The sequence below is a fragment of the Mytilus trossulus genome, chromosome 1, assembly GCF_036588685.1.
Source record: "Mytilus trossulus isolate FHL-02 chromosome 1, PNRI_Mtr1.1.1.hap1, whole genome shotgun sequence".
In the NCBI taxonomy this organism is placed as follows: domain Eukaryota; kingdom Metazoa; phylum Mollusca; class Bivalvia; order Mytilida; family Mytilidae; genus Mytilus; species Mytilus trossulus.
In genome coordinates this window covers 84,107,994-84,168,941 of record NC_086373.1, presented here as the reverse complement: position 1 = coordinate 84,168,941, position 60,948 = coordinate 84,107,994, and the positions used below count along the sequence as shown (strand labels likewise).

The window sequence follows — 60,948 nt, the reverse complement described above, 5'->3', positions numbered from 1 at the left end:
TCATTTTCTTTACATTTTGAAAAAAGTTGAAAATTTGAATAAAAAATTGATATTTCTCTGTCCGCCATTTTTAATACTTCCGGAAGTAAGGGTTTTTAAAACATATGTCTTATACATTGTCTCCATCAGAAGCACCAAAGAAAGGTTCATACACAATGAAATTATAGAAGCAATACGTTAAAACACATTTCAATTACCCTCCCTAAAAAATAAGCCTATTTAAGTACAATGTCCGCCATATTGGATTTTAACCGGAAGTGGGGTTTCTGAAGACATCTAATCTATTTAATTTATCCAAAAGTAGTAAACCACAAAGGTCTGTACCAAATATTATGATAGTAGCATGATAATAGGACATATTTACACGCTAGCCTTCGATATTGGGCTTATTTAAGTATGACGTCCGCCATTTTGGATTTTACCGGAAGTGAGACATTTTTTTCAAATGCCTCCCTATCTGAAATAAAAGAGTAATAGTTGAAGAAGGTCTATGCCAAATTTCATGCTTGTAACAGGATGTGCACAATTTTTCACAAAGCCGCCGGACTAATACTAAAAACAATTTTAAGCAAACTAAAATTAAAAAAAAACCCAACTTATCGTTATAGTGCATATCATTCACTAGTATGTTTTTTTTCTAGCTGCAAAAAAACTTCCAAGTAAACTGTTATGATCATTTACATGCTTGACGCTGAAGTCTTTATATATAATGGACAATAAGGAGAAGAACAATAGAAAACAAGACAACTATTTAACAGAGTCCAAATGTCATAGAAACTATAGATCAACTTATAGTCATCTATTTAAGGTCCGATATTACAAAATAAAACAATTTAAATGAAAAACTGACGGCTTGATTTTAACTAAATCAATTGACGAATATTAAATATGACGGACATTTACAATTTGCAATATCAGGTTGGATCTGGTGAATCCCAATGAAATGATATATACAACAATTTGATAAATAAACCTATCATTTTATTCATTTTATAATTACGAAAAAAAGTAAAATTTAACCAGTTTTCCTATTTGTAATGTTAATAAAAAATAATGAGATAAACCTTGCATAAGTTTCAAATTTATAAACTAATTCAATATTTTATAAATGACCCATGGCCGGGACGGATAAAAAATAAGGGAAACAACTATGAGATTGAACAAAATAAAATAACAGGCTAAATAAGAAAAATATATTTGATTTCGAAGAAATATTATATTATTTATTTAATATTTATTTTGATTTGATATGACTGCTTTCAGTGATTGTTTAGTATAGTCCAATATTATGGTCGGGCTCTTGGCTGAGTTGTCAGCTTTGCAATATGTCTATTACGTTGTGGTTCAATTTTTTGTCTGTTCTCTTTGCCATATCTGAAATTTAAGAAATTGAGTTAGTTTTATAAATCTTAAACTTAAGATACGTTTATCTTATTATTTTGTCATTTGACAGAAAAACTGAACGGGCACATGCATGGAGATTACTCAAGTCATTCACTTCGCTCCTTTAAACTTTTTAACAGAACAACACATGAATCTGTGCACCAAAATATCTGCCGATTGTTCAAAGTATGATATTTACTTAGGAAAATGCCTGTACCAAGGCGGGAAAATGGTAGATGTGTTCCAATTGTTCCTTTGATGGATAGCGTTTGATTTGATCAGATTTTATGGAAAACCCTTTTTGAATATTCCTTTGAGTTTATCCAGATTTACAGTTAAAAAATCAATAAAACAAAAAAAAAAATATACTAATGAATTTAAAATCTTCAATGTTTTATTCTGACATTTGAGATTCCGAATCACCATATTCCTGTTCTGCTGATGGACGCTGTTATGTTGTAAGTCCTACATACGATTTCCCACAAGTTTGAAAAACTGATTACCAAAACAAATACTTTTCATATTGTACGTACACGAATAGATTTTTAAAATTTATTTTGTTTGTGCACGTTCGGGTCAAGAGCTTATTATTCAACATACTATTTTATAGTAAACAATACGAGTTCTCTGGAGGGACTCACATCAGATCAACCAGGTGGATTTTCTTTTGTATCTGGATCAGTAATAAACCGACTTTGAATAATTGTTGTTTTAGTTATAATGTTAACGTTTCTTATTAAACTCTGCTGTTGTATCAAATTCCTAGCCAGGGAACAGACATAGAATATAATTCCGTTATTAAGTTACTATCTGACCAAACATTATGCTGAACTTGTTCCTTTTCACACTAAATGTTTATATACACTGCTACTTTTGTATAGGTAATATTCCTGTACTTAAAATCTGAAGTACTTGAAATTTACTTCTGATATTTAGTACTTCTTCTTTACCTTAAACTTATTGTAATATTTAGATACCTGTCTTTTACAGTACGTTATTTATACTTATATTTATAAACAATAACAACAATGATCACGATAGTCGATATATCATGTTTGTAAATCATAATTTTAAGAGATTTGAAAATGATATAAACTTTCAATGTCAAATGAATGTGCTGAAAATGTAACGGTGTGACCAAAATTCTGCATTACTTCAATTTCCAGTACAAATCAAGTACTGAAAAATACAGATACCCAAATATTACAATAATTTCAAAGTAACAAAATAGTACTGAAAATTATAAGTAAATTTCAAGTACTAGAAATTTCCGGTACAGAAATAGTACCTATGCAAAAGTAGCTGTGTACATAAATTTTTTTTTACAATAAATGTTTATATACATAAATCTGCTGTTGAATTGGTATAATTAAGTATTCTAAAGGTTTGCTGACTGTGTCCCTGTCACGGTTAACAGCTGCTGAATATTGTAATCAAGAAGCATATATATATATATTTAAGATACAGTACTTACTTCTTAATACAGAACAAGAACAAACAGGTCAGCATCAATAGAGATATAGCTGCTGCCGACACTAAAGCAATGGCCCAGATTTTCACTAAAAAACGAGAAACTCATTGTCATGATTATAGGGACAAGGAGTGTAAATTGGCAGTTATTTAGCCCATGAAATTGTAATTCTAATGAAAGTATTCAAGCCTTTCATAATTATGTTAATGTTGTCGATAACTGTTTAAACTTTTCGAAACGGACACAATTAACTTTTTTCTTAATAAAACCTATTTTACTCGCCGAAGTTGTTAAGTCAAAAAATATATGAGTCGGTTAATTTGCATCTTTATCTTTACAAAATGTAAAGTGTACAAATGTATATTATTTTGGTCATATCTAAATTTGAATAATAAGATATAAAACGAAATCTTTTTGACATTTGTTTGCGGTTTTGCACACTATGCAAAGAGTTTGAAACTCTAATTAAATACACATGTGTAGGGCAAAATGCGAACATGGTACTCATACTGCATATTGATATTCAAGTATCTTATGAACATATGATGTATGTTATGCCGCATATTAATAATGATTTCGTAGTTGGATTAATTTAGCCATATTAGGTGGGATAGTTCAGATCTAAATATTTAAAAACAAAATTGAAGAAACTCATTTTGTTAGAGGTTTGTTTCATAATTCATTTTTAATTAAAATTCTGTCTTTTTATTTACTGTGTATGATTTTTTTCTTGCAATGTGCTCGCAAAAATGTGTCAACTTTATCTTGAAATCCAAGCTCGGTGACCCTTATTTTCTAAATAACTGTTGACCACGAAATACTTGAAACTAAAATTATATTTTGGCAAAGCCTTTAGTCCTTTTTATATATAATTCCCCATACTACGTTTGACATTACGTATTCATGAGGAAGTGACACAGCTTTCATAGAATATTTACGGGTTGTCTAAGATATCCAACATGACTCAGTGTGCTCAAAATATTGTGATAAATGTTTTAATTGCAGTTTTGAGCGAGAGTACCATTTGATAACTAATGCACATTATCTTAAAATACTTTTTTAGTTATTTCTTTATCAAAATTTTGATCAATCTGAGTTGTTCGCTTCAATGTCATACCAGATTTCTATTAAAAATCTATACACTCGTGTTAGTGCAACAGTTTTGAAAGATTATCATAAACATTAAAAAATGATTAATCATTATATATGCTAGACGTTATAAATCGAGTAGACGTTTTATCGAAAATAGGATATAAGAAGATGTGGTTTGAGTGCCAATGAGACAACTAATGCACATCTCAATCCAAGTGACACTTTGAAAAAGGATACCTTTATAGGTCAAAGTACAGTCTTTAACACGTAGCATTGGTTTGAATACATTTTTATGAGAAATTGCCATAAAGTAGACATATGGTGTTTTTTGCCCGCATATTGTTTATAATTATACTCACTCGCAGAACATCGTTTTCCTTTGAAGAAAGCATGACATTCACAGTAAAAGACATTCTCCCTATCTTTGCAATGGCCATACAGGCACGGGTTATCTGTGCATCCATCTTTGTCTGTAAAAAAGATTCGAATATGTATACTTTTACAAACAGAGAAAGTTAACAGACGCTTGGTTGCTTTAAAAAAACAAACCTGAAGGAATGTCCAACGCCAAGAAAATGACTTGCCAGACTTAAAAACTGTATTATTATTCCTTTTTTTAAATTCACATTAAAATATAAACGTTGCACGGTTCAATAATGCAATAAAAATGCTAAATAGTTATCAAAGGTACCAGGATTAAAATAGAACTTATTAAACAACACTAATTTTAAGTAACTTGAACAATTGGAGAACAAATATTGGCATCAGACAAAAATACAAGTTTAAAGTTAAGGTAAATTGTTGAACAGAAATTGCTATTTTAAAACAGACAAAAACAGGTATACAACATTCATTTGCTACTACTAGCTAGTTGTTTGTATATCCGAATCATTATATGAACTTCAATTTAGTGAAAAGAGAAAGGTTTTTATATAAATACCTTTCTCACAACAATTGCCGCTGAATTCAATTGAGCATGTGCAACGTTGTTTAATATCATCGTAAGTTCCATTATGACAATTTGGTTTACAAAGTTCATGTTCCACATCATTAGTTGTCCACTCCTTATCTGTGATATTACATTTCTTTAAACAGTTTTCCAATGTAAAAGGAACCAAGTTTGCGTTGCAATTAATATTTTTGTTTCTAAAACGTGATCCACCACCACAAGTTGCATTACACTGTGACCAATTATTCCAATCCAAAATGTCGCACATTGCATTAGATATGCCTACTATATTTAGAAATACACATAAACTTAGATAGAGGGTAACTACCCTTAAACCATCCATGTCTTAACTTTGTAATATACAATATGTAAAAAAGAAGATGTGATATGATTGCCAATGAGACAAATGTCCTCAAAAACCATCCATGTCTTAACTTTGTAATATACAACATGTAAAAAAGAAGATGTGATATGATCGCCAATGAGACAACTATCCTCAAAAGACCAAAATGACACAGACTTAAACAACTATAGGTCAAAATCTAGTCTGGTTTTGGTGTGAACTACCCTTTCATCTATTTAGTTTAAAAACAAACAAAGTTTGACATATTGGTCTTTTATTGACTTTGGTCAATCTACTCTAATTCTATATTAATTAAATTATTGATAAAAATGTCTTTCACATCTCATTTAAAAGAGGCAAGTAAGCTGAATATTAACATTTTAACTAGAAAATATTCTGGTTGCTTTGTTCAAAGTTTCATAATATGAATATTTGTAATAATAGTAAAACTTTTAAATTTCAAATGTGCTACTATTATGCTGTAAAATTTTGATTATATTTTTTCAAATTTCTATAGGTAATTTGATTTTTTATTTTATTGGAAAAGGTTTTCAAAATAGAACAATTTTGTCAAAACAATATTCGGCATTTATTTTATTTGCAGAAAACAAACAGATAATGATATCCACTAAAAACTCCTTCGCCCAGAAATCGATCTAAAAACGTAAAAATAATGACCAAAAAGGGCCCTTTTCAAATCTACTTTGTGTCTAGTTTCATAAAGATACAGAAGAATATATGTATACATGCATTTTGTGTCCAAATCATATGTTTTAACAAAAGTTCAATTTGCAGTCTGGCGTAAAATAGCTTGTATGAGTTAGGAACAGTTTCGCCGAGAAGAGAGATTTTATATTTATTGTTTTAATACTGTTAAAGATAAATAGGATGGAATTTTATTTTATCCTGTTCATAATGATATAGGACAAGTGTTTTTACTGCATATCTCAAATCTTAAAATTGATGAACAATTTAATGCATTTATTTTTACAGATTGATAGAAAACTGTTTTGTTTTTTTTCGAATACAGATATTATCAAATAATCATTTTTTTGTTTGAAATCCTGTAATCTTTTTCCGAAAAGACGCCGATAATTTTTATATTGTGACTAGTATTAAAATTTATCATGTACATTTTTATCATTCATGTTTCAATCTGAATGTATATACATGCTGTTTTTGTTTGTAATCGTCTTACATAAATCTGTACAGACTGACTTAAGGTGGTATGTGAGTCTAAAATTAAATGATAGAATTTTTCCATACTTTGCAAAAACGTAGTATCTATTGGGGTAAATTCAGTAAAAAATCTCCCATTGACTTTAATGCTAATCTATGTGTGGAAATAAATTTATGCCTGATTTACCTTTAGAAATTAAAATCTTTCCTATATCATTCATGAAAGTACAAATGTAGCCCTATCTTTTGAAACAATAAAAACATAGGGTCATGCGGCATTTTTGGGCATTCACATGGCCTTGTTTACAAACAATGTAGATTCGCACTGAATTCCCATACTGACCCCCATTACTTTTCAACCCTGAAGGGGAAAAAATTAGTACATTCAGCATTTATTTTTTATTTTTTTTCAACTCTAGTTTTGATCCATCTACCAAAAAATATTTATTACAAACATTATCTGCCAATCAGAAGACCATATAACTTCACTGTTATACAGAAAGCTCTCCCCTAAATGGGCGGTCCCTGATGACGTATATTTATTTACTGAATTTACCCCTATAAGAGACTTCTTTACTTCTTTTCCATCTTTTTTTGTAATAAACATGTAATGTATCCAATTTTCAAGTTCCAGTTTCAATACAACCTTCAAAAATGCTGAATTTGTAAAGATAGAGCAAAATTTATACTACAGCCCATACTGCGGCCAATGTATATTTGGTATATACAGTTGGGCATTGACTGTTTTTAAAAGAATGGTGTAAAAAACTATGTTTAATAAATATGAATTGTTTTCTGTGTTTGCTTTGAGTAGTATTGCAAGTACATCTAGAAACTAAAGTCTTGGTGTACTCTTAGTTAGTTTTTTCCCTTATATGGAAGTGGTTGGTTAAATACCATGAAAAGACCACAAAAAGACTTTTCAAAGGCTTTTTTAAGCAGTTTCATACCAAATAAAACAACAATTATGTTTCATTATAGTAAATCTATGTTTTAATTACTTGTAAATTTCACAAAATGTCATTGACAATCACTCTGCAGAAATTCCTGTTACCCGGACATCAGGATGGGTTCTTCGCCAAAACTAGACAGCTAGAACTGAAGTAGAAAAAAGTGCCAAATATGAAAAAATAAGATTAGGTATGACCAAAATTTACATTTGGGAGATTGAAGTAACAATTTAGAGTATTTAAAAGCAATAATGTAACTTAAAAATCCAATTACAAACATTTTAACACTTGTTTCATAGATGAAGGACCTGTAATCATGAAAACTTGTCTAGTATATTCTTTGAAATAAAGAAACGCAAAGCGTTATGTAAAAATAAATGAATACCTTCATGCGGTCAGATTATTCGAGTGTTAAAATACTAGAAAAGTGCTTATTTGCCACTTGTTCTACAACTTAACATGGGGTACACAGCTAAAAAAAAAATCCACTCCGTCAAAGGGAGGTAATCCATTTTTTTCATATGATTTTATACATTATGAGAAGAAATATGTGTAAAATGTGATGTAAATGGGGAGAATATTCATGCCTTTCATTGATATCATAACTCTCAAGTGTAATTTCTATTGTTTCTTTCAATCTGGACACAAAACTGATTTTTAAAATATACTTCATGCTTCTCTCACTGTACACTGAGTGCATCCTGGATAGCCGCAGTTAAAGATAGAAATTTGTGTAAAAAACAGCTTTAAATGGTTCCAAAATCCTTCCTTTACATGAACATTTACAGGAAATGAGTTTTGTGATTATTGTGTGGCCTTGGACAAGTACAGTGAAAAAGTGCATATTTCCCTATAGGGGTAAATTCAGTAAAAAATCTCCCATTGACTTTAATGCTAATCTATGTGTGGAAATAAATTTATGCCTGATTTACCTTTAGAAATTAAAATCTTTCCTATATCATTCATGAAAGTACAAATGTAGCCCTATCTTTTGAAACAATAAAAACATAGGGTCATGCGGCATTTTTGAGCATTCACATGGCCTTGTTTACAAACAATGTAGATTCGCACTGAATTCCCATACTGACCCCCATTACTTTTCAACCCTGAAGGGGAAAAAATTAGTACATTCAGCATTTATTTTTTATTTTTTTTCAACTCTAGTTTTGATCCATCTACCAAAAAATATTTATTACAAACATTATCTGCCAATCAGAAGACCATATAACTTCACTGTTATACAGAAAGCTCTCCCCTAAATGGGCGGTCCCTGATGACGTATATTTATTTACTGAATTTACCCCTATAAGAGACTTCTTTACTTCTTTTCCATCTTTTTTTGTAATAAACATGTAATGTATCCAATTTTCAAGTTCCAGTTTCAATACAACCTTCAAAAATGCTGAATTTGTAAAGATAGAGCAAAATTTATACTACAGCCCATACTGCGGCCAATGTATATTTGGTATATACAGTTGGGCATTGACTGTTTTTAAAAGAATGGTGTAAAAAACTATGTTTAATAAATATGAATTGTTTTCTGTGTTTGCTTTGAGTAGTATTGCAAGTACATCTAGAAACTAAAGTCTTGGTGTACTCTTAGTTAGTTTTTTCCCTTATATGGAAGTGGTTGGTTAAATACCATGAAAAGACCACAAAAAGACTTTTCAAAGGCTTTTTTAAGCAGTTTCATACCAAATAAAACAACAATTATGTTTCATTATAGTAAATCTATGTTTTAATTACTTGTAAATTTCACAAAATGTCATTGACAATCACTCTGCAGAAATTCCTGTTACCCGGACATCAGGATGGGTTCTTCGCCAAAACTAGACAGCTAGAACTGAAGTAGAAAAAAGTGCCAAATATGAAAAAATAAGATTAGGTATGACCAAAATTTACATTTGGGAGATTGAAGTAACAATTTAGAGTATTTAAAAGCAATAATGTAACTTAAAAATCCAATTACAAACATTTTAACACTTGTTTCATAGATGAAGGACCTGTAATCATGAAAACTTGTCTAGTATATTCTTTGAAATAAAGAAACGCAAAGCGTTATGTAAAAATAAATGAATACCTTCATGCGGTCAGATTATTCGAGTGTTAAAATACTAGAAAAGTGCTTATTTGCCACTTGTTCTACAACTTAACATGGGGTACACAGCTAAAAAAAAAATCCACTCCGTCAAAGGGAGGTAATCCATTTTTTTCATATGATTTTATACATTATGAGAAGAAATATGTGTAAAATGTGATGTAAATGGGGAGAATATTCATGCCTTTCATTGATATCATAACTCTCAAGTGTAATTTCTATTGTTTCTTTCAATCTGGACACAAAACTGATTTTTAAAATATACTTCATGCTTCTCTCACTGTACACTGAGTGCATCCTGGATAGCCGCAGTTAAAGATAGAAATTTGTGTAAAAAACAGCTTTAAATGGTTCCAAAATCCTTCCTTTACATGAACATTTACAGGAAATGAGTTTTGTGATTATTGTGTGGCCTTGGACAAGTACAGTGAAAAAGTGCATATTTCCCTATAGGGGTAAATTCAGTAAAAAATCTCCCATTGACTTTAATGCTAATCTATGTGTGGAAATAAATTTATGCCTGATTTACCTTTAGAAATTAAAATCTTTCCTATATCATTCATGAAAGTACAAATGTAGCCCTATCTTTTGAAACAATAAAAACATAGGGTCATGCGGCATTTTTGAGCATTCACATGGCCTTGTTTACAAACAATGTAGATTCGCACTGAATTCCCATACTGACCCCCATTACTTTTCAACCCTGAAGGGGAAAAAATTAGTACATTCAGCATTTATTTTTTATTTTTTTTCAACTCTAGTTTTGATCCATCTACCAAAAAATATTTATTACAAACATTATCTGCCAATCAGAAGACCATATAACTTCACTGTTATACAGAAAGCTCTCCCCTAAATGGGCGGTCCCTGATGACGTATATTTATTTACTGAATTTACCCCTATAAGAGACTTCTTTACTTCTTTTCCATCTTTTTTTGTAATAAACATGTAATGTATCCAATTTTCAAGTTCCAGTTTCAATACAACCTTCAAAAATGCTGAATTTGTAAAGATAGAGCAAAATTTATACTACAGCCCATACTGCGGCCAATGTATATTTGGTATATACAGTTGGGCATTGACTGTTTTTAAAAGAATGGTGTAAAAAACTATGTTTAATAAATATGAATTGTTTTCTGTGTTTGCTTTGAGTAGTATTGCAAGTACATCTAGAAACTAAAGTCTTGGTGTACTCTTAGTTAGTTTTTTCCCTTATATGGAAGTGGTTGGTTAAATACCATGAAAAGACCACAAAAAGACTTTTCAAAGGCTTTTTTAAGCAGTTTCATACCAAATAAAACAACAATTATGTTTCATTATAGTAAATCTATGTTTTAATTACTTGTAAATTTCACAAAATGTCATTGACAATCACTCTGCAGAAATTCCTGTTACCCGGACATCAGGATGGGTTCTTCGCCAAAACTAGACAGCTAGAACTGAAGTAGAAAAAAGTGCCAAATATGAAAAAATAAGATTAGGTATGACCAAAATTTACATTTGGGAGATTGAAGTAACAATTTAGAGTATTTAAAAGCAATAATGTAACTTAAAAATCCAATTACAAACATTTTAACACTTGTTTCATAGATGAAGGACCTGTAATCATGAAAACTTGTCTAGTATATTCTTTGAAATAAAGAAACGCAAAGCGTTATGTAAAAATAAATGAATACCTTCATGCGGTCAGATTATTCGAGTGTTAAAATACTAGAAAAGTGCTTATTTGCCACTTGTTCTACAACTTAACATGGGGTACACAGCTAAAAAAAAAATCCACTCCGTCAAAGGGAGGTAATCCATTTTTTTCATATGATTTTATACATTATGAGAAGAAATATGTGTAAAATGTGATGTAAATGGGGAGAATATTCATGCCTTTCATTGATATCATAACTCTCAAGTGTAATTTCTATTGTTTCTTTCAATCTGGACACAAAACTGATTTTTAAAATATACTTCATGCTTCTCTCACTGTACACTGAGTGCATCCTGGATAGCCGCAGTTAAAGATAGAAATTTGTGTAAAAAACAGCTTTAAATGGTTCCAAAATCCTTCCTTTACATGAACATTTACAGGAAATGAGTTTTGTGATTATTGTGTGGCCTTGGACAAGTACAGTGAAAAAGTGCATATTTCCCTATAGGGGTAAATTCAGTAAAAAATCTCCCATTGACTTTAATGCTAATCTATGTGTGGAAATAAATTTATGCCTGATTTACCTTTAGAAATTAAAATCTTTCCTATATCATTCATGAAAGTACAAATGTAGCCCTATCTTTTGAAACAATAAAAACATAGGGTCATGCGGCATTTTTGAGCATTCACATGGCCTTGTTTACAAACAATGTAGATTCGCACTGAATTCCCATACTGACCCCCATTACTTTTCAACCCTGAAGGGGAAAAAATTAGTACATTCAGCATTTATTTTTTATTTTTTTTCAACTCTAGTTTTGATCCATCTACCAAAAAATATTTATTACAAACATTATCTGCCAATCAGAAGACCATATAACTTCACTGTTATACAGAAAGCTCTCCCCTAAATGGGCGGTCCCTGATGACGTATATTTATTTACTGAATTTACCCCTATAGATAGATGGTTACAGGTAAAACATATAATAAAAATGATATGCCACCGTGCATTTTCTCAAGCGACAGGTTGTGACACAATGACTAATTTTGTATGGATTTCTAGGAAAACACAATTTTGTGATTGGAAACTAAAAAACATGATAAAGCTGTAAAATAAAATTACATGAAGTATCCTTCAGATATTGCACTGTTTTAGAGTTACATCCCTTTAAAATGCCAATTTGAAAACATTTAAAAACCACATAAAATAATATACATTTGTACACATATTAATACTTATAAGTTGTATTCCTATACATTGGTTCTTTTATATGAAATTCGCATGAGATATCTGAATTCCGGCGTCAAAACTTGCTAACTTGATTGAAAATCGGGACCTTAGGTTTTCTGTTTTTTACAATCCAAGGTGGCAAAAGACATCAATACCACCTTAGGTGTAAAACATGTATCTTAAAGTAATTGCGTTTAGTAATTGTAGCATAAACAAAAGTGAGAAGTTAATAAAATACTGAATTAAATTACAATAGATTTACACTGATGAATGTTATCTGCATTTGAAAAGAAATATTGAAAACATTTTAGAGAAATATGGGTTTGTACAAGTTGTTAAAATCGACAAACTCATCGCGAAAGGAGGTTACAGATTTTTCGAGGTAATTAGTTATACGTATTATTTGATTGTGACAAAAGAAAACCCTGCTGTACACAAATACAAAATAGATTGATGTTAATGAATTAAACACAGTTTCTTGTGAATTTTGCTGACATTGGTAAAACGTTTTCTATTTGTATTTCAACAAATGAATGCAAAACAATTAATAACGTAATAAACAGGCGAAAACAATTAAGACGTTAAAAAATGTAATTGAAGATTTTTCATCCATCAAATCAAATCAAACAAATTTTATTGTGGTTTGTAAAATAGAAACGAAATATTGCAAAATGTTCGCATAGAAATTGGCGATTTACTCAGGCATAATACAGAATAAAAACCCAACGGATTGAATATGAAGACTCGAAAAACCAACACGTATAACAAATATAACAAACAAAAAAATTAATCAAATAAGATTATATTTTTTGAAATAAATGTCCTATGAGAAATCCAATAACGTTCGATGGGATAACACACCAGAAAAAATAGGCATACGAACAACTCAGTTTCGAGAACAGCACTTAAATTATAATTTAAACTTAAAGTAAAGGGTTTCAAAAAACATATTTATACTTTAGGGAAAGCGTTTATGACAAGCAATTTTACTTAAAACCTTTATAGCGACAGACAGTTATTATACATAGAAAATTTTATTACTAAAACACCGAGCTCCAATGTAAGTTCACAAGTTGGGGGTCCATGAAAACTGACGGAGGTTGTTGTTTTTTATGTGGTACATATATGTTTTCTATTTTTTTTTGGTACATAAATTAGGCCGTTAGTTTTCTCGTTTGAAATGTTATGCATTGGCATTTCGGGGCCTTTTATAGCTGACTATGCGGCGGAAGCGTTGCTCATTGTTAAAGGTTTTACCATAACCTATAGTTGTTAATTTCTGTGTCATTTGGTCTCTTTAAAAAAGGTGTCTCATTGGCAATCATATCACATATTTTTTTCAATTGCTTGATGGCACGTTAATAAATTACCAAGATGAGAGATTGTGGTTGATTTTCAAATGATAAACACGTAATCATTTTAACTGAGGTTTGTAGTTGCATGTCAGTTACTGTCAGTAGTTCTTTTATTAATTAATGTTGACCAATAATCTCTTCTTCTCTGCATTAAGAACATTTGTCTAATTTTCAAACAGAAGAAGAGATAGGAAAACATTGTTTCCTTTCTTTTATTATATTTTGAATTATTTTTTTGTGTATTATATTCGCATGTCATTTTTTGAATTTCATATTTTCAATTGATATTTTTTGATTATTTTTAGTTATTTGAACCACGACGATTAATTTTTTGTATTTGCAAATAAATGTCTCAATCTTGTAGAACGGGTTGAATTATAGATAAAGCAATAAACACACCTTTTTCATAAAATTATCTGGCTAAATGTGGTTGTAAATCCTATATTCGTTTTGAGGTAGATATGAAGAACTAATGAAAGTGGTGAATTGCTTTTCTAGTACAATTTGCATAATTCTAGTATTTCAAAACTTTCTGCAACTTTCAATCATGTATAAGCAGGGTTTCTAGCATAATCCTATACACTTTAATTGTTACATGTGGTTATCCAAGTTCAGATATTTTCCAATTCTGCCATTGTATAATAAACTATTCTTATTTTTACCAAATTGGATACATTTTCCCTTTATTAAACTATTCTATTGTTATTGATATACTATTAATAAAAAATATCAAATGTCAGTAGGTTTTTGTATTTTAACTACAACGTTACTTATTGACAAAATAATTTTCTGTAGTATGATTTATTATTTAATAATTTCTATTTCTCTTGTGAGGATTACAATTGCAACTAAACAAATAGGTTTATATTTGATTAAAAGTGTAAAATTCTATATTAACTGACGAAAATAGTCATTTTCAGGTGGAATATAAACAAGACCAAATACAAATCATTATGGTGATTAAAACATTTTTTTAACTATACTTTACCAAAGTACAAAGTTAACTGACAGTCGATTTTAATAAATTTGATAAAACTCTATAGGTAACCTTTATGCACAAGGGCATTAACACCTGATTTGCTAATACATTAATTTTCGATTTTTATGTGGAAAATAAACAATATATATATATCATATTCATTTATAGTGTCGACAAGATTTTGTGATTTAGACAAATCCGGGCCTTAGAATGTTCAAATTAACTTTTCATTTTCAAATACTTATATAGATCGGTCGAATAATGATTTCATTTACTTACTGTTTCGGCTTGAATTTAATCTGAATGATAAGTTCATGATAAAAGAATAATCAATTCTATTTTCTGTTACAACACACTTGCGTCTTACCATGTGTGGACGTGCATACAATACATTTCAAGACTTTTCTTCAAAATAATACATTTTTAAAAGAATGAAAAAGCAAATCAATGAATAAAAGCAGTAGTAGTATACCGCTGTTCAATAGTCATAAAACGACTAGGCGAAAACAAATATGGATCGCAAACTAAAACCCAGGTAAACACATCAACTGTACAATGATTAGTTTAATAGTGTTTTAATTTGTTTTTTTAATTTGGATTAAGTATTTAAGATCTTACTTGTTTATTTAAAACTATTCTGTGTCTATTTCTCTATTTGAAGACCCCTTTAATTACCCCAAGTTATCCACATGTAACAAATGATCTTATAACTTCTAAATCCTGATTAACGTAGGTTCATATTAGATTCTAGGAACGATTTTGTCTGGCGCAAAACTTCAATCCTGGTATCTATGATGAGTTTATTTACATCTTCTGTCTTCAGACTCGGCCTCCTTTTGTATTGAATTTTAATGTGCGTATTTTTATACGATTAATTTTCTACAGTGGCTAGATGTATAGGGGAGGGTTGAGATCTCATAAACATGATAACCCCGCCGCATTTTTGTGCCTGTCCAAAGTCAGGAGCCTCTGGCCTTTGTTAGTCTTATATTATTTTTAATTTTAGTTTCTTGTGTAAATTTAGAGTTTAGCATGGCGTTCATTACCACTGAACTAGTATATATTTGCTATGGGGCCAGCTGAAGGACACCTCCGGATGCGGGAATTTGCTACATTAAAGACCTGTTGGTGAACTTCTGCTGTCGTCTTTTCTATGGTCGGGCTGTTGTCTCTATGACACATTCCCCATTTCCGTTCTCAATTTTATTTGGAATTGGCAACATTTGAAAACGGGTTTCGTAGGCGTTGTTGTTAACAAACGTTCAAATGCAAATAATTAATATTGAATATCAAATTACAGTTTATCAAACGCTGAATAATATTTAATAATGTATATATTACTTTTTTTTATAACCCGAAAGCGGTAAATGTCATGCTAATATTGAACGAGACGAACGTCTAGAAAGGTCTCCCTGATCTAGCGAAAATTGACAATTGAGGTGGTAGTGTTTCCCCAAGCAGGCATTCCTTCCTGTGCCCTCGATTGATAAATGAATCTTAAAATTATGTACCAAATACGTCATGCATGTTCATGACGAGAACATAGTAAAAATAGATACAATATGTAGGTCTTGTAATAGAGGCCTTTCAGAATGAAGATAATAACATAATGTTGACTGCTGTACCCCTAATTTTGAGATTTGTACCTGTGATGTCTGTTTGTTTTTTTCACATCAAGTAGTCAATATAAAGAATTTTTAGCTAGCTATAAAAACAGGTTAAATCAACCATGTTCTACATAAGAAAAGGCCTGTACTAAGTTAGGAATAGGAAAGTCGTTATCTATTTGTTTGATGTGTTTGAGTTTTTTCATTTTACAACTTGTTTCAGGACTTTCCCTTTTTAATTTTTCTTGGAATTCAGTGTTTTTGTAATTGTAATGTTCCTTTGCTTTAATGTGAAAAAAATATACCTTAATATCAAGTTTTGGTAACATATAAAAGAAACAATATTGGAACTTACTAAACATATTAATTGGAACTTACTAAACATATTAATTGGAACTTACTAATAATATAACTTGGAACTCACTAATACTATAAAACTAAACTTACTTATAATATGAAAAAAGAACTAATAATAAAATAATATATAATCATTCAGCTATCAAAATAATTGAATAGGATTTTTTGTACTATGGTTATATTTGACAATGATATAATTGTAAATATGCAATAAAGATATTGTAAATATATATCTTTCGGTATCTGTCTTTTAACTTTTGTTGTGTTTGCTACTCGTTGTAGTATTTCTCAATATTCTTTTCTTCATATATATCATTATTAAAAGTTTTGAACAGCAAATGGTAATTCGATTTGACGATTTCTTTAAATATTTTTTTCGTACTAAAACACTTCTAGCAAATATTTTTATCGCGTCAAGTTTTCAGCCAGCAATTTTGAATTAGAAATGTCAGAGATGTTTCATCTTATCTATAAATGGTATCCTACAAACGCCCAACCTAACGATGTCAGAAAAAACAGAACTTAGGAAGTAAACTTTTATATTGAATTGGAAGCATCTAACACATTTTTTTAACAGTCAAATATACCGATTAACCCTTTCATCTTGCAACCTGCAAAAAACTAAAAAAACGATGGCCGGTCGGTGCATGTATCCGCATACATGATAGTTAAGGTCACAAAGAACACATGTGGCTTTTGAAGGTCATTACATAAATCGCTATATAGATTATCAATATATTTGTATATTGCAGCGTTGTCTATTTTATAGCATTGACTAAGACTGATTACAAATAAATCTTATTCAAACATCTAGTATTATAGATGTCACTTATGTTCGATTTACTTGTCGGACTTTTGACATTTATTGAGCCTAGTGCTTTGTGTCTTAACTTTGATCATTTATTTCTTTGGCAGTGAAGCTTTACCCATGGTTTTGAAAGGACGGGAGATTACTGAGTTGTGTTTTCTGTTATGTTTTACCATTTGATAATCTTTGTGTTCATGCTGTTTTCACTTACGTCATGCCACACATTCTAAAATTAAGTAATACAATGATCTAACAGGAGGTAATACAGCTTGTCTCAAATGAACAGAAAACAAATATTGTCAAATCATTGTGGAACATTATGTAAGCTTTGTACGTAATATTTTCTCTAAGGAGAAAGTAAAATGTTTCGATTTGTAATATATTCTCATATGATCAAGTAAATGTGTCTCCTTATTTTGATTTAAAAAATGGTGTAAATCATTCACGTCATTTGTGATGGTAAACCAGATCAATCCTGAAGACAAGATGCTTTCAATTCTGCTTCCACATGTTAGTAAACAGTGTTTGTTCTCAGTTTTAATATTAATAATATCTTTCCGTTTTGTCTGGTATGATAATTATTTATATGGAGGTTATGGGTGTGTTGGTGCCTTCAAACATGTTTAACCCCACCACAATTCGTATGAGCTTGTTCAAAGTCAGAAGCAGTGCTTGTGCAGAACCTGTCGTTAGTTCATGCATTTCATTTTTGTTTTACAGTTTACAGTTATAACAAACCCCAAAATATTTATATAACATGCAATTTACTATCTTCTTATTCAGAGATTTTATACGTATATCGTTAATGGTAACTGTTCTGTTTCATTTGGTAAGCTTTGTTTCAGTTGATCGTTAGTGGTTTGCAGTGGTATTAAAGCACAAAATAAGAACAAACTATAAGAATTATGTGAAAATGACTTTACACAACAGATTGGTAAAAATCACAGCCCCAACAAAAAAACAAAGTAAAAAAACCCAAACAAAACCTAATATAAGAGTACTTCCATAATAGAAAATTGTATATGCGTGATGTTCGTACTGAGTGAGTGTTAAGATAATTTTATATCACAATGTTATTTCTTACTTGACATATATGATGTTTGTAATAATATTTAAATCGTGTAGATATTCTTTGAGGCACACATATATCGTAGAGTTGTCACTGGTTCAGACGTACTTATGATCTGATTATTTCTGTGACGATTAATTTGTACGATTCTCAACGATAGTTCCGCTTATCTGTAAAAGTTCCATCTTCACGCATTACATATTATGTACTGTGTTACGACGCCAGAACTGACGTGTAAAGGTACCACCCACGATATCTCAGCAGCATGGTTTCGAATCTCTGTCAAGGAAGAATAAACAATTTGCCTTTACAGATCTAACATTGTTGGGCTGATATCTAGACGAAATCTATATATTTAATTTTATAGGAGAGGTGTACCTTTTTGTTATAAAACCTAGTGTAAGTTAGATTTTATTAAAAACTCGTTTAAATAACATTTCAACTTGTACATAGACTTATTATAAAAACTTTCTTTGGTTATATTAATAGTTTTACTTTTCATTATTCAATATTTGTCTTATATTACAACAAACGTTTTCACTTGTAAAAAGTATATATAATAATGTTTTTCTCTTCAATATTAAGGTAGTTATACTTTATTAGTTTTCTTTACCTTTAAGTTGAGTTGGTCACTTTCAAAGAAATGTGTATCTATAGTCCGGAATTTGGTTACTTGTATTTAATTCTCTCGTAGATTAAAAAGAAATATTTGGTGTAAATGTACGAACGTTTGACTGTACTTGTTATACATGTTATAATCTTATTATAAACAGGATGCCACTCAGTCATATTGATTATTATAGAGCATGCAAATTAAAACACATGTAAATATATTCTACATAGGAAAATGCCTGTACTAAGTCAGGAAAATAACAGTTGTTATCGATTCTTATAATGTGTTTGAGCTTTTGATTTTGCCATTTAATAGGGATTTTCAATTTTCAATTTTCCTCGGCGTTTATTTTTTTGTTTGTGATTTAACTTTTTAGTTCTGTAATTAATTCTTTAAGAACGTTTTTAGTGAAATAAACATCGTAGTAAAATATTCTTATATTCTAATAATATAGTTATTAAAAATCTGTCATAATTGGTTTTTGTTTTTCCAGGTTTTTAGCTTAAAGCAAATTATCTGTTTTCCTGTTTTTTTTGGTATTGTTTGACATATACTTCCTATAGCTCTTATGTATATTCACTTATACCACCATTTTGAATTGTACAAAAGAAAGACATAATCAGTTTAGTTATTTGCCTAAATCTTCAAATTTTTAGACATTTTTTGCATTTATGTGTGAGACTGATTAGTTGTATAAAAAAAATACGTGATTTTGTGCATTATCAAGTTTTAAAAAAAAATGAATATTGATATATATGTAAAAGAAGATGTGGTGTCATTGCCAATGAGACAACTATCCACAAGAGACCAAATTGACACAGACATTGACAATTAAAGGTCACCGTACGGCCTTCAACAATAAGCAAAGCCCATACTGCATAGTCAGCTGTATAGGCCCCGATATGACAATGTAAGACAATTCAATCGAGAAAACTAACGGCCTTATTTGTATAAAAAAAGGAATGTCTGTTATCAAAACAATTTTTTAATTTGCCATTTAAGGTTGCACAATACAAAGATTTTATAACTCCAACTCCCAAGTTTTAAAACGCTGTAACTTTCTTAATAATGCTTGAAAATTCATAAACGTGGTAGTTTTGGATAGCTAACAGATTACTCTTTCAAATTAATGCAATGTTAGTATTATGCAAAAATTATGTAACCAATTATAATCTTAACTGTATCTAAAATATTTGTCACCAAATTTCCACTTTCAAATGAAATTAGCTTCTGCATAGGTATCCCTAGAGGGTTGATTTTATGATATGTTGTTCCTATTGCCATTATCTACAAAAGGGTGTCTCAGAATTCAGATAGAATGTATAGAACAAATTTTACACCTAATTAAACATTATCTTCTTTGATGTGGTTAGGATGTTTACACTAATTAGAGATTTATGAGAGAAAGGAATACCATAGAGACAATCTGAGACACCCTTTTGAAGCCCATGATGTGTTGATTAAGATTTCGTTAAAATTTTCTGTATAGTTAAAGAGATGATAGAGCTAAATTAATTTCAGTGAACTTACCCAGATTTTGCCACTAATAACATAATAATTGATTACATAATGATTGCAAAATAAAAATACTGCATTTATTTAAAAGATTAATCTTTTATCTATCTATGTATACCTCTTTTATTATTTTCTATGCATTCATAATAAAGTTACAGCATTTCAAAGGTTAGTGATTGGAAGTAAAAAAAGTATTGTGGTACCTTAAAGGGAGAAAACCCTTGAAGTAAAAATTTGTACTAGAATGACAGTTTAATTTACATTGTTTACTTGAACATCCATTTGATGGTGTAAACTTCCCAAAATAATGGGTATGGTGTAAATGTGTATGGCATATGATGCAATGGTAAAATATGTTTGGTGCTATGGTGTATGGTGTATGATGTAATGGGAATGATGTAATCGTGTAACATGTGATCGGGAATGGCGTGAATGGATTGTTATGAAATTTAAAACTATGCAAAATAAGAACTGATTCTTTCTTTTATACATTAATTTACAATATTGTGATAAAAAAAACCTTTTTTTTTCGAAATAAAAGTTATAAATAATTTTGTAGTCTCACGCTTTCTTTAAAATTAAATTGCATTGTGGTTTTATTTGGAAAGTGTATGGTGAAAAGGTGTAACGTATTTGGTGTAATTGCAGAGGGTGTATTGTGTAAGGACACAGGTTGTATGGTGTAATGGTGTATAGTTATTTGCCTTTTCTATATGATGAAACTTTTTTCTCATATGTTATTTACATTCTTTTCATTTACGAACAGTTTTTGTCATGAATACCTTCGAAATCCTTTTTTTTGCTGTAGTGTTTTATAGATCAGTAAAGGCAACAGTAGTATACCGTTGTTCGAAACTCATAAATCGATAGAGAAAAAAAAACAAATCCGGGTTACAATCTAAAACTGAGGGAAACGCACCAAATATAAGAGGAGAACAACGACACAACAGAAACACAACGTTAAAATATCCCATACACAGCAACAAACTATCATAAAACAATGGCCATTTTTATGACTTGTACAGGACATTTTAAGAAAAAATGGTGTGTTTCTTTTTGTCATAGTGTCGACTGTTTTTTTCCGACTCTCCATCATTTGAAATTGATATCATACGTAGTATTTAACTGTTTTGCCCATAGTTATGTCATTTCAACTTTATTTGCAACAAATGTATGTCAGTGCGCGTCTGGCGTGTATAAAAAATTTAGTCCTGGTATCTACGATGAGTTTATTTTCTATCCATAATATAAATAACTTAAACTTATTTAAATATATCAACATACAAAGTTAGCACAAAATAAGGTAGTCGCAGTTTTATTTTGAAACATTGGATGGAGAGTTGTCTCATTGGCACTCACACCACATCTTCCTATATCTAAAAAATAAAATTCGTTTATCTCGATTGTCAGAAATTTATTATAGACGCAATGGTAAATTAAGTAAAAATGCAATACGATAACATGTTTAATCATCACAATGCAATTTATCCATGAAATGTTCAGGAACAGTCATTCCTACCAATCATCATAACGTGGTGGTCTTTCTATTGGGGTTTGTCTTTCCGTTGGTGGTGGTCTTTCTGCTTGATATTGTATTGACTTTTTTCTCAGTGGTTCTACTTTCTTTTTTTCGTCATCTCTGAAAACATTATTATTTCAAAATCAAATTTAACTTTTTGATAAACATTAATAATTCATTTTTTACAATTGAAACCAAATGAATTATTAATGTTTATTCGGGTACTAAGAAATGCTATGATACATATATGAACTGTATTTTTCAATTGACATGAAGTAAACTCCTACTAAAGCTTCTGCTTTCATTCATCATTCGAATGCATGTACCATAAGTACTGAATGTTATGACAGAAACCAAGAAATAGAGGAGATTTAGACTGAAAATACTGTATAAAACATTATGTTGAATTCTCGTAGTTAGTTAAACTAAATCATTTTTCCTACAAATTCGCGATGGATAAGTTTTTTTCTCGATAGAACTGCTTTAATGAAAACAGACTGAATGATAACAATTGCAATATGAGAAGGACAAATTATTGACATATATTGGCATACACAATGACAACCATATTCACTTGTGATTATCTTCTTCTTTATGCGATATTTTAACATGTTTATAAATGGTTTTTGTTTATTGAATTGCTGTTCGCATTTTCAAAGAAGAAAACAAAACATGTGCTACTGATACTAAAGGATCTATATAATTAGGATAATAAATCTTTTGAATATCTGATATGATATACATACGTTCCAAAAAAGCACCGGTAACAGCAACAGAACGCAAACAGTAGAGCTAGTGCTGATAGTGACATAAAAGCAATTGCCCATGATGTAACTGAAAAACAAATATTACACACATTTTTATTTAACTCTCTTAAATAATTGATGTCTGGCTCGACTGGTTGTATTTAACGTCTATTGGCTATATTTAGTTCATTCAATTGATTTAGTTTAGATGTAATTAATTGATTCATACAGTAGAGTACAACATAAATGAAAACGAAAATTCAACATGTAGTAATAAACAGGATTGAAATTAAATAGAAATAAAACAGAGGGGTTATGGGTAGGAAAGCTTAAATCATGTAAAGACAAAATTGAGGGAATCAACTGGAGTAATGGACCAGTTAAAACTCTTGGCATATACTTTGGGTATTGTAGGGAGGAATGTGAAAAATTAAATTGGGAAAATAAAATAGAAAAGATGAATACATTATTTTGTTCTTGGCAAAAAAGAAATCTTACTATTTTGGGAAAAAATTTGATAATCAAAACACTAATTGTGCCCATTTTTACTTTTGTGGGATCTGCCTGCATAGTTCCAGAGAAATATTTAAAAGAAATAGAAAAAAGTTGTTTTAAATTTGTTTGGGATAATAAACCAGATAAAGTAAAAAGAAATTCAATTATTGGTCCATATGAAAAGGGGGGATTAAATATGATAGATATAAGGAGTTATTTCACTGCTTTAAAAGCTAGTTGGGTAAAAAGATTAGTAAATGATTGTGAAGGAGGTTGGAAAATTATACCTCAGCACTATTTTTATAATTTTGGGTCAAATTGGTTAGTGTTTCAGAAAAACAGTGGGGATAAGCCAGACGAAAGCATTGAACACATCCCAGATTTTTATAAAGATATCATAAAATGTTGGAAATTAACTGGTGGAGGTCTAACAAAAAAGCCAGATACATTTACAGATATAAGAAAACAAATATTATGGAACAATAAATTTATTAAATTTGAAAATAAAGCTATATTTTTCAAAAACTGGATTAAAAGCGATCTTATTTATGTAAATGATATCATAGATGAAAAAGGCTGTATTTCTCAAGACATCATTTTAAATAAACTAAAAAATAAATCAAACTGGATAGCTGAAATTAATTTAGTAAAGAGATCAATACCAAAAGATTGGGCAGTAATTTTAAAATCGGAAAACTCTATAAAAAGTATTGTTAATATAAAAAGAAACCAATTTATATTGGAAGGTTTACCTATAAAATTAGAATCACTATCGAATAAACTTTTATACAAGTCTCTTATAAATACAAAATTTGAACCAGCTATTGGACCAAAAAAATGGCTACGTATATTTAATATAGATGATGTGTTATATCAAAACAATTTAAACAATTTTTTATTCAGATATTAAAAAGAAAATAAACTTAAAATTTTCAGATGGAAATTACTACAACATATTCTACCTACAAAGAAACTTTTATGCAGGTGGAAAATTGTAACCGATAGCTCTTGTAATTTTTGTACACAGGAAGAGGATTATGATCACTTCTTTATACTGTGTCCGTATTTAAAACTTTTTTGGAATAAAATAGATCAAGTTTTAAAGAACAGTAAAATAATGTTAAAGATAAAACTAAGACACTTGGTATTTGGATATAAAACTTCTGACGAAGAATATTTTGACTTTAACTATTTTTTAACAATTGTTGGTTTTTCAATTTACAAAGCCTATTACATATCTGATCAAAAGACGAAAAATGTCAATGTTTTCTCAATTTTTCTAAATGAGTTCAATAGAAGAGTATGTTTGAAAATTAAAAGTAATTTTTTAGCAACTATTAGAAAACATATGAATAGTCATACTAAGTGATATTATTTAATATATATTTGATATACAAATGTAATATGTATTTTACAACTATTCACTACCCTGAGTGATTAGTCGATTGTAACAGGGAACATCAGGAGGAGCTTGGACTCCTGAAGGATATTGTAACAAGCCAATATTTGAAATAAATATTATATTATGTTGTTAAAAAAATAAAAAATAAAGAGGTCATTGTATATTCCTAGATTTTTAGTTACAGCGTTGATACAGTAATAGAAGGACTTAAATATTATTGTTTGTTCATGTATTTTTTCGGCCGATTTGTCAATTTGTATTTGTTTCAAACTTTCCGCTTTTAATTTGCAATGTTTTATTTGTTACTTCTTATATGTTTCGCTCAGTGCTATCTATCATATGTTTCCAGTTAACTAGTTACGCATTTTCAAACTTACATTTGTTGCACATTTTGCCTTTAAAGAAAACAACACATTCACAATGAAAATCATCAACCATATCTTCACATGTTCCGTACTGACATGGGCTGTTAGCACAATCATCAATATCTGTAAATAACACATAGTGAAAACAACTTTTATTCTTCGTAACGGTGACATTCCTGTTAGTGTCATAATCTTCTATTCAGTAGATTTAAATTTGCGCTTATCATTCAATTTATATAAATGTTTCTTTTTCTGGATGTATTTTTGTCTGTATGTTGTTTTTTATGCACCTTCAGTGGTAACGATAGAAGAGACACTATGTTTTGTTTATATGCATGTCCGTCCGTTCAGTTTCGGTGTAAAATTATTGATTAAATAGTTATCAACGGTAACAGGCTTTTAATTTGATACGCCGGATGCGCGTTTCGTCTACATTTAAACAACACACCGGGTGCCACGTGTGTAGCAGGATCTGCTTATCCTTTCTGAGCACCTAATATCAGCCCCAGGTTTTGTCGGGAATCATGTTGCTCAGTCTTTAGTTTTCTATGATGTTTCTTGTTAACAATTATTTGTCTGTTTTTTTTTTAAATTTTAGCCATGAAGTTGTCAGTTTATTTTCGATTTATGAGTTTGACTGATCCTCTGATATCTTTCGTCCCGCTTTTGTTCTTTTTAAGACATACTATAAAAGTGTGACACTTCTTTATACATACATGTTCATTACAATGAAAATTTTCAATTTTTTTATTATTAGACTTTTATAAATGTGTGTGGTTAAATTATACAAAATGTTACTAGATTGACTCTGATTTGAAGGTTACCAGAACATTGAAAGACTACAGCGCGAACATGACATTGTTTCCTATTGCCATATAACATTGGAGAACATAAATCAGTGCTTTCAAATATTAGGGTCTAGCATACACATGATATAATAAATGTAACTGCTGTTTTGAATGTTATAACAATATCCTTAATCAGATGATGATCCCCATAAAAAGGTAGCTGTCAAAGTGACGTTTGTGTTCTTCAATTTTGCAATTGACATAAGAATTTGGTATAATCTGTTATACAAATTTTACCGAAATGGGAAGCCGAGTAGGCGATATGGGTTTTGTCATTGTTGAATGCCGTACGGTGACCTATATATGATAACGTCTATGTCATTCAGTCCATGGCAGAGAATTTTCTCAATGACAGTTATACCACATCTTCTTATTGCTTTATTAGGTATTCATATTCGCATTTCTTTATATTGCACTCATACAACATCTTATGATATCTATAAACATTCATTAGTACTTAATATATATAACAATATTTTTTTTGAATTTTTAAAATTGCCCTTTACCTCTGTCACAATCATGGCCCTCGTATCCAGGAGAGCACAGGCAGAAATACTGATTATTCATTGGTATACACGTTCCATGTTGACAAGGATTTACTGTACAGCTTGTGATCATGTCTTCAATAAAAAAGATGCCATGAGCACATTATTTGTTACATTAGACTCATTTCAAATATAGATGAATTTCAAAGAATGATAATTTATATACATGTATAACACAGCAATTAATTATTATATTTCTTATCAAAATTGAGTTAATCGAATCATGAATAAAAAGGCAAGAAAATTAGGAACTAAGAAAAATAATGACAATAATCAAACTCTTATAAGTTCTATAGCTACGTCCAATTCGAAAAAAATCTTGTTATTGACTTAAATACTAGATTTTAATATATTAAGTAAAAATACTATTCTTGATTGTAACTAATAGTGTTGTAGATGTTATACTCTTTGTTGTTTTTGTCGTCGTTGGTACTGTGTTTGTCTTTGTCGTCGTTGGTGTCGTGGTTGTCTTTGTCGTCGTTGGTATTAATGTTGTTGTGGTTGTTTTCATTGTTGTAGGTAATGTTGTTCGCACTGCAAAGTGATCAAAGTAGATTGAATTGTCATGGCATTGTTTATCAACATTCGAATTAATAGCTATTTTCGAATTTTGATATGAAAGGGCACAGAGGTCAAACATATGCAAGAGAAAATGAAATCGAATTAATAGAATGCATACAAAATGGGTTTATTTCATGAGGTTTAATAATAAATTAGTTATTGTTTCAATTGACTTCGATGGGCTATTGCAATAAGATATAAAGTTAATAATTTATTAGCGTCTTATAATACTTAGTACGAAGATATATTTGATAGATCCTTCATAGATTATGGGATTTACAAACATCACCATTTACGACATCACCATATTTCTGCACAGAGATTTCAGAAATAGAGGTGACGAGCTACTGTAGCAGATTCATTACAAACATTAACAATAACGGTTAATGAATTGTAAGATCGCCATATGCATCTGCTAATTGCTCACGTGTTCTAACGGATTTGGAATATTAAAATTTCCCTTATATATCTTATATTAACATCATATTTATTCGCGTTGATACTATTGTTTAACTACTTGGGTTTGACATTACAATACATAACTTATAAATACTTATAATTATTGGCTTAGGTTTTTTTTTATAGTTCGTTCTTATGTTGTACTGTTATACCACTGATCCAGGTTAGGGGAAGGGTTGGGATCCCGCTAACATTTTTAACCCCGCCACATTATTAATGTATGTGCCTGTCCCAAGTCAGGAGCCTGTAATTCAGTGGTTGTCGTTTGTTTATGTGTTACATATTTGTTTTTCGTTAAATTTTTTGCATGAATAAGGCCGTTAGTTTTCTCGTTTTGAATTGTTTTACATACTCTCGGGAACGAAACTTCCACCAGAAGTGCATCGACCCAATGGTGTAAATAGTGATGAACGGCTTATAACTTGATACGCCAAACGCGCGTTTAACCAGGACGATTAGACTATATAAAAAGGCTGCGTATCACCATCTTCCGAAATTCATCCGAACTTTATCACATTTCTCTACTAAAATTTTATTTGATTTTGGACTTTTCATTTTGAATTTTCCTTGGATTTCGTTTTTTTTTTAATTACTTTCTACCTCAATGTCTTACTTCTTTTGTCGATGTTAGGAAGTCTGATACTTTTACTTATCTCTTGGTTCTGTTTGTTGGAATGATCGTGTATATCGGTAACTTTCACTAATACAAATGCAATCTTATTCCTAAATTACCGTATAGTCTGTATGCATGTATGCATCATTATGTTCAAGTAACTTCTCAATTTCTTTGTTTAAGGTAGCACAACACAAAGATTTTTTTACTTCCAATCACTAACCTTTGAAATGCTGTAACTTTCTTATGAATGCATAGAAAATAACAAAAGAGGTGTATATAGATAGATAAAAGATTAATCTTTTAAATGAATGCAATATTTTTTATTATGCAATCATTATGTAATCAATTATTATGTAATTAGTGGCAAAATCTGGGTAAGTTCACTTGAATGAATTTAGCTTTGTCATCTCTTTAAGTATAAAGAAAATTTTAACGAAATCTTAATCAACACATCATGGGCTTCAAAAGGGTGTCTCAGATTGTCTCTATGGTATTCCGTTCTCTCATAAATCTCTAATTTGTGTAAACATCATAACCACATAAAAGAAGAAAATGTTTAATTAAGTGTAAAATTTGTCCTATACATTCTATCTGAAATCTGAGACACCATTTTGTAGATAATGGCCATAGGAACAACATATAATAAAATCAACCCTCTAGTGATACCTATGCAAAAGCTAATTTCATTTGAAAGTGAAAATTTGGTGAAAAATATTTTAGACACATTTAACATTATAATTGGTTACATAATTGTTGCATCATACTAACATTGCATTAATTTGAAAGTGTAATCTGTAAGCTATCCAAAACTACCAATTTTATAAATTTTCAAGCATTTTTAAGAAAATTACAACATTTGAAAACTTGGGAGATGGAGTTATAAAATCTTTGTATTGTGCTACCTTAATTGTGTATGTTTAAAAAGTGAAGCATTGCAAATGCTCGGATTATACTCTGATTTAATAGACAAAATTATCATTAAACGTTGTACGATTTCTATGCAATATGTTTTAGCTTACTATCACAGCAGGATCCACCATAGCCAGAAGGACAGATACAACTATTTTGTTTTACATCAAATGTTCCTCCTCTCTGACATTTTCCACAAGTTTTGTGTTCCATTGCATTTACCTTCCACCAACTGAATGGAATGGTACAACCGTTTAAACACTCTATCAGTGAACGATATTTAGAAGTATCACAACAGATCTTATTCTGTCTCTCCTGTACTCCTGTTCCACATGTAGAATTACACGAACCCCACGGAGCCCATTCTTCCACTGAACAATAACTATCAAACCCACATGCATCACACAAGTCTAGTACTAAAATATAGGATATATAGATGACAGCAAACATCCAAGTTAAGTTTTTCATCGTGTTCTTACAGTTTAAACTGATGTTGAACTGTTTTTTTTACAACAATTAGATTGCAACGGAAGTGTGAGATTGTGAAGAAGATTTTTATATCAACTTATATTTAACATGGTCTAAGTATCGTTGTGCTGACAGTAATGATTTCCTATTCGTTTACATAATACTAACGTCATATGCACGGTTACAGATATATGCATGTCACTTCTCTATATGGTGTATTGTTATCATTAATCTTAAATATAAGTTTCTCATGTTCAATGGGAATTCGTTGTTTTAATCCCTTACATATATCTTTAGAAAGTAGACTGTATTTGTACACGATGATCTCCTTTAAAAAGTATGTGTTGCAGTGTTATTTCTTAAGGTCTTTATACTGATGTAAAGTTGTCCTTCTTTTATAATTGGAACAATTGTTATGGTATAGGTCACTCATGAATATTTATCTATAATGTTGCCATGCATATTGTCAAAAAAAAAATGAATCAAGTGAATCTATTCGAAAAAGTTGGGTTTGCGGTCTAGGAGAACAGTTAATAGTATTTCAGTAAACGAATAACAAGAGCTTCTTATTTTAAAAACATATTGAATGATTGGTTATAGCACCTCCGGATATTTCACCGTCCTAATAAAATATAAGAAAACAATTTCTGTTCGAACGAGCGCGGTTTTTCAAAAGTAGTCGCCATCCATAATGGTTAGACCAACATTGTGAATGTCAATAGTGTAATGAATATATTTCAATACCACATTGGTACGTATAATGATACAGACAAAACAATCTTATGTGGATTGAATTTAAGTTTTATTTCAGATTTGTATTCTGTAATGAATCACACGGCACGCAGGAGTTTTTGAATGAATCTAAGTGGGTTGACTTAACACAGTCTTTTTTAAATAGAAGCAAAAGATTTTCACAGTAGCTTGGAATTTCTTATTGTTTGTGAGTGGCACTCTTCTAAAACTTGATTTATTCTTTACATTCTGACCTACCTTGACTACGAATTCTTACGTAGCGTTAAATGTAAAAGATAACAAAGGACCGGATAATTCTGCAAATTGCTCCAAGAACACAGTTATCGTGCTTTGGTTTTCGTTAACTACGAATATAGACCAAAGTGTAAACAGTGTCTTTCTGTGTCGTGATGTATCAAGCCACGTCCACTTGTAATTTTGTCTCTCTGATGAGTTAAGCCTTTTTAAACTGATTTTTATAGTTCGATCTTATGTTGTGCTGTTATACCACTGTCCCAGGTTAGGAGGGGGGTTTGGATCCCGCTAACATGTTTAACCGCGCCACATTATTTATGTATGTGTGCCTGTCCAAAGTCAGGAGCCTTTAGTTTAGTGGTTGTCGTTTGTTTACGTGTTACATATTTGTTTTTCGTTCATTTTTTATATATAAATAAGGGGCCTTTTATAGCTGACTATGGGGTATTGGTTTTGCTCATTTTTGAAGGCCGTACTTTGACCTATAGTTGTTAATGTCTGTGTCATTTTGGTCTCTTGTGGACAGTTGTCTCATTGGCAATCATACACATCTTCTTTTTTATTTAACTTGTGATTGTTTGATATACTTTCCCAGTTTATTTCTTGATATTTCATGAATGAAATATTAAAAAGTAAAATCACAAAAATACTGAATTCAGAGGATAATCAAATCGAAAAGTCCATAATCTCATGGCAAAATCAAATGACAAAACACATCAAAAGCGAATGAACAAGAACTGTCATATTCCTGACTTGGTACAAGCATTTTCAAATGTATAAGATGGTGGATTTAACCTGGTTTAATAAAATTGATGAAATTACACGTGAAAAAAAATTGTGTGCCAATTCATTATGTTAGGTTTGATTTGGTAATGTTAAAAAAGTGAAAAATCAGTACGTCTGAAACTTAACAAATAATAAATTTTATACCTCAATAACATAGAATTGTCCATATTTTGAAGTATAGCTTGTAGACCTCTCTATAAATTTGATATTATTCACCTAATAGTAGTACACTTAACTGTAAAAATAGATTTTTTGTTTTTTTAATTGTCTAAACGAAGGCACTATGAAATAAATGTGTTTTCGGGCAAAATTGTGAATAAATATGTTGTTCCCGTTGAAAATTTGCAAGACCAGGTCAGAAATCATACATACAATATAAAATACTAGTATTTAGAAACGATTGACCTGTTTATACTGAAGTGTTAAGGGAATTTATATTTCAAATAATTAACTGTTAAGTTAATTTCTATGTTTAACACACATTCTTAGCAACCCAGCGTTTGACTCTTTGTTTCATTTTTCTATAATTTAGTTCTTTAAAATATTCTATGAATAATTATATGTGCAGAAGTAATCTTTGTTTAAAAAACAGAGTACAGTTTTATCCTATGAGTGTTCAGTACTATAGACAAAATTTCAGCTTACATTTCGTTTCAAAAAGAACATAATCATCACTGAAAGTAAACCAATAATTTTCCCTTTTGTTAACCTGTGTACAAGCTTAATAAGTAACCATGTTACCTCAATTTTGTCAACCCTAAAATATTCTAGTTAAACCCCAAATAAAAGATACTGTTGCTTTTAAATAGCAAGACATATGTTTATGACCCAGATATGTTTTACTGCAACGAAATGTAGGATAAATTACCTGCAACTGTCAAATTCAAGTGAATATTTTTTTCGACCCATTTTCGAATGCAAACGGATGTGACGTACTATGACTTTGTGGTATAACACCTAAAGAGAAGAAGTAATTGTTTCGCATTCAAACGATTTTGACATGACAAAAAAAAACCAACATTTTTTACACACGGGATTGGTTCTTTTGAACACTTGAATTGCTTACTTTGATTTTTTCGAAATAGGAATGTTCTATCATCTATAGTTGTCGTTTGTTTATGTGTTGCATGATGATGACTGATGTTCCCATATTTTTACTATTTTATTGATTGTGACTGTTTATTTAACGCATCATGTAAATGTAACGGAATTTGATGAGACTGTTATTAAAGTGAGAGGGTTAGCGCTATAGAACCAGGTTTAATCCACCATTTTCTACATTTGAAAATGCCTGTACCAAGTCAGGAATATGACAGTTCTTGTCCATTCGTTTTTGATGCGTTTTGTTTTTTGATTTTGCCATGTGATTATGGACTTTCCAAATTGATTTTCCTCTGAGTTCAGTATTTTTGTGATTTTACTTTTTGTTTTTCGTTCTTTTGTTTTACATAAATAAGGCCGTTAGTTTGCTCGTTTGAATTGTTTTACATTGTCTTATCGGGGCCTTTTAAAGCTGACTATGCGGTATGGGATTTGCTCATTATTCAAGACCGTACGGTGACCTATAGTTATTAATGTTTGTGTCATTTTGGTCTTTTGAGGATAATTGCCTCATTGGCAATCTTAACACATCTTCTTTTTATACAATAGTTATAATAGGCAAACCAGGTTGATTTTTTTTTATTCTCACAACTGTATAACCTTTCAATTCCTTGATTATATCGTCAATGCTGAATCTGAAGAAGCTTACAAACTTTGAAGGCTAGTAACGATTATCAGTTAACATACCATATAGATAACAGTTAATGTTTTTTTTTTACCATTATTGTAAATTCAGACTTCGGTTAAGTGCTATGCTTCACTAGTATTTTTTAAAAGTACAATATTTTCCATTTTGCTTCATCCCTGCGATATAGTGCAAAGTATATTTTTGTTGTGTTGTTTTCATCCAAAAGAATACGTGCTAGTATCCTTGTGTTCCTTAATGCCTGACTACTAAACTTTAAAGGACAGAATTTGTTTTCTGGTTTTACGTGTATATCTCTGAATTGACGAATAATCTATTAAATGGCTTTATAAGCCTGTCCCTATTTGAATACACATTCAATCATTTGATTATGATTTTAAAGTGACCCAATCAGATAAATGAGGTGTAGACATATAATCTTTTATGATCCGTATGTTGATAAATAGGAATTTATTACGCAGAATATGTGTGTAAAAATTACCCGTGTTAAATTGAATGTCATAATATGGATAAATAAATATTGTTGATCTAAAAGTGAAAAATATTTTCGTATTTAACAGTAAAGAAGAGAATCAAGAGAGTAAAAAACCCATAATTTTAATAAGGATCAATATAAAGATAAGGAAAAGAAGGTTGATTTTATAACTGTAATAATTTATACTTATTAATATCGATTTTTCTATAAAGCGTTTTGATTGTTGTTCTGTTTCTTACCCTTTGTTTAAATTGCATGGTTCTTGTGTGTTTGCACGTTCACCTTCTCCCAATAATTATTTGTATTCAGTATTTGTCTTTTTAAAAAATATTCCATTGTATATTACCACTAGTCAAATGATAATATATATGTATGTAACATTTCTTTTTTTGTTTTCGATTTTGTATTACAAACTACGAAATCATATGGTCATATTGTTATAAATATATAATTTTTCTATATAGCCGGGTTATGTATCACTCAAACTTAAGTTTTATGTTTAGTGTTTTAAGGATTGGTGTTTTTTTTTCCTTTGATCATAGTCTTGCCCTTTTCTTTGACTTATTGTAATGTGATGGACTACTTCGTATTTTCTATCAATCTTTATTTCAATAATCATCTGAACTCTCATACAAATTTGTCTTGTAATTTATCTTTATATATAGTTGTCACATTATAAGAAAAACATATTTTTGATTTGGAAAAACCAATAGCTATTTGTTTTTAAACTTTCTACTACTCATTTCATAAATTTATGATAGACGAAATTATAAATTGAGTAAATACATAATACGATAACATCTATTATTAAATTATAATTGGTTATCATCACAATGCTATTCAAAAGTGAGATTGTCGGGTTCAGTCATTACTACCAATCATCATAACATGGTGGTCTTTCCATTGGTTGTGGTCTTGGTTTTTTCCTCAATGGTTCTACTTTTGTCCTTTCGTCGTCTCTTGTCAATCTAAGAAAACATGTTTGAATTTCAAACGCACGTCATGAATTCAATGTAAAAAGTATCACTAATTAAAATTTGTTTTAAACAGAATAATAAAATATTACATGTACTTCAGAAAATGCAATTCCTGAACTTAGTATGTACGTAGGAATATGAAACATATACTGTATGAGTCAATTGAAAGAAGGTCAACCCTACTATGCTTCTGAAATTTACATACTTTCTCTCGAGTAATTTACTACGGTGTCCACACTAAATTTCGAAAATCAAATGGCGTGTTCGAGCCTGTATCAATATGTTAATTTATATAAAATAAAGATGTAGGGCAATAGGCATTGAGTCAGAAACCAAACAACGCAAACACCACAAAACATTCTGAAGTCAATATACGTTCTTATTCAATAAACAGGTTTTGAACAATATGTCAAGCCCTTTTAACATACCTCAAGTTAAACTAAATACAAGACATTGTAAATGAAGAAAAAAATGTGAACACTTAAAAAAAAACCGCATACACGTTTGTATCAGGCTGACCCTTAACGATACATAATGGTATTATGTCCTCATCGTGAAGAATGTTTGTCAAAAAAAAAATGATCACAATAAAAAAATAAATTCACTTGTATATAATATATTCCTTTATGTACAGTTATTTCCGTTGTCTGAAATCATGTTTAGTATTGTATGTTTGTTCTATAGTGATAATTAAATTAAATTATTCTCCCCACTTTGATTAGTGTGTAAGTATTATATTGTTTGTTTTTTATTTAATTGCCGCATTGTTCACCTAGTGGAGGTAATCATGCTTTCTTAAAAAAAAAAAAATTTCACACCTACATGTATATACTATGAATGATCAATCTATAATAGACTATATGATGTAATATACATACGTTCCACAAATGCACCGGTGACAGCAACAGAACGTGAGCAGCAGAGCTAGTGCTGCTATTGATATAAAAGCAATTGCCATGATGTAACTGAAAAACAAATATATCACTGTCATCTTGGAATACAATACAGTCATAAGCTCTAAACCTATAGGTATGCTTACTATGCACACATTACAGTCATTATCAACTTGAAAATAATGATAGCAGCCTAAACCAGGGATTTGTATACTCAATTTTTATCAGAGAAAACATTTCTTAAATGATGACCACCCTGTTGAGGATAACCAGCATGTCTTTTGTAATGTGATACCTCTTACATTTAATATGCAAGGAGCTTTTATGTATTGTGCATGTTTCTCATTCCATTATGAATAACGTTTTTGGAATCTAATAGAATAAAGTATAATATACATTTTTAGTTAACAGTCCGAAATATTTGGTGTTTGATTGACGGAAATCAAACACCAAATAGAGTGTTTTTGCTGTCCTGTTTCTTTATTGAAATGGTTATTTGTTTTTATAGTGATTTAGATTACATTGCAATGTGAACTGCTGTAACCAAATTTTGACATTTTTACCGATGTCTGTTTGTTTTACACATTGTTATTAATATTTCAATAATGCAGTTTTATTCGACTGTCAAGTGAAAAATTTAAATAACATTATTTTTAACAAAAGGACATGGTTGTACCAAGTCCGAAATATGACAGTTGTTATCCATTCGTTTGATGTGTTTGAGATTTTGCATGTTTCGCTATTTAATAAAGGACATTCCGTTTTGAATTTCCCTAGGATATTTTTATTTTATCTTATTTTTTATTCAAAACACTGATAACGATGCGAGTTTCTTGATCTATCAACTATTAATTGACAGAAGGCAGTTTCTTTTTAGCGTATAAAAGTATTCCTGTGTGTATTGATTCTCTAGTTTTAAGCACCACCAACGATGTGAGGGTGAATTGTGGTTTTTTTTCCCTTTGCGTAGGTCTACTCGGTATCAATGTAATGTTTATATCATGAAATTGTGGTCATATCAACTAAAAACGTATTTATATTTTAGTGTAACGGTTTCATGAAACATTCAAACGTAGTAGCGTGAATATTGGTTTAATCAAATGCTATATACTGAGTTTTACTCCGATTTTATTGTTCAACAAATAGGATAAAAAAAAACAAGTTATAATGAATAAATTTGTTTAGCTCTATTGTCAGAAATTTATTATAGACGAAATGGAAAATTAAATGAAAATGTAATACGATAACATGTTTAATTATCACACTGCAATTTATCCATGACATTTTCAGGTACAGACATTCCTATCAATCATCATAACTTGGTGGTCTTTCTATTGGGGGTTGTCTTTCCGTTGGTGGTGGTCTTTCTGCTTGGTATTGTATAGACATTTTTCTCAGTGGTTCTACTTTCTTTTTTTCGTAATCTCTAAAAACATAATTATTTCAAAATTAATTTAATCTTTTGAAAAACATACGAACGTCATTTTTAAACAATTTTATCAAAATATATTATAAATGTTTATTCTCAATTTTGGAACTAAGAAATGCTATAATACATATGTAAACTGTATGTGTCAATTGACAGGAAGGAAACTTATACTTTGCTTCTGCTTTTCTACATCATTCGAATTTATGTACCATAAGTACTGAAGATCATGACAGGATAAAAAAAATAGAGGAGATTTAGACTGAAAATACTGTATTAAACATTATGTTGAGTTTTCGTAGTAAGATAAATTTCGCGACGGATAAGTCTTTTCAATAAAACTGCTTTTATCCAAACAGACTTAATGAGTACAATTGCAATATAAGAGGACAAATTATTGACGTATATTGGCATATAATGTGATCATCTTTAATTCACGTGTAATTATCTTCTTCTTTATGCTGTAATTGTGTTTTTTGTCCATGGATTTATGAGTTTTGAACAGCGGTATACTACTGTTGCCTTTATTTATGCGACATTTAACCATGTTTGTAAATTGATTTTGTTGATTGTATTGATGTCCGCATTTTTACTGCAGAAAAACATGTGTTCTTTATTTTAAAGGATCTAGGTAATTAGGATTTATTTTATTAACGTTTGACTATCTGATACCATATACATACGTTCCAAAAAGGCACCTGTAACAGCAACAGAATGCAAAAAGTAGAGCAGATAAAAGCAATAGCCCATGATGTAACTGAAATAAAATATAACACACATTTTCACCTAACTCTCTGAAAAAACTGATGATTGGCTCAGCTGGTTGTATTTAACGTCAAATGGCTATACTAATTCTGTGGTGGCCGGTGAAGGCTATTTCGCGTTTTCACGTTTTCGCGTTTTCGCCCTTTATATTCTATAGGGCGAAAACGCAAAATGGCCGAAGCCGGCCACCATAAAATTCAGAAAATAAGTTTGTTCAGATGTAGTTAATTGATTCATACAGTAGACTACAACATGAATGAAAACGAAAATGTAACATTAGAAATAAAAAAAACATATCGTATATTCCTATATATTTAGTGACAGCGTTGATACAGTTATAAAAGTTGTCTGTTCGTGTACTGTTTTTGAACGATTTGTCGAGTTGTATTTGTTTCAAACTAACCACTTTTTTATTTGCAATGTTTTTTGTTGCTTCTTCTTATATGTTTCGCCTAGTGCTATCTATCATATGTTTCCAATTAATTAGTTAAGCCTTTACAAACTTACATTTGCTGCACATTTTGCCTTTGGAGAAAACAACACATTCACAATAGAAATCATCTACCATATCTTTACATGTTCCGTACTCACATGGGCTGTTAGCACAATCATCAGTGTCTTGAAACGAAACATATTACACAAAAAGTTTAATTCGTCATTACTATGACATTGATGTTAGTGTCTTAATCTTCTAACCAGTAGTTCTTAGATTGCGCTTACTATTTTATTTATACAAATGTTTCTGGTAGCATTTTTCTGTAGGTGAGCCTTTGCTATGCACCTTTAGCGTTAGTGACATTAAGGACACTGTGTGTTTTTGTATATGCGTCCTTCCGTCTGTTCAGTTTCAGGTCAAACTTATTGGATAAATAATAATTATCAAAGATACCACGATTATAATTGGATACGGCAGACGTGCGTTTTTTCTACACCTAAAGACATTTACTTTTAAAAAGTGTTATGAATGTTTGATGATCAGATAATCCTTATAAAAAAATATCATAAAACAGGTGTTTCCATTCCAAAAAGTAAAGCTGTAAAAGTGATTTTTTTTCACTCTTTATAATATAATACGATTTTGGTATGATTTGCTGAAGCACATTGGACCGAAGTAGTATGTTGACTATGCGATATTGGTTTTGCTCATTGTTGAACGCTGTACATTGATCTATAGAAGTTTCTTTGTCATTTAATCTCTTAGGAAGAGTTGTCTGAATGGCAGTTATACCACATCTTCTTATTTCAATATTAGTATGTGATACACAATGAATATTTCATGCATTTTAAACTAAAAACGTATTGAGATTTCAATCGTTCAATATTGTTACCTTTGTCACAGTTATGTCCCACATATCCAGGTGAGCACAGACAGAAATACTGATTATTCATTGGTATACATGTTCCCCGATGACATGGATTTCCCGAACAACCTGTGGTCAAGCCTTCTGTAAAGTTGGTGATGACATGAAAACATTGTTTGATACACTATATATAATTTGAATAAAAATCAATTTCAAAGATGATAATTTATATTCAAGTTAACATGGGCAATCTGACAATTAATATTAGGAACTCTAGTACAATATAAAGATATGTTCAAATCGCTAATGTCGTAGGACAAATTGGACACCAAAATTATCGCCAAACTTGGTGAAGGTAAAGTCACAAAAAAAACCAAAGACTTAAGCTGTGGTATTATTTGTCTGCATTAAATGAGTCATCCAGAATAATGATACTTTTATATGTATTTGTAAATATACAAAATTGTAAACAAACTTTAAACAATTGGATGAGAGCGAAGTTTGAACCCCATATGGAATGTACTGACCCCGTATATATCGTAGTAGGTTACTAGCCCACTATGTAACAAATTTATCATTCCGACTATCTTTTATTTGTTGAATTAGGACTAGAATCGTCTCATTTGCAATCATAGCCCATCTTCTTATTTCTATATTAAAGTGTTCAAGTGTTCAATTTTTAGAACTTACTTTCATTGGTCTGCACAATAGAAATGAATGTCAACAATAACAATTTAATAACCTCAACCTCGCTATAACAATATTTAACAGACCTTTAAAAACATTTAAACAATCAAACAAGGGCCAAAGTTGTAACTCCATGAAATAAGCCCCACCTCCCTACTAACCTAATATGGAATAAACAAGTCTCCACGAGGACACATTAAACCAATCATATTTCTAGAAATGTATATGAGGTAAGATAAAAGTGAAATACTCACATGAAATGGAGCTATATTCCGACATTTACTGGTAAAGAAAATTACAGCCTTCAAACCAAACCTAATTCTATATTCAATATACTAAAATACCTTTGCTTTACTTGAAATATTTGAAACACTTAAACATGACTATAAGAATGAATAAGTTACACATACAAGTAGCGGTGACTCTCATTATCTGTCTGCCGGATATATATTGATCAGAGTGACTAACTCCAAAGTTGCATATTAGTTTAAAATACATATATATGTTTAGTATTGCCACGTTTTGAGTTCGTGAAAATTTCATGCAATGAAATATGAATATATATCATTTGCATATTAATAAAGTATCGCATTAACTTTTCTACAGTACTTATTTTAATACTTGTGACGTGATTTAATTATTCAGTATGAAAAGCCACACAGCGTACAAAGCTACAGTCTGTTCATAAAAGCGCATCGCAAAATTATTTGTCGTCAATCGTCATGTGGAATATGAATATGAAATATGAATATTATATAAATGGGAAACATATAAAATTGAAAACAAAAATAACATTAAATGTAAAATAAATGGAACAACATAAAATTATATTGAATACATATATCCCGTGACACTAACCTTAACGTTTATCAATTCAAAGACTTTATGTTATTAGCTTAGTTACTAGTTTTGTTATAAATTGAACATACTTTTTTTAGTTGTAACATATATTGTAGTAGATTTCATACTTGGTTTTAATGTTGTCTTTATCGTCGTTGGTATTGTGGTTGTTGTTGTTTTCATGGTTTTAGGTAATGTTGTTCGTACTGCAAAATAATCATAGTTTCAAGATAAATCATTGCAATAAATAAAAAAACGTTTTATAAAAGACTATTAATACTTTAGTTGGAAAATATACTCTCTTTATAGATAAAAGAATTAACAAAAATCACCTTTTACGACATCACGATATTTCTGTTCAGAAATAGAGGTTAGAAATTAATTCAGCAGATTTATAATAAAGATCGACATAGACCTGTTAATTACTTGTAAGATAGCTATACCCAACTGCCAATTGCTTCTGAGTTATAATTTTAACTAAACATATATTTAAATCAACATAACATTAATTTCACTATTTACCACTACTTAGCACTGACATAACAGGATATCAGTTATTAAGATAAACTATGATTGAATGAGGTTTCACAGAAGATGTCCCTGCATATAGACTTGTATAATCTTTTAATTCACTGTTTTTTTCCTCGTCCCACTTTTTACGACGAATGAGATGATCAAAAATGAAAAGACTAGAAACTTCATAAAGAAACAAAAATATCATCTTCACTTGCATTACAGTATACTTAAATTATATTAATATTGAAACAAGTAATAATTGGCTGCGTACTCCTGAACAAGAGTGTATCACAACATTGAAAATTTTATATCAGCACTTATACCTATAATTTTATAGCCATGTTCTTAAACAAATTTAACTTGTTTTGCATTAAATTTTGAAACATCTTTGCAAACTTTCTTAATTATGTATATTCTTTAAAAAGATTGAAACTTTAAAAATACTGTGGTTGTACTTTATAAAAAATGACGAATTTATCAACTTTTTTTTTCAAACTTCAATGCTATACGTACAGCTTACGATCACAACATGATCCTCCATAGCCAGAAGGACAGATACATGTATTCTGTTTTACATCAAATGTTCCTCCTTTCTGACATTTTCCACATTGCTTATATTCTGTAGCATTTACCTGCCACCAACTGAATGGAATGTTACAACCTTGTAAACACCCTTTCAATGAAGAATATTCACCAGTATTACAACAGATCATCTTTTGTCTCTCCTGTACCGTGTTTACTCCGCCACCACATGTAGCATTACAGGAACCCCACGGAGCCCATTCTTCTACTGTACAATAACTATTTGCTCCACAGGCGTCACACAAATCTAATACTAAAATATAGGATATATAGATGGCAGCATATATCCAAGGTATGTTTTTCATTGTGTTTTTACACTTTAAACTGACGTTGAACTGGCTTTATATAACGACTAGATAACAACGGACGTGTCAGATTGTATAGAAGATTTTTATATCAACTTATCTTTTTAACGGTTGTCTAAGAACCATTGTTCTGAAAGTAATGATTTCTAATTCGTTTACATAATACTTACGTCATATGCACGGTTTCAGATATATGCATATATCTTCTCTCTATGGTATGTTGGTATCATTAATTATAAATTAAAGTTTCTCGTGTTCAATGGGAACTCGTTGTTTTAATTCCTTATATAAATAATCAGACTGTAGACTGTATTTGAAAACCATGATATCTTTCAAACAGTAATTGTTGCAATGTTATTTGTCATTGTCTCAGTTGTTTGTCTTTTATAATAGGGACAAGTGGGATGGGATAGGTCACCCATAAATTTATTTATCTATAATGTTGCCATGCATGTTGTCAAAAATTAAAAGCAAGTGAATCTATTTGGAAAGGTTTGTTTGCAGTCTATGAGAACTTTAATAGTATTTCAGTTAACGAATAACTAGAACTTTTTATTTTAAAACATTTTGACCGCTTTAAGAAATGATTGGTTATCGCACCTCGGGATATTTCATTTTCCTTATAAATATATAAAAAAATCAATTTCTGTTCGAACGAGCGCGCTTTTTTCAAAAGTAGTTGTTTTCAATAATGGGTAGACACACACTGTGAATGTCAATAAAGTAATGAATATATTTTGATACCACATAGGAACGTAAAATGATACAGACAAAATAATCTAATTTGGATTGACCTTAATTCTTAATAAGGATTTGTATTTTGTAACAAAACACATGGCACGTATAATGAATATCTTTTATCGGATATTCTTGTTTTCGACTGAAAAGACTAACAAAGTTCATCAAAACTCTACGAAGAAAACCAGAAAACGACCATCCCGACCCAAATAAAGAAAAACGTAATATACTCAGGAGATTTTGAATGGATCTAAGTGGGTTGACTTAACACAGTTTTTTTGCATGGAAGTAAATGATTTCCCCAGCAACTTGGATATGATTGTGAGTGGCACTCATTAAACACTTGATGTATTCTTCCCACTCTGACCTACCGTGACTACGAATTCATACATAGCCATACATTTTGAATATTAGAAAGGACCGGCTAATTATAAAAATTGGTCCAAGAACACAATTATCGTCCTTTGGTGTTCGTTATCTACGAATATAGACCATAGTGTAAACAGTGAATAACGTAATTTTTTTTAATATACTTTCCAATTTATTCCTTGATATTTCATGCATGTAATAGTAAGTAACGACATGAAATTAAATTGGAAATAATGAGCGCTGATCCTTCATATTAAATAGTGGTTTGAAAATGTTGAAAAAGTAAAAAAAATAACGCGTCTGAAACTCTATCTAAAACTGAATTTAAGACCCCAATAACATAGAGAAAGTTCCATATTTTGAAGTAGAGCGTGTAGACTTCTCTATAATTTTAATATTAATTGTCCCAATAGTAGTACACTACACTGTTAAAATTATATAGAGCCGGTGCGATTTTTGTAATTTGAATGTATTGTCTAAAAAACATGCACCATGAAATTGCTGTGTTACCGGGCCAAATCGTGAATGAATGTGTTGTTCGGTCACCCGTTGTTTATGAGAAATTCTTAGCAAGCCGGCGCTTTAACATTCGTGTCATTTTTCCATATTTTAATTCTTGGAAAAACTATTTTGTAAATAATAAAATGATGAGAATTAATCTTTGTTTCGAATATAGAAATATTTGGCATGAGTACAGTTTCATTCTGTGAGTGTCCAGTACTATAGAAAATAATTTCACATTACATTTTATTGCATATAAGAAATTAACCATCACTGGAAGTTAACCAATCGTTCCCCCCTTTTTTTTTAACCTGTGAGCAAGTTTCAGTAACCAAGTAATCCAAAATATACTATTAAAGCCCCCCCAAAAAATAATGTTGCTTTAAAATACCAAAGACACATGTTTATGACACAGAAACGTTTAACTGCATTAAAATGTAGGATTATTTAAATGCAACTGACATATTCAAGAGAATATTTTCCGACCTATTTTTGCATGCAACCGGATGTACTTTGAATTTTTCGAAATAGTGATGTTCTATTATAGAAATAGATTATCGTAGCTATAATATGCTAACCAGGTTTGAATTGTTTTAGTTTTTACTGCTGTATATCCTTTTAAATTTCTTGATTTTGACGTCAAGGATGAGTCTGTTGAAGCTTACAAACTTTTAAGCCTAGTAACGATTATGAGTTAATATACTATAGAGTACAGGATAATGGTGTCATTTGAGTGTTATATTTAACATTCAGGAATGACCAAGTTAGGAAAAATGCCATTGTTATATTATAGTTCTGTTCTGTGTGTGTTACATTTTAGCGTTGTGTTTCTGTTGTGTCGTAGTTATCCTCTTATATTTGATGTGTTTCCCTCAGTTTTAGTTTGTAACCAAGATTTGTTTTTTTCTATCAATCTATTTATGATTTTTTTAACAGCGGTATACTACTGTTGCCTTTATTTATCTGTTTTCTTAATTGTAAAAGACTCAGGTTAATTGCTATTACTGTTTTTGTAACATTTGTTAAAATTTACTGTTTGCAATAACATGAATCGTTCTATATAATAGTGTTCTTATCCCGGGCATAATACAATGCCGTATTTAGCAAAACTTTTTCAACTTTTGATCTTCAGTGCTGTACAACTTTGTACTTTTTTCACTTTCGATCTTGTATATCTGGGCGTTATGTATTCGGGTTTAGTTTTCTGTAATTAGTTTTTACTTCAGTTTCATTATGTATATCTCTTTCATATTCATTTGTTAAAATTTACTGTTTGCAATAGTGTGAATTGTTTTATATAATATGAATGTTCTTATCCTGGGCATACAAACAATGCCGTATTTGGCAAAACCTTTTCAACTTTTGATCTTCAGTGCTGTACAATTTTGTATTTTTTTCGTCACTGGTGAGTCTCGTGTGGACTAGACGCGTTTTTGGCGTATTGAATTTTAAACCTGATGCTTTTTGTTATTTATTAATCATGCTTTTCTTTGTCTAATATGTTCTGCTTTTTATTTGTATTGTAGTCCTGTAATATTTTGTTTTCATTTCAATGTTATATTTAACTGTGCCATTAAAGTGCGAGGTTTGGCATGCCTTAAACCAGGTTCAACCCACCACTTTTATCCCCCTTTAAAAGTGTTCTGTACCAAGTCAGGAAGATGGCCATTGTTATAATTTTGTTCGTTTCTGTGTGTGTGTGTGTTGCATTTTAACGTTGAGTCGTTTCTGTTTTCTCTTATTTTTGAGATAAGACGTGGCACGGTACTTGTCTATCCCATATTCATGTATTTGGTTTTGATGTTATATTTGTTATTCTCGTGGTGTATTGTCTGTTGCTTGGTCCGTTTCTGTATGCTGTTGCGTTTCGGTGTTGTGTCGTTGTTCTCCTCTTATATTTAATGCGTTTTCCTCGGTTTTGGTTTGTTGCCCCGATTTTGTTTTTTGTCCATGGATTTATGAGTTTTGAACAGCGGTATACTACTGTTGCCTTTATTTTGCAGGTTTTTTTCAATTTTGCTTTATCTCTTTAATATGCTAACAAGTATATTTTTGTGGTGTTGTTTCATCTTAACGAATGCGTGTTATTTATCAGTGTGTCCCATGATGCCTGTTTTCTAAACGTGAAAGGACAGTATTTGTTTACTGGATATTTTGACATTGATCTGTGTATCTCTGAATTGACGAATAATCTATTAAATGGCTTGATAAGCCTGTCCCTTTTTAAATACATATTTAATCATTTGATAAGAAATTTAAAGTGACCCAATCAGATATAAGAGGTGTAGACAAAAAATCTGTTATGATCCGTATGTTGATAAATAGGATTTTTTTTACGCAGAATATGTTGACAAAAATTACCCGTGTTAAATTGAATATCATAATATTGATAAATAAATATTATTGATTTAAAAGTGAAAATTGGTTTCGTATTTAATAGAAAAGAAGAGAATAAAAAAAATATAATCTTAACAAGGAGCAATATGTAAATAAAGAAAAGAAGGTTGATATTATAACTGTAATAATTTGTACTTTTTTTATGGTGTGTTTTGATTTTATCTATTTTTTCTTACCCCTTTTTTAAATCGCATGGTTCTTGTCTGTTTGAAGACACGCACATTCACCTTCTCCCAATAAAAAGATTGTATTCAGTTTTTGTCTTTTTAACCAATATTCCATTGTATATAAAATTGAGAAAGGAAATGGTGAATATGTCAAAGCGACAACCACCCGACCATAGAGCAGACAACAGCCGAAGGCAACCAATGGGTCTTCAATGTAGCGAGAATTATATCATCATTAGTCAAATGATAATAGTCATGTAAAATTTTATTTTTTGTTTACGATTTTGTTTTACAAACTACGAAATCATATGCTCATTTTGTTATAAATATATAATATTTCTAGATCGACAGGTATCACTCAAACTTAAGTTTTCTGTTAAGTGTTTTAATGATTGGTGTTGTTTGTTTCCTTAGATCATAGTCTTGCCCTTTTCTTTGACTTATAGTAGTATGATTGACTCCTTCGTATTTCCTATTAAATTCAATTTCAATAATCATTTGATCTGTAACGTACGATATTTCTGTGAGTACTCTCATAGAAAATATGTTTTGTTATTTATCTTTATATATAGATGTCACAATAAGAGAAAAACGCATTTTTTGTTTTAAAAAAATCAAGAGTTATTCGTGTTAAAACTTTCTACTTTTTATTTCATACTTGATGATAGACAAAATTATAAATTGAGTAATTAATAATACGATAACATCTATTATTTAATATAATTGGTTATCATCACAATGCAATTCAAAAGTGAGATTGTCGGGTTCAGTCATTACTACCAATCATCATAACGTGGTGGTCTTTCCATTGGTTGTGGTCTTGGTTTTTCCCTCAATGGTTCTACTTTCTTTCTTTCGTCGTCTCGTTTCAATCTATGAAAACATGTTTATTTCAAATCATATTTTATCTTTTGAATTACAAACGCACGTCATCAATTCAATGTAAAAAATATTACTAATTAAAATTTGTTTTTCAAAAGAATGAAGAAATATTACATGTAATACAGAAAATGCAATTCCTGAACTTAGTATGTACATAGTGATATGGAAAATATTCTGTATGTGTCAATTGAAAGAAGGTCAACCCTACTATGCGTCTGAAATGAAATTTTCATCCTTTCTCGCGAGTAATTTACTACGGTGTCCAGTCTTAAGAATGAAAATTAAACCATCTCGAAATGATTGACATCGTATTCAACGAGGCGGCATGGTCGAGCATATATCAATATGTTAATATACACTCGTCTAAACATCAACCCAACAATGATAGATCTGTAAATTTGCTTTCGCAAATTTTTGGTTCTTCCCTCGCCGGGATTCGAACCCATGCTACTGTGATATCGTGACACCAAATCGCCTGCACTGCAGCCGTCCCGCTAGACCACACGACCACCTGGGCTCTCAAAACAAGAGCTCCCGGTGGGCATGTGTTACCTTTCCACGTCAGTTTTAATCTAGCGGCGTACTACAGTACATGATCTATAAGGCATGAAGATGTTATTGTTACAGATCAGCTAAATTATCTATAGTAAAGGATCCTACAAATTAATGTAATATACAGTCACAGAAAATAATTATATTCATAAGTACGTCTGAGTCAGTGACAACTCTACAACAGATGTATCCATCGGATCGCCATCAATGATGGTGATACATGGATGTGTACATAATGTATATACAACTCGTCTAAACATCAACCCAACAATGTTAGATCTGTAAATTTGCTTTCGCAAATTTTTGGTTCTTCCCTCGCCGGGATTCGAACCCATGCTACTGTGATATCGTGACACCAAATCGCCTGCACTGCAGCCGTCTATATATATACAATGAAGATGTAGGGCAATAGTCATTGAGTCAGAAACCAAACAACGCAAACACCACAAAACATTCTGAAGTCAATATACGTTCTTATTCAATGATCAGGTTTTGAACAATAAGTCAAGTCTTTTAACATACCTAAGGTCAAACTAAATACAAGACAAGGTAAAAGAAGAAAGAAAGGTGAACATTTATAAAAAAAACTACATACACGTTTGTATCAGGCTGATCCTAAACGATACATAATGGTTTTATGTCCTCATCGTGAAGAATGTTTATCAGAAAAAAAATTATCACATTAAAAAAGATTTTTTACTTGTATATAATAAATTACTTTATGTACAGTAATTTCCGTTGTCTGATAATTTACCATGTTTACTTTCATTATACTTTCAATACTAAATAGACAAATTTTGTTTCTTTTAATTTACTAAATCATTGAAATCATGTTTAGTTTTGTATGTTTGTTCTATAGTGATAATTACATTGAAAATATTCTTCCCAAAGTTTTGCACTTTGATTAGCGTATAAAGTATTATTTTATTTTGTTATTGATTTATTTTCCGCAATGTTCACCTAGTGCAGGTACATTGTAATCATGTTGTCTTAAAAAGATTTAAATATCACATCTACATGTATTTACTTTAAATGATGAATCTATGATATACTATCTGATTTATATACATACGCTCCACAAATGCAGCGGTAACAGCAACAGAATACAATAAGTAGAGCTAGTGCTGATAGTGACATAAAAGCAATTGCCCATGATGTAACTAAAATTAAAAAACAAATAATCAGTCATCTTGCAATATTATTTCATTCATTACCTTATACTTATACGTACTGTGTATACATTACAGTCGTTATTAATTTAAAAAAATATTGCTAGCAACCTAAAACAAGATTTGGTTAAACTATTTAGTACAGAGAAAACATCTTTTATTTAAATTATAACCTCCTGGTTGAGGATTACCGGCATTTTTTTTAGTGTGATACCTTGTACATTTGATATGCAGACAGCTTTTATTTATTGTGCATGTTGCTAATTCCGTTTCACATCTCAATGAATGATATGTTTAACATCAAATAGAATAAACTAATATATACATTTTTAGTTAACAGTCAAAAATAATTGGTGTCTGGTTGACGGAATGTATTGATTTTTCAGTAGCAATTATTTGTTCAATCAATGTTTGAGACAAATAAAATTAGTATCTTTTCATACAGTAGAGAACAAAGATTGGTAAAAAGCAAGATTGGTCAATATACTACGTAAAATAGTTATTTGAAGACTTGATAAGTTTTGTCAATCAAAGGTGCGTTTTTCTATCTGTTTTAGCAATTTTGTAGATTTCAATTCTGTTTAAACTTGACCCTTATATTTCCTTGTTTTGCTTATCATATACAACCAACAAACTTGTTACTTACATTTGTTGCACATTTTGCCTTTGAAGAAAACAACACATTCACAATGAAAATCTTCAACCATATCTTTACAAGTTCCGTACTCACATGGACTGTTGGCACAATCATCAATATCTGTAAACAAAACGCGATAAAAAAAAATGATCTCCCAATTGTTAGTTTTCAGTATCCAATTTATATTTAATTAATGCAGGTATAAGTGTACCTAGATGAAATTTTTCTTTGGTTTGGTCTCTTTTATGCACCACCACTGACATGAAGGTGCATTGTTTTTTTTTTAAGTTTGCATCCGTTCGTCCGTCCGTTCGGTATCAACCGTCATAGGTTGTAATGGATTTGTGGTCATATCAAATAAAAACGTTTTGTTATTTTTAGTGTAACGGTTTCACGAAACATTGAAACGTAGTAGCGTCAAGCCAATAAATTATCAGGTAAAACAGATTCAATTTGTTTTTTAATGATATGCCATAAAACTGGTTTTACTACGCTTTTATGGTTCACATAACATGAAATATAGTGTGAACAGGAATCAATTAAATCAGTGAAAATCAATATCAAAGTATAACTTACAAACAGTAAGAGAAGTTTTACTGTTCAAAATATTCAATCAGAAAAATTTTCTATATTTTATAAACACTTTCGTGAAAAACATTTTTTTTTCTTCTAAAAAACAAAAATAAGCATTCATAATTATGTGTTAGTTTTTGTCATATTTACCAAGGTTTTGTATGAGCCGGAGAAACAAATTAAGCTGAAACAGACTGTGATATTTTTCAACAGTATCTATTCAGCTGTTTATTAAATTTTTGAATGGTTAAAATTGCCTTTACCTTTGTCACAGTTATGTCCCTCATATCCAGGACAGCACAGACATAAATACTGATTATTCATTGGTATACATGTTCCTTGTTTACAAGGATTTCTAGAACAACTTGTGATCACGCCTTCTGTAAAATTTAGGATGATATAAGAACACATTATTTTATATATTTGGCTTATCATAGTAATGCAAATTGATTGAAAATGATGATGATTTATATCTTATGCTTGTGCAATATGAAATATTATATAGCAAAATAGTTAATCGAATCATAAATAATATTTGTTGTATACATATATATATTGTCATGTGAAAACAAACTCATCAATAAAACAGTTAAATTATTGACAATTAATTTCCAGAAGTGAGTGCGAAGTGATGATTATGAAACTTTTGATACTTCTATAGCTGCCTTAGAGTCGTTTACCTCCAATTTTATTCATTCTAAACCTATATGTTTTTGACTTAGGTCGTCTTCACATTGATCTACATTAGGTGTGGTGTAAGTGTACTCAACATTTACGCTAAACTCTATTAGGTTTTGACGACATGCATACGATTGTTAATGTAGACCATGTCATGGTGCCCATGTGTAAGTTAGTCTATAAAAAGGTATATACTATGACTATATTGAATGAAGTAACATATTTTGTATACAAATGATTATGATACTTAAATGTTCTATATATTGAAAAAAAATACTTTTTTGGGTTGCAACATATATTGTGCTAGGTTTATTTGATGTTTTCGTATTCTTCGCTGTCGTTGTCTTCGTCGTCGTTGGTTTTGTTGTTGTCTGTTTGGTCGATAGTATGGTGGTTGTCGTTGTCGTTGTGGTTATTGTGGTTGTCTTTGTCGTCGTTGGTTTTGTTGTTGTTGTTGTTGATGTTTCCATAGTTGGTAATGTTGTTTGCACTGCAAAATAATCATAATCAATTATTATTAAACAAATCCAAAGCCTGATTTCGATTTATATGCAGAGGTCTGATATATGCAAGTAAATTCAAAATAAAAGTATCAAAAAGAGAATCTGCTTTCATTCCTGATTGTCTTCTGTAGTTAGTAAATAAAATATATGAAAGATTACACACATTTCTCTTTCTACGACATCACAACAATTCTGTATTGGGATTTCACAAATACATGGGACGAACTATTAAGTCAGACGTGAGCCCGATTACAAATACAACAGAAAATGCTACATTAATCACCACAACGAACGGTTGATTGTTTCTGTAGATATACAATAGTTCAACTTTAACGAAATTATTATAAATACTTAAACGGGTAAATTTTACTGTACAACATGTTTTAGTAAAAAAAATTGTCTAGATATGCATTCCTCTTGAATCGTCATAAATTTGCCACCAGCTTTGCAGTATGCAGTAATATACCCGTGACACCTTTCGTTAGAAATCAAGCAATCGTACAGCGCAGATATAAATAGAGAACCATGCAAAAAGAAATATTTAACACTCAAGGATTGAATAACGTTTTAATTTGTTTCTGAAAGAAATTTATAAAATTCACTTCATTCAACAATATGGTTATGATAAAATTAAATAAACAACAGATAATGCATGGACAATAAAACATAATTCTATCATTGCATGTGTTTATCGAGTTCTATCTGCTTCTCTGCGTTGATTTTAAATGGTCAAGATTAAATTAACTTCTGAAGATGATTAGTAGAAAAAGTTTCGCTAATGAATCACCAATGAAATGGTTTTTTTTTGTTATGTTGTGTTCTAATTTTAAGTAATATATTTGTTGTAAATGGAAAACAAAGAGCCCACATGTTTTAGTGTACTTTAAATCAAAATAAGAAGCTAGGGTATAATTGCAAATGGGACAAAACTTCCCAAAGACCAATTGACGTAAAGGTTAACAGCTATAGATATCCGCTCGGTATAGTCAACAATGATCAAAACCCAAACTGTATATATAGGCAGCTATAACAGGCCCCGAATTAAAAAATATCTAACAATTTAAACGAGAAAAAAAAAGCCTAACGGCATAATTCATGTACAAAAAAAGGAAAACAAATACACATATGATATATGACATCAAACGACAACCACTGAAAAACAGGCTCCTAACTTTGGACAGACACATACTAAAAGTGGTGGGGTTACACTAGCTTACATGCGCCAACCCACCCCTACCATTAGAACGTGGTGCAACAGTACAGTATAAGCTTAATTAGCGCATATAACTACAAAGACAAAGGTTCCCGGTTCCACCCACATTCTGGGGAAAACATTTCAGGGACTTTCTTTTCGGCGAGTATAGTTTTGAGAAACGACGATAGTTCATCGGAAGGGGACGATAAATGACTGACCCATGTTAAGTGAGTGCAATATCAAATAATACATTCTTGTAGATTTAATTTAAAAAAAAAAAGCAGGCTACAAGGCAGCACTCGCACCTGGAAAGTTGAAAAGATAAATATAAGTTGTGATAATAATAAGTAACGCTCAGATAAAAGTAGAAACATAGACTGGACGTGGTGTGGAAGTATAGTTAAATAAGCATGTGTTGGTTCAGTAGTGTCCTTTACATTATAATAAGCTAAAACATGTTACATATGACTTCAATTTCCAAATAATTTCTATCCTACCATGATGCTTATATGAACATAACATTAATTATTATGTTATATAATATTATCTTTTATATTTGAAATGGAGAACAAATAAAAAATAAAAAGGTACAGGTCTTATCTGGCTGTAATGTTTCAAAGGCTGTATAATTACATTTGTACTTCCATCGAAATCAGTTAGATAAATTGTTAAAAGAAAAGCGTTCAACACTCTTTCTGAGACAACTAGATAGACTGTTAACAATATTTATTGAATTATATACATTATCGTGGCATCACAAGTTAAAGTCATGTTTGACGTCCCTTGTTTTCTTCATTGATTTCTCATGGTGAAGTGTTAGTTTAAAACAATTGGCAGCAACTTGTTTTTAGAATTAACGTATCCGTTGCTATAAAAATATTTCATGCACGGTATATAATTTGTTATAAAAGAGGGACCAAAGATACCAAAGGGACAGTCAAACTCGTAAATCTAAAACAAACTGACAACGCCATGGCTAAAAATGAAAAAGACAAACAGAAAAACAATAGAACACATGACACAACATAGAAAACTAAAGAATAAACAACACGAACCCCACCAAAAACTAAGGGTGATCTCAGGTGCTCCGGAAGGGTAAGCAGATCCTGCTCCACATGCGACACCCGTCGTGTTGCTTATGTGATTACAAATCCGGTAAAAAGTCTAATTCGGTAGGTCAAATTCATGAAAGGGAAGGGGATTGTAGTTACGACGTAAGGAACATATCCGATATCATTTGTGAAACGGTTATTCCATAACGGTCAACCAACTCGTGATGGCGTCCGTAAAATTTACGAAGGGATGACTTCAACTTCACCATTTGGAACTCTTGGTTTAATAGCTTCCTTGTGAGCAGTAACCCTCTATCAAGAAAATCATGATAGGAAATGCAAGCACGGGAATATCGTATCAATTGGGAGATATATACCCCGTATGCAGGTGCTGCTGGAATGTTGCTACTTAGAAATGGAAAGTTCACAATTGGAAAGCTGAAATCATCTCTTTTGTCGTAAAGTTTTGTATTCAACCGACCCTCATTGTCAATTTCTAGATGTAAGTCAAGATATGAAGCCGACTTAACTGTATCTGTAGTATCCTTTATCTCAAATTCGATGGGATAGATGCGATCCACATAGTCACCAAACTTTGAATTGTTTAGTGAAAGAACGTCATCTATATAGCGGAAAGTAGAGTTAAAGGATATTGCTAACTTCTTATCTTTCTTCCTAAGAAGTTCCTGCATGAAGTCAGCCTCATAATAATAAAGAAACAAGTCAGCAAGTAGAGAGGCACAGTTTGTTCCCATTGGGATGCCGACAGTCTGTTGAAAAACACGTCCTCCGAACGTAACAAATATGTTGTCAATCAAGAAATCAAGCATATAAATAAAGGCAACAGTAGTATACCGCTGTTCAAAACTCACAAATCCATGGACAAAAAACTAAATCGGGGTATAAGTTGTGCAAAGAATTTTCGAATATATCACAAATTTCAAATTTGTGACATTATGACGTTATACCATTCATTATCTGTTTGAATTTTAGATTTAATAACCAATGTTAAAAGAAACATTCAAAATGTGAAAGTGTTAATTGTCTTTAGTTTAAATTAGAAAAATTATCACTAAAAAAGAGATCAAAGCAAAAGAGAAGAAAATAACGATGACAACACCTTACTCTGATAATGTTGCAATCCTGTTGCCAAATTTTACCTAACTAAGTATACATTAGTAATATCTTTATTTTTAAATCTTTCTAATCCCGTTTTGTCTATTGACGTTTATTAATTTTTTCCCTCAATCAATTACGGTGCACATCTTAAAATACTTGCATTATACTATGCTTTCATAAAGATGTCATCAAGACATGTTTCAAAATGACGATGCAGCATTTTAAAACTTACGATCACAACAGGACCCTCCATAGCCAGAAGGACAGATACATGTATTTTGTTTAACATCAAATGTTCCGCCTCTCTGACATTTTCCACATGTTTTGTATTCGGTTGAAATCGCCTGCCACCAACTGAATGAAATGTTACAAGCGTTTAAACATCCTCTCAGTGAATTATATTTTGATTTATCACAGCAGATATATTTCTGTCTCTCTTGTACTACTCCTCCACATGAAGCATTACATAAACTCCATGGAGCCCATTGTTCCACTGTACAATACTTGACACTAAATTGGCATGTATCACATAAATTTAACATATAGGAGAAATAAATTAAAGCAACAGCCAGAGTCCCCTTTGACATGTTTTCTCGCCTCTCTGTTTAAGTGACGATTAATGGGGAGTAAAAACGAAAACATAGGATTTCATACAAGATTATCAACGGATCTCTACGTATCTTCGTGTGGAATGTAATGATTTCCGATTCTTATTATATGGTCATTACGTTAAATGCCCAGTAACAGATATATGTACGTCACTTTTTATATGGTGTATTGTAATCATAATTTTAAATAAAAGGACTTCTTGAAAGGTTCAATGTGTTTTAATAAAAATAAAGCCTTAACTTCTTCACCTTCAATTATATGCTGTAATTTAATACAATTAGCTCCATACGGTAGTAAAGGGGTATAGAAAATGACAGAATTTTCTTATACTTTGCAAAACTGAAGGTTTTACTACGTTTTTTCTTCAAAAAAATTATAAAAAGTTCGGGTCAATGCGCAATTTATTAAGGTAAGAGACGTTCAACATTACCAAAATTTGCTTAGATGTTCATGAAAAACACATTTTTGTGCTTAAAAAGAAATTTATGAGACAGAATTTTTAAATTTTAAGGAAATAAACAGAACTTTTTTTCTTGCTACAAGTAAAAAAAATTAAAAAAATCCCTGTATTATAATTTTGTACAAAAAGAATTATCTCCCCTAAAATGGCCTATTTGAAAAATTAATTATAAAAGCACAAATATTTGGTTTTTGATAATGCAATGGATAACTAAGTTTTCTTTATATGAATAAACAGTTTCACCTGTAAATTGCAAAACTGTCTCCAAATTTTTAGATTTTGGCAAAAAACTAGACCAATTATGTACTGTGATTATACAATTCATGATTGTGGTATACCCCTGAACTACCTTTAAGAGACTGCTTACATTGACTGGGCGGGTGACAATCTCTCACACCCAGACTAATATGAATGTTAAATAAATTGGCTGGTGTAGAGAGTGTACTACACTCTTTGCTTATAACAAAACAACTTCTTACAAATACAACACTTCAGGGTATCCGTTTGGAGGCAAAGTGTATGTTACTGTCTTACACAAATGATGCATGTGTCTGTCAAAATTTCTGCCCTTTATATTCCAGTCATCAAACTCAGAACCTGACACTTGTAATATGTTCTCATTCTGAATATATCCCGTAAGTATGATAGTGTTCTAGTATATGTCATTATGATATATTTCTATTATGAATTAGAAAAAAACGTAAAAAATATTCAGTCGCGTAGTGGAATGAACTATTTGTGAATTCTTATACATTCTATATATATAACATTTAAACTATTTTTAATCTCGGTTTATTTCTGAAATTAATTCTTACATACTCTTGATTGTTTAACCCTGTATGCTAACATTGCCCATGTGACATTTTAAAATTGTTTGTTTATACATTGAACGACAAATATATGTGACGTATAAAGAATTTCTGACGTCGGACACGCGAATCAATGAATGTGATTGTAGATAGGTGTTTTTGTGTTCTGTAAAAATGTTCCTTTTGAATAAAGGCACCAGTAGTATACCGCTGTTCAAAACTCATAACACAGAAACGGACCAAGCATCAGAAAAATCCCACGAAAATAACAAATATAACATCTAAACCAAATATATGAATTTGGGATAGACAAGTACCGTGACACGTCTTACAAATTGTTACACGATGATAACTGCTGTATCCATATTTTGACTATTTTATTGATTATGTCTGTTTAGTTTAGCATCATTGTAAATTTAACGGAATTTGATGAGACTGTCATCAAAGGGAGAGGTTAAGCACTTAAAAAACAGGTTTTATCCATCATTTTCTACATTTGAAAATACCTGAACCAAGTCAGGAATATGACAGTTGTTGTCCATTCGGTTTTGATGTGTTTTGTCATTTGATTTTGTCATGTTAGGTGAACGTTTCGTCCCCGAGGGTATCACCGGCCCAGTAGATTTCACTTCGGTGTTGACATGAATACCAATTATATGGTCATTTCAGTAAATTTCTTATTTACAAAACTTTACATTTCTCGTAAAACTAAGGATTTTCTTATCCAAGGAATAGATTACCTTAGCCGTATTTGGCACAACTTTTAGAAATTTTGGGTTCTCAATGCTCTTCAACTTTTGTACTTGTTTGGCTTTATAACTATTAGGTCTGAGCGTCACTAATGAGTCTTACGAGAACGAAACCACTGGGTCGATGCCACTGCTGCTGAACGTTTCGTCCCAGAGGTATTACCATCCCAGTAGTTAGCACTTTGGTGTTGACACGAATATCAATTATTTGGTAATGTTAGAAAATTTCCTTTTGACAAAACTTTAAATTTCTCGTAAAACTAAGGATTTTCTTTTTCACGGAATAGATTACCTTAGCCGTTTTTGGCATAACTTTTGGGAGTTTTGTGCCCTCAATGCTCTTGAACTATGTACTTGTTTAGCTTTATAACTTTTTAGGTCTAAGCGTCACTGATGAGTCTTAATAGGACGAAACGCGCGTCTGGTGTATTAAATTATAATTCTGGTACCTTTGATAACTATTTACACCACTGGGTCGATGCCACTGCTGGTGGACGTTTCGTCCCCGAGGGTATCAACAGCACAGTAGTTAGCACTTCGGTGTTGACATGAATATCAATTATATAGTCATTTTAGTAAATTTCCTATTGACAAAACTTTAAATTTCTCGTAAAACTAAGGATTTTCTTATCCAAGGAATAGATAACCTTAGCCGTATATACGTTTGGCATAACTTTTTGAAATATTGGTCCTCAATGCTCTTCAACTTTGTACTTGTTTGGCTTTATAAATATTTAAGTCTGAGCGTCAATAATGAGTCTTATGAAGACGAAACGTGCGTCTGGCGTATTAAATTATAATCCTGGTACCTTTGATAACTATTATGGACATTCCGATTATATTTTCATCTGAGTTCAGTATTTTTGTAATTTAACAATAGTTGTTGTTTAGCTAACCCAAGTGTGTCGACAATTATATGTTTAAAAATAAACGAAAAATACTTGTGAGCATCTAGAATTTTTATGAATTTACATTGAAAAGTAAATTAAAAAAAAAATAAAAGTAATTTTAATATCGAAAACAAACTTCACCTCGTGACCAGACGAGACAAATACTTATATATCCACTTCACGAAAAAATGCGATGATTGGTCACTTGAGTACATAAGGAAAGGCATTAACTTGAACGATTTTGACATGACAAATTGAAATCATTATAGTAAGATGATTTTTTTTATCATCCAACACACAACTATTTCGTCTTGATACTATTATTTAGATAACTTTTATACTGTCCACAATTTGCATTTTGATCGCCATGTTGGTTAAGCTCTTTTTTGTTTAATCTCGTTTTTAAAGGTTTTGTGTAGATATTGCAGTTTCATTTAACTATTTTGATTATTATCTTTGATGTACTTTCCTTAATCTTTTCTTGGTATTTCTTTGTTTTATTCCAAACGAAGTCTGGTGATTTTTCTAGTATCTTAGAATGCTTATTTACTAAATTTCAAAGCAGGGAATAACTTAACCGATATTTTGATATTTATACCTTAAATATACTTTGAAACTGAGAAGATAACTCCCTTGAATATGAATTTAATCATTTCAGAAGAATTTGAAAGTGTACAAATAAATTAAAATTACCCCAAAAAGATTAAAGAGGTATAGAAATAAAATCTGTTAAGCTCTGTATTTTGATAAGTAGAAATTTATCATTTTAATTTGGAAAACAGCATTATCCGTGTTGAAATGAATAATATCATATTGATTTAAAAATCAATTTCAAAGAAAATAAGAGAAATGTTAAATAATGCAGAAAACAGAATTGGAAGTTTTGCAAAGAATAATGTTTTGCTTTTTATAACTGTTTTAAGTTTGACAGAAAGTATTGCTATATTTAAAAAGTAATAAATAAGGAAAAACGATATAGCTACTGGGTCATGGTAATGACAAACAATCAACACAAAACATGAAAAGCGCGTGGTAAAGAAGTGAATTTGTATAGCATGCTATTTAAGATTTTTATCAACATTTGTTTAAAGATTTGTGTTTTCTAAAATTCATCATGCACGAAATACAAACAAACAAATAATTTTCTTTGTTTTCAACATTATCTAAACTGAGATAATGAAATAAGAATTCACTTTTAGCAGCCACTATGGTTCAATTTTTTCGGATAAAGTGACCATCGGCAGTCTGTTGAGGTTGTCCCGATAGTTAATTATATGTTGTCTAGTCTAATCATTAAGTTTTCAAATCAAAATCTTTCTTATTATTTGTTATTGTCTTTGAACTTGCTGTCAGTAACTGTGGGTACTGTAAGATCTGTATTTAGTGTCTTTTTGTTGTTTGGATGTACAAGTATCCTGCCAAGTAAACTCTGTGGTTGTTGTTTTGTTTTTGTTTTTTTTAGATTTGACAAGTAATGCCCCTTTAAAAACAATAAAAATTGAAAATCAAATATAAAAAAATATCAATATTGTTGATAACCTTGATTTGCTTAAGGTTAACTCTATAGAAGTGAACCTTAACTTTGTTTGTTTAAAAGACATCTTTTCTATTATCGATATCTTCATTAATGTACCGAAATTAAATAATGCCCTCCAAGACACTTATTCGCCGATATGTGTACGCATGTTGCGACCACAGAACAAATGCGAGGGGAAAACCGTGAGGAAAGAATGTAAGCAAACGTACTCTTGGAGCTAAATGGTTATAACAGAATCGTAATGGACAAATTTAATACAGTTTTCCACTGAAAAACTGAGAAGGAATAATTTATTTAATGGAAACGAATGCAAAATATGAAACAAAAAAACCAAATGTCATGGCTCTTTCAAATAACTTAACTGTCACGATTTTCAAGTGTTCTGTTTTTATCGTTTATCAATGTCACAATCAGGTAAACCTCTGAAACCGCGAAGAAAGAATGTAAAACTCGAAAGTTTATTAGTTTGTAATCAACAACCACTGTATGAAATATTTTGTCTATAATTCCTTATAAATGTTTAATAAAAAAAGTAAATAATAATTCAATAATTAATTCGATAAGATTAAAATTTCAAGAAACACGTTTCATATGACTTAAAGAATAAGTTATCTTTTTTTACCCTTTCAATGTATGTTTGTTTGCATTTCGTTATGGGTTTCCCCTCGCACTTACATATTGCTGTCTTCGATGAAGTTCAACAAAAGGTTATGCAATTAATGTCACTGCATAAGTAAATTTATCGGCAGATTTGTTCTTGGGAAAACAATAATTCGAAAGCAGTACTTATAAAAAATTGATAATAACATTTTCTAGGACATATTGCACTTCTGATGAGAGCAAACTAAAACAACACTTTATTAACTTTAGAATCATTGAATAATTATCATTATCATCAGTTAGTTTTCTTCTCTTTTTTCTTATCATAAGTGCTTGACAATTTTTTTTTATGTGGTGCCAATATTTAAACGGCAAATACGAAAAGTTTTAACATAATTATTAATACACGTACATCAACAGTTCATTATTGGTTTACTGGATATTTCGATATTGATTTGTTTATCTATGCATTGGCGAATAATCGATCAAATTGTTTTTATAACTCAGTCCTTATTTAAGTAAGAATTAGATAATTTGATCAAAGTTTGAAAGTGAAAAATGATATGGCATCTTTAGATAAAAGATGTGTAGAAATAAAATCTTATAAGCTCTATTTGTTGATAAGTGGACATTTATCAAAATGTGCCCAGAAAGCATTATCCGTGTTGAAATGATTGTAATTAATTTATATTGATTTAAAAGTAAAAGAAAAAATAAAGTGAAATCTTTCAAAAAAATGTAGAAGACAAATATGTTCAAGTTGAGTGTGAATTACATAGGAGTAGTAATCTTACTATTATTGTGGATCTGACCTCTTTGTTGATACATATGCCCTTGAACTTATTTAGATCACTCAGACAAATCAACATACAGAAGCTGCAAACAATTTAGACATAATACAT

General features: G+C 30.5%; 2 protein-coding genes and 1 long non-coding RNA gene across 3 annotated transcripts; all 3 read right to left on the bottom strand.

Annotated features, from left to right (window-relative positions):
* Positions 1-6,556: 6,556 nt before the first annotated feature.
* LOC134687510 (uncharacterized) lies at positions 6,557-11,803 on the bottom strand. The gene is made up of 4 exons (XR_010101769.1): positions 11,690-11,803; positions 10,809-10,905; positions 9,114-9,210; positions 6,557-7,515 (listed from the first exon to the last, which is right to left on the bottom strand). It is a non-coding gene; the product is annotated as an uncharacterized LOC134687510 (long non-coding RNA).
* A 10,248-nt stretch (positions 11,804-22,051) lies between these two features.
* On the bottom strand, positions 22,052-29,690 carry LOC134687490 (neurogenic locus notch homolog protein 1-like). The gene is made up of 6 exons (XM_063547850.1): positions 29,216-29,690; positions 26,966-27,094; positions 26,522-26,635; positions 25,180-25,290; positions 22,906-22,993; positions 22,052-22,279 (listed from the first exon to the last, which is right to left on the bottom strand). Exons 1-6 carry the CDS (start codon positions 29,571-29,573, stop codon positions 22,156-22,158), a joined length of 924 nt encoding a protein of 307 aa, XP_063403920.1. The 5' UTR covers positions 29,574-29,690; the 3' UTR covers positions 22,052-22,155.
* A 5,788-nt stretch (positions 29,691-35,478) lies between these two features.
* Positions 35,479-40,050, bottom strand: LOC134687501 (fibropellin-1-like). Its single transcript, XM_063547861.1, has 5 exons — positions 39,872-40,050; positions 38,958-39,071; positions 38,137-38,247; positions 37,548-37,621; positions 35,479-36,864 (listed from the first exon to the last, which is right to left on the bottom strand). The coding sequence occupies exons 1-5, from the start codon at positions 39,894-39,896 to the stop codon at positions 36,751-36,753; spliced, it is 438 nt and encodes a 145-aa protein (XP_063403931.1). The 5' UTR covers positions 39,897-40,050; the 3' UTR covers positions 35,479-36,750.
* Positions 40,051-60,948: the final 20,898 nt, after the last annotated feature.

What these genes read in the sequence shown, in the direction of transcription:
- LOC134687490 (XM_063547850.1), bottom strand. Translation starts at nt 29,573, where the DNA reads ATGAAAAACTTAACTTGGATGTTTGCTGTCATCTATATATCCTATATT. An exon ending in GACGACAAAAACAACAAAGA is followed by an intron (nt 26,636 to 26,965) that starts GTATAACATCTA and finishes TTTTTATTGAAG; the next exon opens with ACATGATCACAAGCTGTACA. An exon ending in TACCGGTGCTTTTTTGGAAC is followed by an intron (nt 22,280 to 22,905) that starts GTATGTATATCA and finishes TAATGTTTTCAG; the next exon opens with AGATGACGAAAAAAAGAAAG.
- LOC134687501 (XM_063547861.1), bottom strand. Translation starts at nt 39,896, where the DNA reads ATGTCGGAATATAGCTCCATTTCAT. An exon ending in GGAATATAGCTCCATTTCAT is followed by an intron (nt 39,072 to 39,871) that starts GTGAGTATTTCA and finishes ACTTTACAGAAG; the next exon opens with GCTTGACCACAGGTTGTTCG. An exon ending in AGGCAAAATGTGCAGCAAAT is followed by an intron (nt 37,622 to 38,136) that starts GTAAGTTTGTAA and finishes ATTTTATTTCAG; the next exon opens with TTACATCATGGGCTATTGCT.